This window comes from Buteo buteo, chromosome 8, assembly GCF_964188355.1.
Source record: "Buteo buteo chromosome 8, bButBut1.hap1.1, whole genome shotgun sequence".
NCBI lineage: Eukaryota > Metazoa > Chordata > Aves > Accipitriformes > Accipitridae > Buteo > Buteo buteo.
The window spans coordinates 2,101,373-2,164,015 of NC_134178.1; the positions used below are offsets into that span (position 1 = coordinate 2,101,373).

Consider the following 62,643-nt stretch of genomic DNA (forward strand, 5'->3'; position numbering starts at 1 on the left):
TTTAATTCCTGAGGTGAACTTTGGATTGTGGCAGTTGTAGGTGAAATATTTTCAGACCAATGAACACAGGGGGATGTAGATGAACTGGGAGCCTGTGGATAAAAATGCTATTACACTCTGCTTAAAAAAACCTTGAGACTTGAAACACTTGGTATTTCAGCCCACCATGGTCCTGCACAGAGAACAGAGGTGATGCAGGCTAAAACGCACCTCTAGTGCAGGTTATTGCATACCACGCAAGGCCCTCATCCCAACTATTTTCCAGTGCAAGATTGTTCCCGTCAGCCCCGTGTCTTTTATCTAATCTGTCCAATCTGCCTGCAGAGGGTAGGGCCTCTGCCCTTGCTTTTCAGCACAAAGCTTTCCATAAATCAGCAAACACCGGTGTCTCAACGTTTTTTTTTCCCGTTGCACCCACTTTTGCAGTCTCTACTGGTTTCAAAATATGCACGTAATCTTACACTGAATAAACTCTTTCCATACAGCCTGTGCTAATCTTAACAATATGATGTCATCCGAACTCCACAGCATTTGTGAAACATGTTTTAATATTCCAGATCTTTTGATCTTGTCTCATAAATCAATCCCTCCATCTCTTTAATTATTTTAATTGCTCTTTAAATTCCCTTCAGTGTAATTTTCTAACAGGAAGATTCCCAAAAATATCCTAGGCATGACCTAGTTAAGTAGTATGCACAGGGTAGTCATGCCAAAGAAGCGGAAGAGAAAGTCTATTAGTTCCTTCCTCAGCGATGGGATCCTTCACGTGCAGGCTTAAATTCCGTGGGCTTTGTTATTGTGCTGTTCTGTAAGACCACAGGTAATTTACTGCCCACTTTCACTCCTACATGTCGATATTGCAGATTTCTTCCTCTTGTTGAATGTTTTCCTACAGCTCTACCAAGGTTTCCAAGATGAACCTCTTCTTTCCCACCCATACTCCTTTTTTGAATTTGTTCATGCTGTTTTGCCAGCTTTCCCAGCTCCACCTAACCTAACGAACAGCTGTGAAAGCCATTTATGGCTAATAACTGTCCTTTAAGTTGAAGTTTAAGAAAGAAAGACTTCATACTGTTCTCTGAAATAATTCATTAGCCTTTTCAGCTCTTCAGTTGAAGTCCACTGCTAACCTGTAAAATTCCCATCCATATAAAAAAGGACATGGAAAGATGACTGTTCTGTTTCTTTTTTCTGTAGCAAATTTTATTAAAGAGATGATGCTCCACCTCTCTTCAAGTGCCAGTCCGGAATGGTCGGCTTTAGAGTAGCAAAATTAATGCCAGAAAAAGATTTGCGTGACAAATTGGGGGTCTTTTTTTTCCTGTAAACCCAGCAAAGCTGCTCATGTAGTATATAAGGGCATAACTTAGCTAGGCACCTGACACGTATGAACAAATACATTAGAAAGTACTTAGGTGACAACATCACTATTACCTTCTTCCAACTATTCCACAATGGAAAGATAATGTAATAGGTTGAACAGAACAAAAGGCATTGCTTAGTTCCTTGCTGCCACTGAAGACAGCAAAAAACAATCCAGTAAGCTCCTTTATGTAATGAAGTAACTGAAACAACTGCAGCCGCCGCAAGGAAAGGTGAGAGGCGTAAGAGATCATAAAGTACCGAGATTTTCCTGGCTGTCTTATGGCAGCTGCATGTCTGAAGAAAACAGCAGAGAGATCAGAGATGGCAGCAAGGAAGCATTGATTTTGGTTTAAAAAAAAAAAAAGGGCACGGCACTCAGAAAAAGCAGAATTCCTGGTGAGAGGGCAACAAAGATACCCAATCCACCCAAACAGGACTATGTAATCCCCTGTAACATCCAGGACTGGATCAAAGACGTTGAATGGGAATCTGCAAAGCCCTCTATTTTAGCTAGTTAATCATAAAAAAAAAAGAAGGCACCTCTGACGGATCGGCTGTGTCAAATGACCACCAGCTGACAAAAGCGCAGTTATTACAGACCTGCAGACGCCTGTGCCTCTTTCGATGCGTATCTCCAGTGAATGGTTTTGCTTTGCTCAGGATGCATGTGTGGAACTATGCTGTTCAAAACAAGGATACCCTCAGCTTGTGCTGAAAAAACGTTCTGGCAACTTACAGAAATAATCATGGCAGCCCGTTGGCTTACACAATAACGATTGCTTGTAAACCTCTTCTTTTAATTGTGGAATCGGATCAAATCGCTGATGCCGCGGTATTGTGCAAATTCGATCTCAATCCTGCAAAGAAATTAAAGGAGCCAGGAGCTGGCAAAACGTGTAGTAACCGACCAAGTTAAACGTCGGTCCTATCGTTAACTGCTTCTAGACGGTGTTTTTCTGGGTTTGTAGCTACACGTGCCTTATGTCAGTGGCGGCTTCAGCACGCTGTCTTACAGTCACCCTTTCCGTGAGGAAAAAATGCCTTTGAATACAAGGCTTTACCGATCCCCTGGTGACGGTCCCTCCGAAGGCCCGGGAGAGGACAGAGAGCCCCGGGCAGAGCAACCCGGCGGCCCCTCACCAGAGCCCCGCCGCCGAGTCCTCCATTGCTGCCGGAACCCGGCCGCGCCGCCTCAGGGCCGGCAGGCCGTTAGGGGGATTCCCCCGGGGGGGGGGTGTGGGTGTGTGTGTGCGCCTGAACAGAATCCTGAAGAAAATCCGGGCCGAGGAAGGCTGCTTTCGGAACCTAGTGACCCGCCCTCAACCATCTTGAGGCGGGCGGGCGCCCGCCTCCCCCCTCAGCCGCCTCAGCCACCGCCGCCATTGCCCCGCCTCCCCGGCGCGGGCCCCGCCCCGCGCCCCGCGCGCCCGCCCCCTCCCCCCTCCCCGCCGGCGCCGCTGCAGCCCCCGCCCGCATATAGGCTCGTCCGCCGCACTCCCCGCTCCGCCGCCGCCGCCTCCTCCAGGCATGGCACAGGGCTCTACCTCACTATGGCAGCAGCAGCAGCAGCAGCGCGGCACAGCACCCTGGACTTCCTCCTCGGCGCCACAGGTAACGGCGAGGCAGAGGAGAGGGAGGAAGAGAGAAGGGGAGGGGGGGTCTCTCCCGCCGCCCGCCCGCCCTCCCTCCCTCCCCGCCATGGCGGTGTGTGGCGCCCGCCTCGCCCCCCGCTGAGGAAGCGGCCCGCCAGGCCCCTCGCCGGAGCGCCCTTGGCCCGGGTTTCCCCTCTAGATCCCCCCCGCCGCAGCCCGGCCGTGTGTGTGCGTGTCCCCGTCTCCGAATTTCTCCGCCGCCGGCGTCCTCCCCCGGAGCCGCCATGCCGCCGCGGGCGGCCCGTTGAGGCCTCCCGCCCTCAGCCCGCCCTGCCTGCGCGGCCGACCCGCGTTGAGGGGCAGCCCGCCTCGGGGCGAGGCGGCCCTCCCGGGGCGTAGGGGGGGTTCGTGCCCCGGTTGGTGACGGCGGCGGGCTCCGTCCGCCGGGGCGGCCTTTCCCCTCCCGCCGGCGGTAAGGGGGAAGCGGGCGGGCGGGAGGTGCCGCGCCGCGGGCCCGGGGGGAAGGGAGGGAGGGAGGTGGGGAGGGCCTGGCTGGGACCGAGCGGCTTCCCCGCGAAGCCCGCCCCGGTTACGGCGCTTCGGAGGCCGGTGACCGCCGCCACCGCCGAGGAAGGTGCGGGGTGAGGGTGTGCGAGGGTCTCGTGTCACTCCGGCGTTTCTCCCGCCTCGTCGCAGCAGCGCGGAGGAAGTGATCGGCGATGGAGCTCGGCTGCGGGGGAGCCGCCGGCGATTTCGGAGCTTTGCTCCCTAGTTATCTGTAGGGGGCACGTTCGAGCCGGAGAGCGAGGGAAACCACCACGTTTCTCGGCAGCCAAGATGGGCGAAAAGGTTGAGCTGGGGCGGGCTGCCGTGGGCGCGCAGAGCCAAGCCGGTGGCTGCCGAGCAAGGCCGGCAGGCGGGGGCCGGCCTGCCTCCGGGGCTCCGACCTTCTGTGTCGTCCCCTTTTCTCTTTATTTCCCTTTTTGGAGGGAGGGGGGGAGGTGCGAAGGCGGTTTCCTCCGCATCTACAGGTAAAAATCTGATCAGTAGCTTGATTTGAGAGACTGGTTCCTGACCCCGGGGGCTTTGCTGCCTGCTCTGCCCTTCCTGGCACTGCTGCGTTTGCATTTCAGAAAGCCAGGAGCAGAGGGGGGGAAGGTGTTAGGGGAGTTGTTCCCAAACAGTGCGCCTTAGGATAGCCTACTGTGTTCCGTGGTGAAAGTCTTCCAGTTTCCATTTTACAGTGAGATTTTTATAGTGTAGCTTAGCCACTCTAATGGTGACCTGATGGCAAACGAGATAGTCCTGCCATTTTCCTTGTACGTTGTGCTTGACTGATCTAGCCTGAGCAGAATTGGGAAGCTAAGCCAGTCTAAAGGCAATTTTCTTGGATACCTTCCAGCCCCTGCAATGACCTCTTTGCTTATTTAGTTCCCTGAACTGTCATGGGTTCAAGGGTTACATCAGTAACTGGTCTTCTGCAGAAGACTCAGAATTGCCGGGGAAAAGAGCAGGACTAGGTGTATTGAAAATATGCTGCAGTTATAGTAGCTGCTCTATGATATAAAAACTGTGCTGTTAGAGTGTGGTGATGATCTTAAGTATTGTCTTGCTTTCAGGTAGGTTTTCTATTCTGTTTTCTTTTACTTCTGAAGACAATGTTTGGACCTGTCTCCAGTCAAGATGGATGTGCCTAAACGGGCACGGGTGGGGGGATGGACCAGCTGTAGAAGTGTTGCTGTGTAGATCAAAAGAGGGAAGAAGCCTTTTTCCCTTCTTATGTTCTATTTCAGCACAATAGACATCTTGAGTGAGATGTGAAGGATTTTCTTCCACCCGTGACAGCTCTGCAGTTGGCCTGTACTTTTGATGTGGACTTTTTCCTCTCATCTAGTGCTTGTGGCCCAAAGCATCAAGAGTTGTCTATAGAGGAAAAACTGATGAATGTACATTTGTGGTTTGTGTTAAAGGAGTTAAAGTTTAGTGCTGAATCATGGATCATCAACTAGTTGAAGCTTTTACTGTAAGTTACATGGACAATGAAACTTCTGAATGGTCTGAAATCTCATGAAATGGCATTTAGTAAAATGAGATGTGTGGTTTTGGACCTTCTGATCTTAAAAGGATAATGTGATCCCTATGTGTTGCATCTTTATGTTTGTGTTCTGGAAAATGCAGAAACTGTTAACTTCCTGGTAAATGCACACTCCTCATGCCTCAAAACATTAGCTGTGACCTCAGTTTTTGATAAATACCTATTTTTGATAGGTATTAATACAGCAGTTAAATTTGCCAGCGTGTAGGAAGGCAAGACTTTAGTCTATGAAAGCAACTTTTTTCAACAGTTTGTGTTTCACTGCAGTGCATCTTGCAATAACTGTACACGGTGTCTTTCTTTAAGGACCTGCTTATTCAGATGATTTCATCAACCATATATATGGTTCTCAGTGTTCACATTTAACATGGTAGCTATCCAGTGTTCTCCTAATCCTGAAGGGAAAAAAGGCCTTACTCTTACTGTCCAACATCAAGATTGAACATGACTGTAAAGGATGGGATAGTGTCTCTGAGATATTAATAATTCTCCAGGATCTGTTTGTTTCTCTGTGTGCTTGGTTGTGTGTGGCATGTCTTCATCCTCAGTCTTCTGAGGTCCTCAGGGAGTGAAGAAGAGGGAGCCTGTCTTTGGGTGTCAGCGAAAGGATCTGGAGGACACAGCTCTGTGTTATAAAGAGGGGATTTTGCTGTGTGTTAATACTGGTGCAGCTAGCAGCTGCTTGTGCTGCAGGATGGTGTAGATTCTGGTGGGTCATTCCTGCTGGCTGGTTGACTTGGCATGTGCCAAAACCCTTCAATAGCAACCCTGTTTTCTTTAGGCAGTCCAACTCCCTTGATATTAGACTGTGGTGCATGTCACGTACATTCTTCAGGATTCATATGTGTAATCAGCAAGGATGTTGAGAATGGTAACTGGAATAGTAGGCCTTTCTTACTGTTTGCCATCATCCCTTCTGTAAGGTTGATGGTTGTTGGAGGTATTGTGAGAGGCCAGCAATGTCAATGAAAACATGGCTGTAAGGGAGTTAGAGGAGGAACCAAGTCCTCTTGTGTAGGTTTGAGATGGGGCGGACACAACACCGTCTTGGGAGTGGGGCTGCACAAGATGAATGAAGCTATGTACCTCTACTAAAAGCTGTCAGTTTGAAGAAAACTTCTCAATAAATTTCTTCATGTACTACAAAATCTACAAAATAGTCAAAAGAAAAGACTATTTTGTCAGTCTTTATACCTCCTCTAATTATGCATCCCATCAGTTTTTAAAAATAATAGGCAATTAGATATTAGCAGGGCTGAAGCTTTGATAGCTGGATAACACAACCTGACCTTCTCTGATAGTCTCCTCAAGAGCTGATTAAAGTAGGAACTGTAGAGCTCAGTCCTTTGAGCAGAAGTATCTTGCTTATCTGTGAGATAAGCAGACAACATCAGCAGGCAAACAGCGTAGTGTTCCCTATCCTAAAATGCAAGAAGAGTGCTTTAACATCTATGAAAATGGACACAGATCACTCACCTTCCTTAATTGGGGCACAGCAGGCTTTAGTCATGCCTTTCACTTCTGGGCTAATGACATTTTTGTTAGTCAATCAGAAATGAGGGATTTGAGACTCCAAGTTAGTTAAAGGACTTTTAAGAAAGTGTGTAGAGGTTTGATGCCTTATACCTTTACAGAATCGATTTTAGGTTACTGTATGTTGTAAATATTCTCATACGTGGGAATGTTTCCATCCACGCGTGAATGTGTCATATAAGCTTAGTTTTCTTGGTTGTTGAGTATTGAAATGATTAATGTTCTTCAGGGTTCTTTAATGAGGGGCAGGGGGGATAATATGGAGACTCTCTTGAGATTTGTGGTTTTTATTTGCTTCAGAAAGTTGCTTTGAAAGGGTAAGAACTTGTTGGAAAATTAATTTTAACTGTCTTAAAGTTTACTGTTTGGGATTATTGCTGGGGGGGATTACACAGTTCGTAGTACAGCTGCACAAACAGTTGTGCCAACAGTGTTCAGGGCAAGGGTGCAGATGAGTGAGTTGCTGGAGGAGAGCAGCGATTACGTGAGCTGACACAGTTACTGAAATAAATTCTTATGAAACTCTTGTGTGAATTAGCACACAGTGGGAATGCCAGGGCTGTAGTGCAGGTAGGGCAATGCTTGGCTACTTAAGAAAAAGGATAAGTGGATGTGTGTGTGCACATGGCCTGTTTTTCTTCAAATTAATGTTTTCATGGAGATAGGAAGAAGAGGGAATGACCTTTTGTGGGCTGAGCCTCCTCTTTAGGCCCTCTGTCAGTGGCTTTGTTCCTGTCTGCAGGGTCCACAGCTCTGTTCTGACACTGGGTGGGGGGGGGGGGAAACTTGGTGAGAAAATCAAGCCTGTCATCAATAGGAATACATGTAAGTAAAAAATGGCTGATGGCTACAGTACTTATGCCTAAATGTTGCTGGATGTAGACAACATATTAAGAGAGATTCTTTACTAATAAATTGTGTGAAAGAAAAGTCTTAACTGGAGTCATATGTATTGGATTTGACTTGCAAAAAACTATTTTATACTTTGGTTAGTGTTTTACTGCGTAACCGCACTTACTGGATATACAAAATTTTTCTTTTGGAGTTTTTTTTTCAAGGGGAGGTACTAACTGCTTTATGCAAGTTAATTAAAATACATAAAATGTCTCAGCTGAAGCATCCACTATGATGTAAGAAAGTGCCATTAACTCTACTGGCAATCCTATATCTTCGACTTTCGGCCTATTTTTAAGCAGATGTGAATGCTGTCAGGTGAAGCTTTATTATGCAGTCAGGGATGTAAAGATTTAAATAACCCTCACATCCTTTTTTTGTTTACAGCTGTTTAATGATACTGCATGATATACTCCAGTGTTTGACATCCTTAAAAGTAATCACTAGCTGGTCATACGTGCTGTGTTCTAAAAGAATCTTGATTACAAAATGTTCTGAGTTACTCTACGAAATGTTCCTTCAGTACTAAAGTTTTTACTTAAGCTATCAAAGTGTTAAGTACTTGAATTGCTTTCAGTTAAGCTAATATTTTTGTTCTTGTCTTTGTTTTGATTGGAAGTCTTAATGCTCTTCATAGAGCAGGACCACAATTTTATGTGCTTGTTCTTGGCTGTGTTGATCTAAACTTTTGGAGGGGGGAAAGAATTGACAAGGCTTTGTTTAGTTCTGCATCCCTTTGGAGCCTTGTAGTTGAGTTTCCTTACTGTAAGGACTAATTACAGAAATGCCTTTCTGAGGGGACAGTCTTCCAGAAACAGGACTGTTGAAGAGAACTAAATGATGAGTAGGCATGCTGTATTGGCTCTTCATGTCTGTCTCTGAAACCTCTACCTGAATTTCTACCTAGGAAAACTCCACACACTGTAGTAAAGATACTTTGGAATTGGTGCTGGTTTGGTTTAATAAGCAGATAATTGGCAGTTCTAGCTGTTGAGTCATGGCTTATCCTGCACTAAGTGTGGAAATAACAGAGAAACCAGGAAGAGGTGACTGGCATTGAAAACTTGGTGTCTCTTCCAGAGTTTTTCCACGTGTAAGTCAATCTTGTGTATGAAGGAGAAAAGCTTAAACTAATGCTAAATACTTGGCAGTTTCTAAGATTATAAATGAAAAAGCCTTTGAGCGCTTGGCTGTATATAGAGTTATTTTTAAATTAATATTCTCTGTAACGGGCTTTTTTTTGTTGCCTAATGTACTGGAGATGCAAGGGCTTTGTCTTACAAGGCAGATTCTGCTTCTATGACTGGAGCTGGCTGCAGTTAGCAGTAAAAACATATTAAGTACATTTGAACATATTGTGGGGGGAACAGTATCTCTGAGCCTTGTAGCTCAGTTTGACTGGTTCTGTCAAGTATTGGGTTGTCTGAAGTGCTGAAACATCTGATTACAGTGATAAGGTGCTGAAGATAGGCTTATCTCTTTACCATATTGATTTATGGTATGTTATCAAAATTTGCTGACTCCTTGACTATGATCTGTATGTGAAGACCATGCAAATAAAGATTAAGCAAGAGGCAAGTAAATGCCTCTGGAGCTTGCAACTCTGTTATCAGCCCTGGCTAAAGGTGTGTTTGCAGCTATCTTGCAGCTGCAGTTCAGGCATGGGTCTGTTTTAGTTGTGCTCCCTTAGCAGCCTCTGTGAGTGGTGTGGGCTCAGCCTGTGCTCTTGGCTGGGCTGTTTTGAGCTGAGCCCTGCAGGTCTCAACAGTCTAGTTCTGACAGGCCTGGACCAAGAGTTGGCCTGCTGTGTGTCAGAGCGCAAATGGGGCTTGTCAGGAGGCGTTAATACAGGAATTAATAGCTTTCCATTTTTAGCAGTAAGGACTGCTGTGAACTCATTCCCTGCTTTTGTTGGTTTCCAGTTTTGAAGATTAAAATGCTTTATGAATGGAACTCTGAAAATACAATTATCTGATTCTCCAGCATGATGTCAAGTACTCAATGGCTGCTTGCTCAGACATGAAGGAACTGTTGCCTGCAAAGGTGAAGGTTAACAGCATGGGAGATGTTTTCCATGAGGGCCTGGTTTGAGGCTGTGGAACAAATTCCTGCAGGAAATAAAGGCTACTTTTGATCTACCAGTATTTCCCATTTCAGGTACACTTTCCTGACCATGCCTTTTTAATAGCAAAATCCTTGGAAGGAGAGAAAAGTGCATATGACAAGTACTAATCATTTTGCTTGACACATTTCTAGAAGATGGTCAGGTACCAGGTGATGAAAGTGGCTTGAGAGATGTAAGTGGACAGGAGAGCTGGCATTATTTGGGCAGGCTGAAGATCTGTTACCAAGTACACTTTCTCTTTTACTGCTTTTTTGGATGGAAGGGCTACAGATAGTTCAACAGGTGATAATGTTTAAAATGTGAACAGTCTTTATATGCCAGTTGATGGACTTAAGTTTATGCATTACTGGGAGAGACGAAGTCAGTGGAGCTGAGGCATTGAAACCACATTTGTTGATGTTAAGGCTCAAGCTACACATCATATGAAGTAAGCGTCCTGAGTGCATAAATACTCTGTGGAAAGGTGGTATGCCAAACTTGGAGAGTACCTTTGGCTTACCTCTCTGCCTACTGCTCAGCTCCAATTAATCTGTTGGGATAGTGTTACAAGAAGTTTAATGAAATGCTGTCTCTCTGTACCAAAATGAAACTTGACCAAGCAGCAAGTCTGGAAAGAGTGTTGTGAGACTTAAATGTTTAAAAGGTAAGAGATACTGTCTGTGGGTTGTCCAGAACAGTATGACAAATATTTCATGTCTGTCTCTAAGCAAATGTTGCTTCTGTATTAAAGAACAGTGACTTTGTATGAAGTTGAAAAACCTGCAAGAATCTTGCAGGATAAAGTAACAATTAGGGAAGGGAAAAAAGTTTAAAAGCATTGTCCTTAACTAAACTTTTGTGTGATTATTAAACAGCAATGTGACTTACAGAATGCCACCCACTGTTACTTGTGGAGGCCTATAAATAGTTTTTCTCCCAGAGTTACCAGAGAGTGGCAGGACTTCTGGTGAGCTGTTGTGCACCATTGCAGAAGATCTGCATTGAAAAAGCTGTTGTTAACCATAATAGGATATCACATCATAACTAGCTGCAATTAGATGCCAGGTATAGGAAAACTACTTTTAAAGCATGTATTTTATCAAAAATACAGAAAGAAATAACTTGTAAATGTCAAAGTGAATGGGAGAGACTTTTTGAATGTTCTTTAACTCTGCATGTGATTATGTGAAAGGTGTTGTAACCTGGCAGTTCTTTGCTTTTATCCTCTTTATGACTTTGTTTTTGAAGGGGCAGTACTTAAATAGTTTCTCCTTCAGAGTTGTCCTGGCTGTCAGAATTTGGCATGCTTGGTGTCTTAAGCTATTTTTTTTTCTTGTGGAATGTCCTTGCAGGACTTACCCTACTTAACTGAAAAACATTCCTCTAATAGCCAGCTGAAATTGGTCCCTCAAGTGATTCCAGCAGCAATGACAGGCTTCTAAAAGTTTTGCCAAAAGCTAAGAAGGAAAAACCCCTTCTGTAGGTCCCTGTGGTGGGTTCTTTTTAAACTTTGCTAGTGTGTTGTGATGCAGGAGTCATCAGGAGTGAGCCTTCCAATGTTGATGAATGCACAAGCAGGAACCTTGTATTTGTGCAGTAAACAAACAAGGAAAAGTGTGCTTGCAGTGCCTGATTTCACTAACTCCTTGGTCATGTCAGATGATAATCAAATACTTGTGCAATTAAAATCAAGGTAGTTCTGAAAGTCTTCAGTCTTTCCCTTCAAGTAGTTTCTGATCCAGATGTGCTGCAAGTATTTTAACCTTGACTTTGCTGGCTCTGCTGTAGTCAGCCACTGTTACAGTGAAAGGTTTATTTTCCTGTCTCTGGGTATTTTATTAATGATGCTCATAATAATTGAGCTCTCCTGTAGGCCAGTGCCGGTGTCTGATTGCTTATTTCTTTGCACTGGTACAGATTTTCAGAGAGACTTCTGTGGACAATGTATCCTGGCTCCTACAGGTATCCCTGCAGGACTGTGGCATAATGGCAGAGGCCATGTATACCTGCTGTCCTCCTGAAGTCTGGCTGGTGTTCCTTGTCTAATGAGTGGGTAGAGATTCTGGGTAGCAAAATTTTGGAGACTAGTAAATAAGCTTTTACTACATGTAGTAAAAGTTTAATAACAAAGCTGAGCTGCTTCACTTAAGTGGTCTGTTTTAAGCCTTCTTTGAGTCAGTCTGCATGACTTAATAAAATAATTTGTACACAAGTGTGTGGTGGTGTAACAGTCCCATAGACAGACTTTTGTCCTCAACTGGTCAGTAGGATTTATCCTTCTTGAGCGCTCTTTAAATACAAAATGGCTTCAGTAAGGCTCTGATTTCCCCCAGGAATAAAGAATATATTAATTGGGAAGTCAGTCTGTGGGCTGACAGGAAAAAAAATGTGGCCGCTGGTTATAAAATTTATTAATAAGCACTTTCATGTTCACAGCTAATCCTAATTTAGTCTTCAAGTGCAAATGAGCTCTAAATTGGTAGTAAATGCTTTCTTCTGGTTCTTTCAATATGTATGTTGCAGTGATGAGTCTTCATTTGTGCTTGAAGAGACTTGCTAGTCTACCTAGTTTCATATGTGCAATGTGCTTACTTTATTAAAGCAAGAAAATGATTTGTTTAGGTAACATTATATTGGCTTAGTGACTAGCTTTACATTAAAGCATGAGAACGTAGTTTTATTTTGATGTTTCACTTTGCAGTTTGGCTCACCTGAAAGGTTGCTATCCTGGTACGGGGAGGAGGGTAAGACAGAAAAGTGTTTTGTGCAACTGATAACGATCTGTGGTGTTTCTTGGTTTCTTCATTCTGCCCCTTTAGTCTGGTCTTTTCTCTGCTGTACCCTCTACCTAGGTTGCATGCCTCGCTGTATTCCAAAAGCACTGAACAGCATGGTTATTAACACCAAACCATAAAATAGATGTAAAATGATCAATGCTGCCAGGAAGGTGACATTCACTTAGAGAAGGAATGACAAAACAGTAGTTGTATACTTGAATCCTTTTTACAGTAATGGTGCTCAGCTTCTGCTGCAGGTTAGAAGTCTATCAGAGGTCATGTTAGAGTAAGAAAAGCTCCTTGATACAAGGATTCTTGTCTCTAAGAAAGCATTTGTACCAGAGATACTACATGATGATGAATTAAACTGCCCAACCTTGTTAGCATTCTTTACTTCTGCATTTAAATGATGTGTTTGACTGAAAAGTCATGGGAGACTGAGACAGAGTGGGAATGCTGTGATATAGTCTAGTAAACCTTATGTTCTGCTCTCGCTGATTTAATTAAACTCCATGTTGTGGCGTTTTGTGATTGAATGTACTGAAATAATCAATTCTAACTGCATTATCTGTCCTTGTAGCAGAAGTTCACTATTTGACCTTTTCAAAAATAAGTTTTTGTCTTAAAGACTAGATGGAAATGGAATATTGCCTTTCAAATGATGCCAAGAAAAGTGTTCTGCCACATCGCTTCTGCTTGAATGTGGAGCCAAACCTGCTGTTCTCAGGTGTTGAATTTCAAATGATGAGGTACCTTACAAAATTGACCTTACAGTTAAGATCATGGCTGTTGGATGTAACATGGTTTCAGATTAGTCTTCCTCTGTGTATGTGCTTACTGGTGGTACTTTGAAATGTGATGGTGCTATTATTCTACAATTTGATAATAGATGTCTTTAATATTGTAATGAAGTAACTGGAATTTTATGTCCCCTTGAAGCGCAAACAGTAAGGCTTAAACCTCACTGTTGGAATGTGTTTTTATTGAGGCTGAGGCTACAGAAAACTTCAGGAACTTCAGAATCACAAAACAACTGGGGTTTTCAATACACAAGATCACTTCTGTTTTTATGTGTACAGTACATTAATTTTTGGTTGTCCTAATACAAGAAATTGAATAGAAGAAGGGTGAAGGAGTAACTTCTTTAGTATATTTTTTTTCTGTTACGGAAGTGGATGGAGCTGATAGACCTATAGTTGCTGAAAAATTAAGTTTTTATGTAGAGTTTTTCCTTAAAGGTGATTAGGAAATCTTATACTGCTTCTGTGAAAGAACTGAAAAAGAAAAACCTCTTTATCAGAGCTCAAAGGAGGAAGTAGGAAAAGGTGATTTTGTTACTGAGACTGCATCTCTGGCATGTTTTTGTTTTTATATTCACATGCACTTTGCACTGCTTGCAGAAGCTGAAGCACAGCCATTCCCGTTCACTGTCCATACAGTTGCTTTTGGCTGAATCTTGCTTAGTGTTTTAAGTAACAATTTGCTGGTTGTGTACCCTGAACTTGCATTTTTATTGTGTAGGAAGGGCTAGGGAAAAATGGCTTTTCCTTTACGTTAATGTTGGAGATTTCAACAGAGACTTAAGGTATTCCTTATTCCATAAAGATGATACACGACTGTATGAGCATCTCGGAAAATGTGTTTGTGTGCTGGTGCCATCTGAAAGTCCCTATATACTTTTAGTCAATGTTATTAATAGAGTTTTAGTGTTTTTGAAACTACAAGAAAGTTCAGCTTTTTAAAGGTGGTGTTAGGAAAGTTGAAATAGTTTTTCTTTCCCCCCCTTGCATTCCTTTGTCTGAAGCTGTGCTTCCACAGACCTTGTTCTAGTGAGTGGCAGAGGGAAGAAAAGTCAACTTTGGGAGATTCTTGTGTATGGGGAAGGTAAGGGAAGAGGGTAAGTGTAGACTGCGGAAGGTGTGCAGTACTCTTTACCAAGGACCTTTTTCCTTGTAGATGTGTGGCCCTGCAATGATTATCTCAGTGCATCTGAGTAAAGAATCTGGGACTGAAAGAAAATCAGTATCACTCCTATCTTCAAAAGAGCAAGAAGAAAGATCCAGGGAACTAAGGCCTGTCAACTTTATCTTGATACCTGGGAAAGTGATGGAGTAAATCTTGGAAACTATTTCCAAACCTGCTGAGGACTAGAAAGTGTTTGGGTGTAGCTGACTTTGATTTACAAAGGGGAGATCATGTCTGACCCACCTTATAGCATTCTGTGGTCAAAAGACTGGCTTGATGGAGGAGGGAAGAGTAGTGGTTGCTATTTATCTAGACTTTAGCAGGGCTTCCCATGCCACTTCCAGTAACTTCTTCATGGACAAAGTGGTGGTGTACAGGGTAGAGAAATCCACAATGAGGTGGATTGAAAAATGAACTGCAGGGCCCAAAAGGTTGTGATCAGCAGCAAAAAGTCCACCGGGAGGCTGATGAGTGGTAGTGTACTCAAGGAGGTGTAGATAGTGGGGCCAATGCACTCTATCTTCATCAGTGACCTGGACATTAGGACAGTGCATCCTCAGCAAGCTTGCAGATGACAAAACTGGGAGGAGTGATTGATGTGCTGTAGGTTCTCCTGGCCTGCAGGAACCCAGTGAAGTTCAACCAAAGGGAATGCCAAGTCTTGTGCCTGGGAAGAATGACCTCATACACAAGTATTAAAGATACCCAGCTACCAACAGAATTCAACCCTACTTCCTTGGGTGTGTTTTGTGTGTATTCGTCTTGGCAATCTGAACTGGTGTAAAGGTAGTACAGGGGAAGAATGAAGGTTGAATTCTGTTGGTAGCTGGGTATCTTTAATACTTTGAGAGCTCATTCTGATTCATGATTGTTTTACCCTTAACTTCCAAAAGGATGCTTGGATGCACTGGGTGACTTTGTGGTGATTACATGGATGTGCCAGGAAGTTCACAACTTGCTGGTGTGGCGCAGTATAGCTTGATTTGCCTGTATTTGCTATGTAGCTGGAAGTCCTCAGTGCAGGAGTGTGGGGTATGTTCTGTGGGAACTGTTTAGGAAAAAGCAGCCTTCTACCCTTAATCTTGTGTAATACAGAATAATGAAATGGAGTAAATGCACAGGGGAGCTTGATGATCTGTTTTCTCATGGATGGGTGAATAGATGACTATTTCCACCTGCTGCCCCTTTTTTAAGCCTCATGCCATGCATGATTTGTTCACTCCTGTGTATAAGTCAACATGATGAGGTTGATTCTCACAGGTGCAAATTGAATGAAAAGAATAATTTTAGTGTAGATTTCTGCTTCCTGCTGTTTTCTGCTTCCACAGAGCTGGCAAGGAGGAAACAAAAGGATTCTTCCTGTGTGTGTGGGGGGGGGTTCTGACAGGAGACTTACAAATTTAATACCAAGGAGGTGCATGTTGCTAAAGCCAGTTGTTTTTCATTTGCATCTGTTAACAGGCAAAAGCTAGCTTCTTTTGTCCTGGGCAGTAACGAAAGCAGGGGCTGGGGGGGCTGTCCTTTCATTCTTTAGAGGTGTGGGTTTATTTTGTGGCCCTTGTTGAAGGAAAAGGGCCAGTTTAGGCAACTGTTTTCATTCTGAACTCTTAGTTAGGCCTGTGATATTTCTGTAGAAACTTCTCTGGATAGTCTGTTTCAAACACTAGTGTGCTCTGCACACTCATTTTCCTTGCAGGCAGATGGTTTTAACCAGGACAAAAGGAATATGGTTCTTAAGTTTTAAAGTTTTAAGAAAAAGATTGCTCTGCAGGAGTTGGTGACTAAATGATAACCAGTTATCTGAAAATGATGTACTGCTTTACCTCTTGCGTGGGGGACAGTGTGAGCTAGTAGGATGAGGCTGTTGGATTTCCATAAACTGGTGCCTTTTTTGTCTCTTCTTTTTTTTATTTCTCCATTTGTTTTAGTGCCTAAAGGAAATCTAGGACATATGAAATACAGGCACTGGAGCCTAAAGTTTCTCCTCAGCGCTGGATTTTAAAATTTATGAACATCTTGCTCACTAAGCATTTCTGCAGCATGCCCCTAATTCTGGACTTTTTTCATGAATAAGATTGAGGTACAACATTGGCATTGGAAAAACGCCTCAGATGAGTCTATGAATGAGAGGAGCCCCTCTACACCTATAAGCCTGGTTACTGTATTTCCAGTGAGTGGTGGTGGAGGGGGGCACGCGTGGTGAGTGGCCTGACTTGACTCTGGTGGGCTTGGGGCCAGAGCAGTCAGGTATGCTTCTGCAGCAGGTTGAAGGCCCAGCCTCCTGCTGTCCTCCTCTTGAACTGCCCCTGGGACCCCACCTGGCTGGAGATGAATCTCTCTTCTCGGGTGTGTTCCCTTCATCACTTGTATCTGACGCCCTCCTGCCTTGTCTCTGCACATTTCCTGTGAGGTTTCTGAAGAGCTGGAATTGATGGGTAGAGTACTCATGTGTGAGAATTTCAGACTTTCACAACACAAAGACTTATATATTGAAATGATTAATTTACACAGCTCTGAACTGAAACAATAAGCCAGTCATTCAGGTTGCTGTTTACTATTAGCATATTCTGTATATTGGCTACTAATATACACTCTTTAATGTGTTCTTAATGAAGCAGTTCACTTGATTGGTTTTTTTTTTTCCTTCACCATTGTCTATGGAAAGTGCAGCTACCGAGGGAAGAATACATCAGAGATGTGGAAGCATATATAAGTGCTTTGTGCCCTATTGTTTCAGTTGTGTTACATTCTCGCTTGCTAGGGGAGATGGTTCAACATCAGGGTAAGAAAAATCTGAAGGCAGAAATGGGGTGAATATTTTCAAGTGAGAGCTAATCTTTTCCCATAGTTTACTAAGATCTTATTAATCCTCTGGTATGAGGAGGTCTTGAACCACAATATTTTTAGAGATAGTCTGGCTCAATAGCAGATTACTGAGCTCAGTGTTGGAGTATCTGGGCAAAATTAGCCAGTGTTATGCATGAGGCCAGACTGGATGCTTATAGTAACTCTGGACTTTTGAGCTGTGCTCATGCTTACAGATCACTGTCAAATAATGGCTGCTTGGTCCTAAAACTGCAGAGGAAGGTCTGCAGCTGCTGCAAATCATGTCTTCAAGTGTGCTGGGAATCCAAAACTGTCTGGCTTAACTGGGCATTAACCCTCTTGAGAAATGAGTATCTCAAATCTTCTACATAGTGGTTTTGTTTCTGTTCTGTGGAGTTGAAACTCTGGGCCTTTTCATTCCTTCTGGCAAGTAATTATCAAATAGTTACAACAGTATTTCATGCTTGGTAACCGGAGTTTGTTTCCTTTGTTCCTGAATAGCGCAAAAAAAAAAAATTTGACTACTTGAATTAACATTTTGATGTAGATTCAAAGGTGTTCCTACTGTTGTAATCACCATTGTCCTTTTTCCTTATCAATGCTTGGTATAGCTTATCTGAGCTTGGAGTGGGGTGGTGGCAAGTGGATTTGAGTGAGAGATCCTGAGATTCCTGAAAATTCCTTATGCCTTCAAGCAACCACTGATGCCTCAAATATTTTAAAAAGGAGTCTCCCAACTTTGGAGAATTAATTAGCCCTCCAAGGCAAATCTTGTGTGGTATAACCAAAAGGAGACCTGATGAAAGAGCTTGCTGTTGTTTTAATTTCCTAAAGTTAATCACATAATAGGAAGAACTCAGTCAAGCTTGTGCCTGGCTGCTTAGCAAAGAGATCTGTTGCTGAATGCTGAGCAGCTTGTGAGGGATTAGTAGGTTCATGGAGCAGAACAATATCAGTGATGATTTGTCCTGCAGTCTCTGCCAAGACATACCTAGCAGGAATCCTTGAAGCTGTTGAAAGCAGATAGCTAAATGTGGTATGAGCATTTCAGTTATTCCAGAGTCTGTTCTCTGTCTTTCTACTTCAATATCTTGCAAGAGCTGCAGAAGTGAAGTGGTCTGGGGGTTAGTTGCATACTAGTTCTGTTTTGGTTTCATGCTAATTTGCTGGCCTGGAAGGGTATGGCATGCATTATTAAACTGAGTTGTTCTTTAATGTTGTTGTGGTGGTGACATAAGAAATAAATAAGGGAGGGAAATGAGCATGGGCTTTGTAAAAGATGAGGCAGAAGGTAAAGAAGTGGGGCAAGGAAGCAAATGCCAAGCAAGAAGTGGGGACCACATGTCTGAAGTGACAAATTGTTGTGAATGTACTGGCTTTAGAGCAGCTACCCCTGTCCTCCCCCAAAAGAGTCCTGATGCATGCTAGAAGCTGCAAGTTTAAAGTAAGCAGTGCAAAGTTCCCTTCCCAGTGCAAAGCTGCAGAGACTGGAACCATTTTAAGAATTGTGGCTCTAATTATGGCCCCATTTCTTTTATGCTTTTGAAGTTCCAAAAACGTGTTGGCTTGATTGTTGGCCCACTTACTACTGTAGCCACAGTTACTGGGTAGATAAAGTGTGTACTCTGAGCATTAATTATTGCCTGGGTCATGGTGGTACCTGATTGATGTTGGATAGGTAGTATAAGAACTTACTGCTACAAATGATGTGGATTTTGACAGGAGGGTAGGGAAGGTAAAAAGCTTCATAGTAATAGTGGACTGTGGGGGTGGGGTGTTTCATCAATAAGGGTAAAAATCATCAATGGTGTTACTGACTGAGAAAGGGCTAGCAGTCAAATCACTTGCTGTTGTCCAACAGTACTTATTTTTTTGTTGGTTCTATTTTCTGGTAATTTGCAACATAAGGAGTTAATGAGTGAGATGTAGAAGGTGAAAAATAAATATTTATCTCGCAACATGCATCAAAGATCAGATAATATGAGCAGTAAGAAGTGGGGCCTTTCCACTTCAATTAAATATCCTTGGCAAGACATTGGGGAATTGGCTTGCTCTTGACTTTATGTAGAGGAAAATTAAAGTAAATACTTTATCTGTTATTTCAGTGTGTCTGGTTAAAACATACAGGGTAATGGAGCCCAAGCTTTACAGATGGGCAAACATAGGTTTCAGGTAATCAGGTTTTCAGTTAGTCTGCTGTGGACTTACACAGAGATGATAGATGAGCTGAACTGAGATTTACTTGGTATAGATTTTTTTGTTCATTTGCTTGAAGCTTGTACAAATCACTAACATCCTGGAAACTATTGCTGATCGCATCCGCAGGCTACACTTACTGGTTTCCAAGGTGTATGCATTTGGGTGGAGGAAGTAAAACAAAATTACCTTGGGAATAAGTCTTCAGTAGGTAGGAGCAGGGGAAACAGTGTGTCAGTGTTGAAGCATTTGGTTATAAACTGTGCCTCCATAATGTGACTGTGCCAGGTGGTTTTTCTGATAGAGACATTCTCAATCCTGGTTATATTATTGACATGTTGCATGACTGTAGTGGCTTAGTTTTGTGCTTGTGAAACAAAAATTATGATACTTGCCTCACTGGGACAGCCTGTAGATTAGTATTTTGTTAGGTCTCCTCACTGATGCTGGTATGACTGTCTTTACAGTTTTGTTCCTGTTCTAGTAGGTGAAGCTTTACCAGCATCCTCCACTAACATAGCTTGTCAATTCCAAAATCAACTGACAAAACTTGCAACTTGTTTTTGAGACACTTGTTTGAATGGAGCATCTAAAATTGTTGTAATAAAGATTACTTTAAAAAAAACCAAACAAAAACCCACAAAACTGATGTGTACAGCAAACCTGAGGCTTCTGAAATCAGCACATTTGGACTGAATAAATAAATACCTTTATGGATAAATCATCAGCTTGCTTTTGAAGATAATTACCAGAGTAACTTCTAGAGTTATTTTCAAGTGAGTTTTTGTGTGCTCTGAGTGAGAGGTCTTTGCCATAGCATCATGAAGATTTCAGTTGGGGTCTGCTCTGTCCTGGGTGTTAGAAAAAGGATGTTTTTATAGGGCAGAGTGGATAGGGTAGTTTCCTCTGCATAGTTTTCAATGCCTTTGGGGGGGAAAAAATGTTGAGTTGGAACTATGAAGTTCCTTGTCAATGCTGTGGTTTCTTTCTGGGATTGTCGTTTTGTGTATTTTGAAGTGATCTAAAAAATAATTACATGAGTAAGGACTTGCCTGGATTGTGATACAGTAGGTGACCAATAGTAGCCATAATAAAAGTAATTTTTATTATATCCATTGTAGATCTACATTATTGTAGATAAACACTTTTGGTCAGGGTTAAAGACTGATTTAAAAGAAAATTGTTTGGATCCCCATGCACTGAGGAATATCTTTGGAATGGAAGGGGGAGGGGAGAAGGTACATGAAAGCTGTTGTTCAGATGGAACTCAAAGAAAAAAGTACTTCAGGCTGACAGCGAAAACTGTTCAACCTTTAAAAAAAGTGGCAAATCCTTACTGATTATTTTTTCTTTTTTAATCCCACAGCTGATTGTAATGCCATTCTTAAAGCTCTACAGCCCATTTTTCAGGAGCAGGGAATGACAGAAACAGTTCATAACTGGGAAGACCATGGTTATTTAGCAACCTACACAAAAAAAAATGGCAGGTGAGTGGATTTTCTTTTCCTTCCTATATGTTATGTCCCCTCTGTGCTCCTTACAAATATTTATTTCTCCCTTTATTGGATCTCCTTGTGGGGTGCAGGCAGGGCAACTTGTTCCTTTGCTGGCTTTGTGTATTAAGTGACTAAAAGCAGAATATTGTTGATAATCTTGTCTATGTCATCTTGCAGTTTGACTGTCAGAACAGTTGAATTGGTCAGTCTGGGCTGTATTGATGCAGTACCAATGTATGGTGTCTTGGTCTGGGGGGCCAGTCCTTCCTGATGCAGGACAGCTCAAGTCAGTTAAATGTATTTGTAATTCTTCCGACAATTGAATATGTCTAAATATATTTGAGTCTAACCTTAGCATGTGAATGATGAAAACTTTCTGTCTCTGTCTTGTTGTATGTGCTTTTAAACACTTTATTATACATTTCAAATTCTCAAGCAGCTACTGAAGTACCTAACAGTATGGCAAAGGTGGTTAGTGTCATTAGTGACGCTCACATAAGCAGAATCTAGTGGGATAAACTGGTAAGCAAAACCACATTTACTTTATTTCCTGAAGCTGCTTTACAGTGTCAGGGTTAGTTAATTACTGTAGACATCTCTGGCCTATTTATTAGTAACTACTATGATTTTATTGCACTTCATTTGTTTGCAGTTATTCAATTGTTTGTTCTTCACATTCATTGTGGCAGTTGCTGCTTTTGTTCTTTTTGAAATCTCTACTTACTTTGGTGTTCTTCAGGATTGGAGTTAAGCGAAATAAGCTTTAATTTGTTGGTTCTCTTCTCTTGGGATTCCTCTTAAGCAGCTCAGTTGGCCACACTCCTCATATATGAGAATTGCCTAAGGATTTTTAACTTGTATTGGTTCTCTCTCATTACAGAGAGAGAGAACTGATATGTTTAGTAGGAAGATCAGATCCTAGGTGAATGTGTTGCCTGCTGGAATTTGTGTCTCTGTTTACTATCTATGAACATATAAGTATGTACAGCTCCATAGCTATGTATTTTATATTAAAAAAAAGTAGTGTAGGCTAACTGTGCTGTTAAACTTGCGGCCTGACTTAAGGTAACAAGTAAGTTGGCATGAGTCTAGTCCTATGTTTATCTCTCCCAATCATGCTCTATGGAGTTCTTAGTATATTTCAGTCAGCTTTTCAAATGTGACAGTGGCTTTTTCTGATGAAAGTTAGTTGGTTTTTATACTCAGTGGGCCTAGAAAAACCTGTTTATTTGTCTCTTATTTTTGTACATTTGTTCTGGCTTTAGTTACTTGTGCTTCTGTGTTCTTCCTGAAAAATTTGATAAAGATTCCAGTTCTGGATAACCTCTTGTTTCTGAGGTCAGTGGAAAGATAGCCAACTTGGCAATTCACTACTCTGATGCTGTCTTTCCTCTGTATAGGGTTAAGCTTCTATTTAGTTGCCCTAAAAAGGCAATGTCAAGGATATACAAACTCTGAACAGTTAGAAGGCAAAAGATCCCCCGTTAGTAGTTTTTCACTATGTTGCTAAACAACTTAAGCTCTTGTACCAGAGAATAGTTCACAGTATTCTTACTGCTGTGGGAAGATGAAGTTGGGGAGGTGGCCTGCCCCAGTGGCCTTCCTGCAGGGAAAGAAGGGAAGGTCTGATACGTTGGGTCTTTGTTCTACATACTTCTTGCCGCTGCTTCTTGTGCTAAGTAGAAGAGCTGGGGATCAAGGGCAATCACTCTGGCAGCTCTACTGCTGCAGACTGCCTGCTTGCTTCCTGGATTTTGTCTTTAGGGCTACACCAACAGTTTGTCAGTTGGCAGGGTCCTGGGTTGGTTTGTTCCAGAGTCCTTTCCCAAAAGGCAGTGTTGGTGAGGCTGCACAGTTTGGGCTACTTCTGCTGTCATGCAGTTTTATCAAGTAGCCTTACTTCTCACATACAACCCTCGTGCCATGCTCTAGGGCATGCGATGCATACTTGATGTCAGCTTGATGTAAAATACTTCCCTGGTGACTGCAGCAGAGCCCTAGTGTCACTTCAGATGCTTTGATATGGCAGTTGGTGGGTTGAGGGAGAAACCTCACTGTCTTGGGGCCACAGGAATACCATGTGGGCCACGGAGAGCTGGGGCTAAGTGGTGTAAGCATGGATGTGGCCTGCCTGTTCTCAGGGGAGCTCAGCTCCTTGAACCCTCCAGGCTGGGTTCAACCAGTTTAGTCAAGTATTGCTTCTCATCTGTTTAATAGCACCATATGCTAGACATCTTAGACTAGTGCTGTTTATCTCTTCAACTCAGTGATAAATATGATGGAGAATACTGAGTCTCAGGAAAAAATGCTCTAAATATTGGGGTGTCCATGTAGGACATGAATGGGCTTTCTGCTACTGCAGCACTGTTTTGGGTTTTTTTTGCCTTTCCTGATTTGCACAGGCTGATTGACTTGCTCTGTCAGTCTCCATTTGGCATGTTTTTTAGCAGTCAGATGTAGAAGTCTCTCCTCCCTGTAAATATGCAGGTGCCACAACCTTGCCTTCACTGTCTGCATTGCTAATGCAACCATGAGTGGGCTTCCTGACAAATGTGGTTGAGCTTGGTTTTAATATCAAATTACTGTTGTCAGCTTAATGTTAAATTGTGTACAAGTGTTGTCAATTCAAAATTACATTTGCTAATGAAGACTCTTCACCCCTTATGAAGTTCTCCAAGTTCTGATATAATACAGGTCTGGAAATAGTTGAGCTTCAAGAAGCTATCCAGGAGAGCATCCTAAACATAATGAAGAATTGCAGAGTTGTGATGCAGCCTCAAAACTGAAGAATGAAGGACAAGAGTGCACAGAAGAGCTGAATATTAAGATGATATAATTTACTTGCAAGTGACTTTTTTTCTAGTGCAGTGTTAAATGTAAATTAATAAAGAATGGTTATTGCTTTTTCTTAGTATATTCATTGCTGGCTGAACTCCAATGCATATGGGATTAATTTTCCCTGGAAATTACTTACTTTGCTATTCAACTTACTGTCTGTAGTGAGGTGAGTTAAAGTATGCTTCAGTGCTTTGCCAGCCCTGTTAAACAGTGAATTGGGGAACAGTAGCATGTGCAGGAGAACTTTCTGTAAGTTTTGGGACCTCAGCAGTTCTGTTTCCTTGAGTTTTCAGATCACTTAAAGAAACTGCATATACTTTCTTAAGGCAGCCTTAAGCAGTGTGTTTTTGTTAATGTCAGTTGATGTAGGAAAAAGGGTGTGAACACTAAAAAAACCAATAGACTGGACAGTTAAAACCCTGCACAACAGGAACATGTAATGAGTGGTATGAATGAACTGGTGAACATACAGAGGATTTGATACAAACTAAATAGGCTTTATTTTAATACTAGCGATTTTGTCTGGATTTTATTTGGGACGTAAAATATAAGATTTTTATGCTAATTAAAAGAAGTGTCTGACAACTAGGAAGAAATTGGCCAGGGCATGCAGACTTTTCCTCTTTCTTCCCTATAAAACAGTGTACTTTTAGAAGTAGCTTGTAGTAAAAAGCAGGAAAAAAAAAATTGTGATGGAGGGTAGATATGTCATGAGCAGTTTCCTGTGAGGATGGCTGGGTGTTTACTGGGCACAGAAGATCCCCAGGATGAAAGATGTGTGAGTTGGTGCTGTATGTGAGCAGGGGCTTTGAGTATGCACATACGAACACATTATTAACTAGCCAAAGGTGACTGAGCCATTGCAAGACAAAGATGCGCAGCTGATGTAACAAGCTGGGTACTAATCTCAGGAAAAAAATGTTTGTGTTGAGATAGTAGTATGTTGCTAAACAGTGTACACTCCAAAGTCTGCAGAGATAACCCCCATAGGTTGCATGGTGCCCCGTGCTACAGATTTTTGTCAACAGCAGTGCCCGCAATTCAACACTTTGTCTCTGACAAAGATACCCTGTGAGCAGCCCCGCGGAGGGCTGTGGTTGTTAAACGAATTGGAGCTGATTTGGGGATTAAGCCATGCTTTCCTGTTGTCATTACCAAAGCAACAGATCCCTGTTCTCCTTTGTCTGAAGCTAAGCAAGCAAAAGTCACATGTGGCAACTCTACCTGGTCCATTTACTTTGTGATTTACACTGACAAAGGACCTAATTGAGGGAAGTTCAGCTGAAAACATTTACTAATGGGGTTGTCAACACAAGGCTCTGGAGTCACGCAGGAAATGGCTCACTTGAGCTGCTCAAGTCCCTGTCTGAGTGGTGGGGATGGATATACTTCTCTGCTTTGCCAGCCCCCTTGCCCAAACACTGGTTGGGGAATAGTAGCACATGCAGGAGAGGAGCTCTGTGTCTGGGGCTCGGGGCCCCAGCAGTCTTGTTTGCTGGAGCCATGTGTTTTCAGATCACTTTGTAACCAAAATCTGGAATAAAACTCCTTAACACCGATGTGAAGTTAAGAAGCAGGCACTTTGTTTATTGCAGTGCTGGGGACATGGGGGATTGTGCCTCCAAAGGCATGTCCAACTTAGTGTCAAAATCCATTGGTTTTTTTATAGACTTTTTCTGTCAAATCATTGTTAAAGAAGTTTATTACATAAAAATGCATACTATGCTTGCTCTCAAATTTAACCTTTGTAATGATTGGTCCTTTGATTATATAATCATTGGTCAATTCTGCTTGGCTCTACTGATTGGAATCCTCGATACTCAAATTGAGATGGGAAGGGTAAGGGGGTTTCCAAGCAGCAGACTGGTGTCCCATGACGGTTTCCTTAATTTCTTAAAACAAAACATAGGAAAACCAGTAACTTCCTGGTGAGGTTTCTATGGTTAGCTATTTCAAACTTAACAGTATTAAGGTTCCTGTGGTCATACATAACAGTTCCTAAAGTTTCTATGGCTTCATTTCAAACTTAACAATCCTATACATTATGCTTCACAATTCTACTTCTTAATCAAACCTAACTCTTCTATGTGATCAAATTTTGATTTCTCTATTAGAGTATTTGCAACAACTTCCAGAATGTTTTCAGGCTCACCTGAAGCAGCATGCTTTTACTGAAGTGTCATTTACTGTAGCTTAGACTGGACAGGTAAAGACTTGATATTCCTAACTTTGTCTAATCTCATTTAATGTATATGGTACTTCATACAAAGTCATAGGGTCTAGTATATCTTAAGAGGTTAAAAAAGTTATTAAATCTAGGGTAAGGAGAAAAATCATTAAAGCTAATCTTTGGAAACTGTTGAGTATCTTCTCAACTAATACTATATTTTAATAGCATCGCTGCTTGTGAGCAAGTACTCTTCTGTTACATACTCTGTACAGCTACCAGGGTTTTTTTTGTCCTTCATGCATCTATGCGCCTTCTTTTGTCATGTTTCACCTGAAAGTTCTTTAAAAAACCACAAAACCTGAAACTTAGAGTCACTGTTTCTACAGTAGAAGACTCTCTTAGAAAAGTTTTAACCTCCCCTATCCACACATCCTTTTTTAGCTTCTGTTCTGTGTCTGAATTCTCGTTTAGAGGAGTGTAATCCTACTGGCAGTTGACTTCACTGCAATAGTGCAAGATTTACCCAGCTGAAGTTGGTTTGTATGTCACTGAGATGATGGTGAATATATTTACACCATGAGGGGAGGGGTGAGAGTTTTTACTTTTCTGTGTTAGTCTTTTCCTAACTACTCTATATGCTAGTCAGCATATTTTAAAGGAGCAGGATGAACATTCCTCAGCGCTCTGTTTCAGGCTAAAATGTGGTTTATTCATGGAGTTACCTAGAGTGCAAACATGGGCTGAAGAATTGGAAGCTGTTGCTAGGAATCAGCAACAATTTAGAACTGTAGTAGCTTTCATTGTCTTGATTATTTTGTGAAAAGAGAACAGGAATAATAGTGCAGTGAAAAACTGTGGTTGCTTAATATCTTAAGGTCCCTTAAGTACTCTGTAATTAAGATGAAGAGCGTTTTAAACAAAGAGACAGTATGCTTTATTGAAACAATGTCGTGACAAATTTTTCTTATTTTGGGATTTCCTAGTATACGCAGGTTTTCATTTCTTCCCTCATTATGAGTAATTAGACAGGTGATGCTTTTATTGGCAGGCTATTTTTCAAATACTTGAACTATTCTGTCTATTCTATAGTGACTCATAGTTAGTCTGTCAGTAGGTAAAAGCTTTGCTATTCCAGTAGAGGTAACAGTTTGACAAATGATGGTTCTGCAGTGTTACTGTCTCTGTATTCTAATGCTATCGTATCACTTAAATTGTGTGGCTGTGCTTTTCAGAGCAACCCTCCTCTGCCTCTCCTTGCCTCCCACCCAAAGGACCCCAAAGCAATGGCAGTAACATCCCCTACTGAGGAAGTATCTCCTGCAGTCACAGGGGAAGTGAACACGTCAGCTGTCAAATCTTATGACAGCTATGCAATTCTTGTAGGAAAGGAATTTAAAAGAGAACTCAAGTCATGGGACAATCAATCTGTTGCTTATTTGTGTCAACAGCAACCCCTATAATACAGTAGTAAACTGATAGAAAGTTTTTCTAACAGTGCAAATATTTCTGGCCCTGTGCCTGATCTCAGGGACCCTAATAACAGTAATAACTGCAAATAGTCATTTCTGTCTGTAGTGCTGCAGCTCTGAGGGCCTGGAGTAGTCCATGGACTTCACCAGAAACGTCCCTTTTCACTGTGAATGCATCCAAAAGCTGCTGGAGTGAGCAGTGCTTCCATCTAGTGAGCTCTGCTCTTTTGTCTTTCTCTCCTTAAAAAAAAAATAAATAAAAAATCTCCTGGAGTCTTGTGATAAAGCTGTTTGTTCTTATGCTTATGCCTGACTATTTTTTTCTTCCCATGTTAGGCACACTACAAAATAAACCCCTGCTGATGTGAAAAATCATATAAACAGAATCCTAGTGGGGTTTTCTCCAGAGCTGTCCTTTGCAGTAGCCATTCCCTCTAGGAGAAGCATGCAACTGATTTGAATCCCTTTGGTTCAAGCGGTTGTAAGGTCACAGAGAGAAGTGGTTAAAAACTCTGAAACCCTATAGAGACTTGGGGCTGGGGAGTGTGTGTGTCCTGCCCTCTTTTTTTTTTTTTAATTGTTTACTTGTGTCTTAGTGGTACTGATGGGAACGCCAACTTGAGCTGTGTAATGCTGAAAATGCTCTTATTCTTCTAATTAGCTCATAAACCTGGTCTCAAGTGGTAGCGCTATCTGGTAGTTAAAAAGAAAAGTCAAAGAGTAAACAAAGATGCCTTTTTCTATTTTCTGTTCATCTTTTCATCAGGCTAGAATATGCAGGACTAATTTCCTGGGGGGGTCAGCATGCATATTTTCAGGCTATTCTGTGGCTTTGTTTAATGGCCATTGGGAGCACAGTCATTTTCTGGTCCCTGATGAAGAATGCTGGTTGGGAGGAGAGCTGGTGGGCAATTGCTGAGGTGTAGGGGTGACAGTCTGCAGGTACTTGGGAGGGGGAAACACGGTGGGCGTGGGTATTGTAGAGAAATGTCTTTGGTCCTGAAGGGAAGACCTGCATGTGAAGTCTTCAGGAAAGCCTGAGACTTCCCAGGCTCATGTTTTGAAGAGAAGTGAGTGACACTGGTTTCTCTGTCAATTGTAAACACATCACAGCTGTCCAAAGCCAGCAAGAGTGTTTTTGTTCTTGAATCACTTCAGTTTCATCATTTAATCACTTTAGTTACCAAAAATTATAATTGTCGGGTAACACAAAATAGTCAGGATTTTCTCTCTGACTGCAGCTAAGGGTATTTGCTGGCCAAAGTTCCCACCACCATGGGAGAGGTGGTATTTGTATCAAGGCTGACAATTTATGAAAGGAGTTCTGGAAGGGACAAAAAAGGTGGGAGTGGTGGGGAGATAGGTCACCTAAACTTTTTGTCTCAAGAGTTAGTTTTGTTTGCCTTTGAGGCTGAGTGGGGTGATAAGAGCAGACAAGCAAAGAAAGGGGCATTCAGAGAACTGTATACAGGTTTACCTGGGGTTTCTCTGTGGTGTACTAATGAACTCCACCCCTGAATACTGTTCGTTCTGTGCTTTGCTGTTCCTGTTCCCATCCCCTCCTCTGCCCTCTTCTTTCAGTTTATGCTTTCCCTCCCTTCCTTTACATAATCTTCTTGTAGCCTTTCTGTTTCTTTTTGTCTTCTCCCCTCCCCAGTATGGAAAGGATATCACCTCTGCTACTGTTTTTATTTTCTTGTGACCTTCCCCATAGTCTTTATCTGTTTTGTTTGTTGCAAGTTCTTGAAGGTCTTCTGTTTGTCCACCCAACACCTAGCATGGTGAAGCCTTGCTCGTTGGTCTTTAAATGCTCCTGTAATAAATACAACATACAGTAGGAGTTTTGTCTGTCTCTTGTCTGTATTCAGCAATAAGAGTTTGCTGCTGTAACTTTGCTAGTCAAAATCATGGTCCGGCACACTTACTGCTTCTCCCTTAAAAATTTTTATTCACCTTTTGAATGTGAACACTGTCTCTCTGAATAGGTGCTATAAAGTTAAAAAAAAAAACCAACAAAACAAAAAACCACCACAACCAAAAAAACCCCAAGAAGTGAGAAGGAAGATATAGGGGAAGAAAAGTGTGCAGTTGTTTTCTTGAGGCTTGATTTCAATTAAAAAACAAAACTGACACAATATACCTGTTCAAGCAGGCCTTATTTAAAGAACTGAGGCTAGGTAGTATATTTTCCCCTTGTACCATACTTGTTCTGGTTTAAATGCTCTTTCATTACCTTGCTCCCTGCTGATTTTATTAGTTATGTAGTGAATGGCATACTCTTGCAACTTTCTGTTTGCTGTTTAGTGACTTGCAGAGGAAGACTGGAGCTGCCACTGCCAACAGTTACAGATGGCTGGAAAAAGAAACATGCATTCTGAATTTAATATAACTAGTTTCAGACTTTCTTTCCTCGCTCGCTCTGATTTTTGATAATAAAATCATCATCACTGTCTCTATTTTTGTAGTTTTGCCAATTTGAGAATTCACCCTCATGGATTAGTGTTGGTGGATCTGCAGAATTACAATGATCATACAAAAGGAAGAGAGGAAGCCGATCAGGTATGAGTGCTTGTCTTACTAGACTTATCAAACTGCATCAGGAGCCCCTTTTCTTCAGGTCTATCAAAGTATATCTTGGTAAAAGATTTTTAAATATTAAAGTTATTTCAAACCTGAATGCTTACAGATGAGGAATAGTAATACAGATTGTGGTTGCATACACATGTGAGTGCGTGCGCATGCATGCACTCTTTTTTGCATGTCTTGGGCCTTGTGTTCTTTGCTTTGGAAGTTGTAAAGATGTAGCAGCCTTGGTAGGGCTCAGGTCTCTTCAGGTACCCAGGGCAGTGAGTGAGAAGTGATGCTCAACCTGCAACCTGGTGTATTAGTCTGTGACTTTTTTTCCTTCTCTAATCTGAGAGATGGGGAGCCTCTATACTCAAACTTCTTCCCCGGGAAGAAAAATAATTTCATCTTCCCTGATATGAAGGCTCTAGAAATTGAATATTGCAGGGGAATAGGCCACTGCTTTGGCAGGAATGAAACCTTACAGGGTTCTTGTCTTCTCTCCTTGGCTGTGCCTGGAAGGTCTAGCTGTGTTATCCTGGAGGACAGCTAAATGCAGTGGTGACAGCTGCTACAATATGTATGTTCTTGCTCGTAATGAGGCTTGAGGCAACCAGCTAGTTAGTTATTCATAGGCTTCTAATGTTACATTTCAAAGCCTTTCAGTGCAGGTGCTAGTCTTTATTGCCTTTCAAGTAGCCTAATTTAACAGATTTTACATTAAGTGATCACCTATAAATTCCACCTCTTGCTTTTTTTCCAGCTTCTAAACAAAGTAGAAGAAAGAATGAAAGAATTGTTTCATGGTAATATAAAAAGGGTGAAGCGGTAAGTTCGTACATCTACTTCTGTATGTGGCTTGTCTGTATATTTGCTAAAGATAATGAGGAAATTATGTTTTGCTGTACTGCAATGAATAGCCTGGAGTATGAATTTGTGTGGTTTTTCCCCCAATGTTTTAAAATGGTTTTATTGCAGAATTGAAGATACTGTGAGGTTTGTCCTTTTGTTAAGCTTCATCTTCAGTATTGTTACTCTGGGCAAGGATTACTTATTTAATTTGCTGCTATGGTTGTGTGAAATGGTGGGAGAAAATGCAAGTAGGAAGCAAGAGCAGACTGCTCTGAAAGGGCTGCGGAACCCAGGGTGGTGGTGGGTAGGGCAGCCCAGGGTGTGAACTGTACCCTCCGGACCACATCCCACAGCTTGCGGACAGGGTGAGCAGGGCTGGCGAAGGCAACCAGGGTCAGCCCCAGCCCTGTGACTGCCGGGCTGGGCTGTAGTACTGAGGCAGCTCTGAGACCAAGCTGAGTGTCAAGGATCGGTGAAAGAATTGGGCAGAGCTGCAGGGTAGCTTGGGCAGGGACGAGGGGTGAGGGCTGGAGCTGAAATGAAGTTCAAGCCCATGGAGGAGGCCCTGCCCCGACAAGGTTTCCTGCAGCTCTTTCCCTCACAGCTCTGCCCCTGCTGCATTTTACGGTGCTGGCCTTAGGCACATGTGGCAAAAACCCCTGGGGGAACCTGTGCGCTTAGGGCCCTGGCAAGAAGATAGAAATATTTTGTAGCAAACTTTTTTAACGTGACTGATGAGTGAAGGAGGGAGGCTTTGCAAACCTTCTGTCGCTTTGATTTACTTAAATACAAGGTCGTATTTTAAACTGTAGGGATGCTAATTGGCTTGTTGCCTGCTGCTGAAACAGCATTCATGCAGGAGTTCCCCAGGCATCTGGAAGGACACAGCTCATGTTAGTGTTTTCCTGGTGGCTCTGTGGCAGTGCCTGGCATCTCAAAGCCAGGGAGCACTTGCTGCAGGCATGCACTCGCTGGAGGGTGCAGCGAGTGCTTTAAAGAACATAGTCAGAAGAGGAAATGGTTTAAGAAAAGTAAAAAGCAGTGTAAAATCAACAAGATTCAGTAAGGCCAAGGAGCAAACTACAAAATGGGAAAACAGCTAAGCAGTACTGTAGCAGAAAGTAATCTGAAGGCTATACGAGACCACAAGTAAAGTGGTAGTGATTTGAAAAGTGATGTTATAGCTTGAATATTGTTTTTGCTTAACAGCTGTATGTAAGACAGAGCCAGTTGTCTTGCTTTACTTTGTCCTGGTAAAGCCTCATGTGGTACACAGTGTGCAAATGTAGATAATCTTGTGCCTATGTATATAGGGAGAAGCTCGCTCTTTGAAGATATTTTAATATTGAAATATTATATTGGGAGTTTGTGGAATCTCTGTGATAGGAACTTGTCAAAAATGGGTCAGGGAAAAGTCTGCCTGAAGTGATCTAGATTAATTTGGTTATGTTGGTATAGGAAGATGAGCTTCTTGGAACAGTGGATCTGGCATGAATCTTGTCACACACCCCTCAACTTTTTTTATTATTTTCTTTTTTTAATTTGCTTCGCATCCTTCTGATGTTAGCTTCACACATGCAGCTCCACTAGAATTAATGCTGCTGGAAAAGCTGTACTTGCCTTTTTGTTGTCTTGGTGTATTGAGCAGATGCTCTTGCTCTCACCCGTTGCTGCCATCTTGTGGCTCACTGAGGGTAGAAAATATTTCTGCAATGTTTATTGAGAATTGCTAGTGAATTTAGAAGCAGCTTCTCTGTGTCTAGTCTACTGCTACGCTCTCCTGGAAAAAAACCCCACCCTTAACTCTTCGAAGTGTGTGGGAAATCTGATGAACTCTGTGCCTGCACACTTTGCTTAAAATGGTATGCAATCATTTTGATCATTCACTGCCATTTCAAATATAGTTTGTCTTTACAGGTGAAATACAGATTTGAACCAAGATACTTTTCTATGGAATTAAAAAAAAAAAAAAACAACAAAAACCAAAACCAACAGAACCAAAACAATCTATGCAGATGCTTGAACCACTTTTAAAAAGTAATGCAAGCTGTCAGCTGATATCAAGGATTGTGCTTGTACACTGCAGGGTGACGTGGCTCAGTTTGAAACACTATAATAGTCCACTTTTTATGTTTGCATATGTGTTTAAAAATGTCTTGGTACAACTTTAGAAGGGTAAGATACACTAATCTCAAAAAAAATAGCATTCTTAGCTGAGCTGAAGGTGGGAAGAGGTTTTGTTATGTTTTTTTGTCTGCTTTCTGCTTTTGTATTTTATCCGTTTCTAGTCATGAGCCTGTTCTGCAGAGGCTGGTATGTTATGTAAATCCCTCTCTTAGGGTAGAGAGATTCACAAGCACATTGTAGAAGTTATACATAAAGAACCATCACTTATATTTCATCTGTGCCTCAGCAAGTTATGTGTATTTAACATATGGCTGATAAGTTTCTTACGTCTAAATGTTAAATCTTGCAAGTTTTTCTTAGATCCCTCTTGTAAATATTATTTATTATGGTGGATCCACTTTTAAAAAAAAAATAATTCTCAAATGTTTTGTAATCTTTTTTTCTTATTATTTCTTTCTAGATTGCCAGCCATTTTGAGAGGAGGTGTCATTGATAGATACTGGCCCACAGCTGATGGACGCCTGGTGGAGTATGACATAGATGAAGTTGTTTATGATGAAGACTCACCTTTTCAGAATATTAAAATTCTGCATTCAAAACAGTTTGGGAATATTCTTATTCTCAGTGGGGATGTCAGTAAGTATCTCGTTTGAAGATCTTTTGTGTGAAATTGTAGGAAGTATTGTTTTCTATCTTGCTATGGCACAGTTTTAATAGATTACTAAGGGTCATGGTTCTGATGCTGGAAGCTACATATATGCATGGACACATATCTGTTACTGTATATAAAGTATTTTAATCAGAAAGGCTGACCAGTGTAGAATCTAGAGTACAAAAAAAGATTTCTTCTTTTTCCCAAAGTCGTCATCTTTGCTGTGGAAAGGAGCATAGAAAGGAGAATAGAAGTCAAGAGTGTTGTCTAGCAGAGCTTACTCTACTCCTTTCTTTCACATGAGCTTTTACCTGTTTGTTGCAAGCCCAATGTCTTGAGGGCTTCTCTTTGATAGTAAAACAAGCTACGCTGTCAGTCTTCAAAATGCAGTAGAGGTCTAGAGACATATGAAGGAAGTAGGAGCTGGTGGGCGTGTGTGGGGATAATCCTGCTGTTCCCTTGATTCTCTAAGGGAGTTGCCTGCCTGGTGAGATACAGCACAGCTGTATCTTAAACCATTTAGCTGCTTTGTTGGTGAACATCTTTTGACTTTTGTCGTCTTCAAAATGCTCAGTTGAACTCTAAGTTCATCAGAAGAGTGACCCAACCTTTATGGGAGGGTCTTTATATGTGGTACTCTGTGCCTGCTGATCTTTGTATTTTTCAAAGTGAACTTGAGAGAAGATGGGCTACTGTTCTTTGAAGTGGGATGAGAATGCTGTTTGCTAGAAAATCTAGGCATCGGGGAGTATGCTTTGTAAAATCTCTCAGTACTTATGTTGAAAAGTACTGGCTGAGGTAAACAAGGGATGTTGCTGTCTAGGGATAGAATACCTAATTTCAGTCTAATGGCAGAGTAATTAAGAAATTTGACTATAGCTTTTTGAAATCACCAGAAATACCTCTAACCATTCAGTTAGCTTTCTGCAACTGTCAGGGGGACTTCTGTGCAGATGGCAGCTGAAAAGCGTTGCTATTTAATTCATTAGCAAGGTCTTCTCTAATTCAGTTAGAATTGTATTTGAAATCACTAAATTAGGGTATTCCATACTTCTAACCAGAAATCTTCATCAGTTTCATATGGAGGTGAGGTTTTGTTTGAACATTGTCACAATGTGCCTCATAGAAAGGGAAGTATGCCATTACTTATTTACCTTCCATGAGACTTTAAAATACTGCTTTGTGTCATTTTGTTATTGTGCACTTATAAGCGAAGTGCTGATTGCTAGGCAGAATGATAGGATATGCCATGATGTGCTGCTGCACAAAGCTGTGCCCTTGTAGCTCAGATCTGTTATTACAGCTTAGGAATGTTCTTTCCTGCTTTGAAGCTAATGGTGAGCAATTCAGCAGAAGGCATGCTTCAGGGTCCTTCAGCAGTCGGGTGTTAACAGTCATACTTATAGTTCTGTGCAGGGATCCACTGGGGTGCATCTAGGTTGCTCTTCTTAGTTGGGATCCAGAGTGTGTTAGCAAAAATCTCCTGACTTGTCTCTTGCAGCACTAGTTTGAGGTAAAAACCCACTGAAGTATTGAGAGTACACATCAAGTCCTAAGCACTGACAGTTTTGCTCTACAACTTCGCTTCTCTTGGCATGCAGTGCTTCCTAATGCTGAGGTAGCAATTGCTGGGTTTGCATCGAGAACTAGACAAATCCTGTGTGGGGTTCTGAGGAGGATCTCATTAGCTTTGGTAAATCACTAGCCTCCTGTTACCTGGACTGTCTCTGAGAGCTAGGTTGTTTCTGTAGATGCTCTTGCTTTGGTCTGTATTATATCACCTTTGGATTAATGCCAAATTAATACCAATTAATGAGAAGAATTAAAGATGTAATGTTTCTGTCCAACTCTTTCTCTTCCTTACATTCAGATCTGGCAGAGAGTGACCTGGCATATACTCAAGCCATAATGGGCAGTGGAAAGGAAGACTACACTGGGAAAGAAGTGCTAATCCTGGGAGGTGGTGATGGAGGTATACTATATGAGATAGTCAAACTGAAGCCAAAGATGGTTACTATGGTAGAGATATCCTTTGACAAATGACTGATCATTCATTTCAACATTTTTCAGCCTGTGTTTTCTGCTGATGTCTTAGCATTGAGCGTAATTAACCATCAGGTTCTGACTTGCATGAGGAGATAGGGTCTGAAATGAAATTTCTTTTAGTCCTCTTAAAGAGACCCAGTGACTGCATATTTGTGCATCACTATGTAGCACATACTTTTGAGTTCCCAGTCCATACTATAACTCTTGAGTAGCTGTTTACATAGAACTGGAAAGGAACACTTCTGTCATCAAACTGATATTTTCTCTGATAACAGAAGACAGGTCTGTCAAGTCTGTAGTTTGGGCTGAGTTCTGCTGTCTTGGGTTCTTTTGTTTTATTAAAGCAAGCTAAAAAAAAAATCCCTAGGAGCAAAAAAGTTTAATCAATAGGAATGTCAGGACTTAGTGAATTGCATTGGTGGCAGAATGATCAACTCTTGGCCTGTTTTAAAAATACTGATACAAATCAAGTTTTCAAGATTCTGTAGTTCAGATAGTTTGTAATGTAAACCACTGTTAGCCATATGAAATATTGATCATCCTAGGTTTTGGGATCCCCTTGTTAAAAACTAAAAACTGTTGTTTTAAAAATGTAGGTTGAAGTCTTAACCTAGTTTAGCTTTATGGGGTTTTAAAATACATCTTCCTATTGTTCACATTTCAAGCTTTCATAGTAATGGTAACTTAAGGTACCAGAAATACTGGTTTAAACCAAAAATAAACACTTCCTAAACCTCTAACTGAGTCTGAAGGCAAATGGCTATTGCAATACATATGCAGAGATACATGTCTTACTATTCTTTTGTGAATGTCACCTTTGTGAGAATTTCTTTCTGAAGAAATAGAAACTGTTACCTGTATTATTTCTGGAATGTAGAATGCCTTAACCAGCTTCAAACATTGACCAAATGGTGATCGACGGGTGTAAAAAATACATGCGTAAAACATGCGGAGATGTCTTAGACAATCTGAAAGGAGAGTGCTATCAGGTAACTTTTTGTTTTTCTTTGATTAGAAGTAATATTTCAAATACAAGTATACCCAGCCTGGTAGACTGCAATAGCAAAGGTTTGGGGAAAAGTCTTCTGATTTTTCTTAATTTTGGGAAGGATTTTTCCTTTTTTATGACACTTCTAATTTTTAATAGCTGGCAGTGGGATTTGTGTTGGAAGTATATATTAGTGTCAAAATATTTTAACTCTCCCTCTTCAAGCTCTTCTAAAAATAATTATATAGCTTTTAAGGAATGTGAAATAGGAGAATCTTTATTGCTGTAGCCTACAAATAAAGAGGAAATAGCAGTAAGGATGCAGTGTTAAACATCATTCCTTAAATTGATGAAAAGATAGAAGAAATGTGTATTTCAGTTGTCCTGAACTGTTGAGAATATCTGAATTTGTAATACACATTTTAAAATTCTTTTTAATTTGCAGGCAAAAACTCTTACACTGCTAGGATATTAAAAATTAAAAAAAAAATTAAAATTCATGCATCCCTGCAGTTAAGGTCTTTGTGCTGCATCTGACAGAGCTTGCAGACTAGCCCGGGTGTAATCTGACATCTTCACTGGAAACCTTTGCTTTTTTTTCATTACTGCTCCTTAAGGCTCTCACAGATACTATTTTACAGGTGTGAGCTAAAAAAGGCATGCAAAAAAATTAACAGAAGTCACATGCTATGTTGCATGAGTCAGTGGCCCTTCATACTTTACTTTACTCATACATTACTTTACTCATATGTTGGTGGGCTGCTAACTGTTGTTACCGCTTGGTAGGTAGAACAGTGGTTACACAGCAATCAGTGACAGCTAGGAAATTCAGTCCTGTAGTGCCTTCATTGTCATAATTCCCACAACTGTTCCTCCTTCTTACACAATGTAAAAAGTTGAAAAAGGAGCCTAAAATTAAGTGTACATTTAATTTTGTACTTTTTGCCTTCTCTTAATTGCTGTGAATCTGCTTTTGTTCCTTTTACCTGGTCAGTTTTAGTGTATTTAGAGGACTATTTCATTCTTACAGGTTCTGATTGAAGACTGTATTCCTGTACTGAAGAGGTATGCCAAAGAAGGAAGGATGTTCGATTACGTAATTAATGATCTGACGGCTGTTCCAATCTCCACATCTCCAGAAGAAGGTTAACCTTAAAATTTATTTTCCTAAACTTCTGAGGATTGATCCTAAACTTCTGCCCCTCTGCTGCATGGTAGTTGGCAGTTTGCAACAAAAATACTTTGATTCTTGCCTTTTTAATAGCAAATCTGAGAGGCAAAGAATGATAGTAACACATCTGTTCTTTTAGAATTTTTCTTATATGTTAGAAAAAATTAGCCAGTGCCTAGGGCTCTCTTTAAACTGTGCTCTTATTCCAGAATAATATCAACTCACGTAATTTATGAGAAAGTATTTGGGGAGTTCACATGCCAGTAAATTTTTCCCCACTCTATAATTTCTTGGAAAAGTCTGGAAAATTACTGTGAAGAAAACCAGATACTTCCACCATCATTGCCATTGTGTATGGGTTGTGTGGTTTTTAGCTTGTTGTTTTGTTGTTGTGGGTTGTTTTTTTTAAAGGTGTAGGATAGCTACTTTTTAAACAGTAGATATGTTGCAAGTCTTGAATATGTAACAGTGAACAAGCCAGTAATGTACTGTTCTGTTTTTAAATCATACTCTACATGCAGATTCCACATGGGAATTTCTGCGATTGATTCTTGACCTCTCAATGAAAGTCCTGAAACAAGATGGAAAATACTTCACACAGGTATGATATCTGGATGTAAAAAAGTATTGCTGTATATGTATTGCGATCTGCATTTTTCAGGTAAAAAAGGGGACTAAACTAAACCAACCAACTAAAAATCTACTAACAAGCTGGTTTTCTCCTTTTAATGACTCACTTAAGGATTTTTGCATGGAATTTGGGCTTCGCTGACTGACTTACGTTTTTTCATTATTTCAGCTGAATTTGTAGTGATTGTGTCTTTGGAATTAAAGCATAATTTCAAGAATCAGCTAGGTGTACTACAGAATATTTTAGCTGTAAGCAATTCTTGGAAAAGCAGAACAGATGTACTTTATAAGCACATACATGGTTTTTTAAGCTAGTGTCTCCAGTTGTAGAGTGTAAGACATAAAAATTTATCATCCATAAAGGTGTAAGAATTTTACATGGGTGCAATGGGATGAGAAAATTAGTCATTTGGGAGTAAATACTCTCTTTTGCTTGCTATCCACTCCTAGTGCAAGTCACTGTTTTGGCTTTTTCAAAACGGGTTTTGAACATTTGAATGTTTGTTACAATGCTTGGTATTTTGTGAAGTATTTTATACAGTCATAAATAAGATTTTTGTCCTTGTGTATGAAATTTTTACTGCAACTCTATTTAAAAATAAAAAATTTAAGATTTGTATACATGCTACAGTATAGCCACCTCGTGGATAATATAATTGTGTTATAGCTTTCATCCTGAATTCGGAAATGCCACAAAGCTGCATGCAATTGTACAAAAACATGACAAGACCCAGCAGATGGTTTAGTGAAGTATAAGTCTCTGAAGTTGTATTTCTTTTGTCATGCCCATACTTTAACTAGTCTTCTGATGTGTGGAGCATTTAAGTACAGTATTTTGGAATAACCTTGTTAAGCTCTGAAATAACCTAGCTAAAATTATGCGTTTCAACTCTGTTCCTATCAGCATGGGGTTTTGGACGTGTGTAAAGGAACTGGTTTACTGTAAAATTGGACAGGTTTATAAAGAAATGCAAAACTCACAGAATGAGGTTTTTGGCAACTTTAATGTGCTGCTTCATTTTAAAATGCTGTAGTTGTGTGGGCAAGATAAATTATCTTGTGGTTGAAATGTAAGATATGACTAATATGGCTGCATCACACTAAATCTCAATGGCTTTTCTATTTTGTTAATAGTGGAAATACTTATGACTGATATTGAAAGGACACTACATCTTTTGGACAGAGCAAGCATTTGTGTTGCAGTTGTCATTCTTGTCAGCTAGTCTCACTGTGTATGTTACTTTATTGGAATGTATGTAAATATGTCTGTTGACAAGTATCTGTCAGACTTTGCATAAAGTCTCTGGGAAGAAGCTTGTGCTGAAAGCTGGAGTGATGGCTGTGCTGTGGCCAGGGTACAGGGAGGTGGTTTTGTGTCAGCTGAAACCAATAGAGGTTGAGCCTGGTACAGCCCTGCTGCCTGCCCTGTCCTCATGGGAGGAGGAGAGAACTTGGCTCTCCAGCATCTCTGCTTGCACAGGAAGGAAGGACAGCAGCACTGAGCTGGCCCTGGTGGGTTTAAGCTGTTGTGAAACTGCAATATCAGTTTCACAGTTCACAAGCAACAAGGTGGGACATGGCAGGATGGGGCAGAAACAAAATTAAAATTGAAATGGCTTGAATTTGGACTTGTGGCTAACTGGTAGCCAGTGAAAGGGCTGGAGTAGAGGAGCAATGTACTCTGGCAACTTTGTCTTCCTGAGTGTGTTGGAAAAAAGGAAAATTAATATTGGGGCAAACAGTTATCAGAGCTTTTGGTATATCTACTGATACACTACCTGACCCATCTGATGGTCCTTGTTGCCTCTTCTCAGTTGTGCCTGATTTAAAGCAAACAAACAAACAAAAACCCTCAGAAAACTCAGCAGTCTGATCACAGGAAGAACAGACTTTTAGGGGTTCTTTAAATAAAGTCAGCTGCCTATAAGTTTCTTTAAATTAGGTTTTGAATTAAACTAGTTAAAGCTGGATATCTAAAGGATTGTGTTAGACTACAGACAGAAGTTCAAATGTGACCCCTACAAACTTTGGTAGCTGAGCTTAGTCACATGCTGGGAACTCATAAATGGTTTTGAATGCTCTGATGCGCTAGCTGTTAAATGCCAGGGTTTTTTAGCTCTCTGTATTAGTGTTGGAAACTTAATTACTTTTGTTCCAACTGTCTACTTCCAGGATGCTTACCTTAGCTAGCAGGCTGTGCTTTACCTGCTGAAGGAATCACATGCCTTTTAAGGCAGTTTTGTTTTTAAAATTCAGGATTTTGTGTGCCCTCCACTCCCCCCTGGCTTTCTTGAAGTTCTTTGGTTCTCAAAAACATAAAATATGTTAAATATCATCAAGAAAAGTGACTGAGGGATTGTCCACCTATTTGTTAGAGCCTGACCTTTGCTATGATGAGGAAATGTCTCATAGGAAAGATGGTGCAAAAAGGTCATTGTCCTGTTGGCTACTGGCCAGTAGCTATAGTCGCTTCTTCTGCCTTGGCATTGTGTTGTACTAATGTTTGAAACATCTGTCCTCTGTTGTTTGTAGCCTGTCCCGATAGTTCTGCTTGCAGGGGTTACCTTGTGCATTTTGTTAGAATGTTACTTATTTCAATGCTCAAGAAATGCTTTACCCAAAAGTGGAGTTCTGTTCACAGAATGCCAGTCTTTCAGATACTGTATTGCTGCCTGACTCTTTAAATGCCACTGCTGGGAAAAATAAATGGAAATGCTCATCACCTCTTCATTGAGCTCTGCACAAGTTTTGGAATATGTTCTTTTCAGCACATGAATTGTCAGCAGGCAGGGTCTAGAGCTGTCTAACTCTAGATAGATGTAATTTATCTGAGACTATCAAAAGAATTTTTTTTTGCATGCTACCCTAACACACCTGGCTATTTCCTCAGGATGCAGTGGTGATCCTCAAAGTAGTCTCCAAATGCTAATGCAGAATATTCTTTCACCACTTGGTGGAGACTGGTAACTAATATTGTCTAGCAGTTTATTAACATTTCTGGAGAGATTCTGCCTGTAAAAGGTTTTTCAGACTACTTATTTGTATTCCCAGGGAATGCAAGAAATGATGTGGCCAATTTTAGGATGAAGGAGGGACTTTTTGCTTATTTCAACTCTGGAAAGATAGAAAGGGCAGTTTATGGATCTCATTCTCTGCTGCTGTAAATCTGTGCTTGAGTGTATTGGGGGGGAAAAATGCCTCCATATTTGCTCTATGCCTCTACAAATAGTAATCGCAATCAGAATAAAAGCTTACTTGCATGAGTGGTAGCCTTGCTTTTCATGTCCTTGCTTTTTCAGCTGCATCATCCATATGGAGAATCTTGCAGGCTACGTAGGACCTGGACAGAGAGGTGAGCTTTAGGGCCCTTAGCCTACCAAACTTGCAGCCCTGTCTGTAAGCTTAAAACTTGAGGGTTGTTTGCGAAAACTTACTGTTGAATGTATCCCACTTTCTGATGCTTAGGGGTTATATGGCTTGCTATATTTCTGGTTTTCCTTCTCCTGAAGCTGGTGCTTTGAAGAGTTTAGTGATGCAATATGGGTCCAGGTCTGTGAGGTGCTCGGTGTTGCCTTCTCCAGGGGTAGCCAGTTACAGGGGCAGGCTCCCAGCCACGCAGGGGAGAGAAGTGGGAGTCAGTGAGGACGCGAGAACTTGGCAAACCCAAGGTCTGCTTTCATCTCTAAGGGACCTTCCCAGTGACTTGTTTCTGAACATGTTAAGTGTTTTTATGCTATTGGACCTTCTAAAAGCCAGTATGATTTTTAGATTGCCCAAGTGACTTTTTTGAACTTTATTGGAGTACGTGTACTTGTAGATACTACTGTGATATGTTTGTGGTTGGTTGTCTGAACCATCACCATCCTGTGCCTTCCAAGTAGCACGTGGGGATTGTCCCAATAGCTGTGAAACTGTGCTCTGTAAGATGCAGAGACTGATGGTAAGGTTGTCTCTGTCAGTGGATTATGTGTAGCTACGAAAATACCTTTTTTCTGTGCTAAGTTTTTGCTCTGCTGATCTAATCCTTTGAGGTTGAGCAGGCTATCATTTTCAGCCTGTTTATGAAGTGGAACCTTTAAAAATACCTCTGAACAGGAATTTACTCCTTCCTAGTCTGGGTCATCCAACCCAGGCAGGATAGAAACAGTCTCGGACCGCTCACAGGTTTGGGTTCCAGTAAACAGCAGTAACCGCTGGTGCAAGGGATCAGATGTCTCCCACACACACTTGTGGTCCTGCCCTCTAAATGTCCAGACCACCGCGATGTTGCTCCATAGTTACCCTCCTTTTTTTGGCTACTGTGTGGGTTTTCTAATTAGCACTTCCAAAGACAGAGCAGGGTTCTCCTTGACTGTGAATGTGAAAGGAGTCTGGATGCATGTCCCTGTGTGAGCCTTTGTGATTTCTTGGCAGTCTGTGAGTCTTTGAGGGCAGACATTTCATTTCCTTGTGTTACTGAATTCAGTTTTAAATTAATTGATTGTTTGGCCAGTGGAGATACCTTCAGTCAGGTTTGCCTCCATTATCTCCTCGAAAGCCATCCCTGTCACCCACAACTCAAACCTAGCTCTGATGCTAGGTGTTTCATGCTCTATGTATCTCGTTGTTTCTTAGTCGCTCTGAAGTGAGCTGAAGTGAGGGAGGACAAAAAAAAAAAACCCAACCTTGGCTATGTTCAACTCCAGCACTTGTTATTACAAAACAAATATAGAAAACCATGTTAAATTTAAAATAAAAATTAAACTTCTCTAGTATACTGTGTCAGACAAGGATGTCCAGTAGCAATGACATGTAGTGTAAGACATGTAAGAATGACATGTGTAAGAAATGGGCAAGTATGGAAAGAGACCCTTCCATCTGCTTTCAAGTCACTAGTTCACTTTCTAAGGTTGGAGGAAGCATAGTGGCCTAAATTCAGCCTATAACCAGTTGATGGACACATCCCCTTTACAGGTAGGTAAAGTTAACTGGAACTTACAGGGTTAACTTAAATTCTTTTTTTACTACATAATTTAAGGAATGGTTTTTTTAATTGTCTGCCCAGCACTATATTTGTTATTTAAATTTGTTGTGCATTGTGCTCTAGAAACCTGAAAACCAAAACCCATGGTACTACAGAGTGTATGCCTTACAAAAGCCCAGAAGAATTGGTGTTGGGAGACGGGCATGAGCTGTCAAAGTGTGCGCAAGCACTGAGCAGACTCAGAATGCAAAGGCTGTGAAACTTTTCAGGAGTTGTCAGTCTTAAACAAGGTCTTATAAATATAGATCTGTTAATTTCAAAGTTTAAAACTACCTCAATACTTTTGTGTCAGAGGGATGCTTGTTAAGGAGAGAAAAAAATTTTCAGCATTTCCCCCATTTCTTATCTGTCAAATTGTTTGACATGGAACAAAGATTAAGTAAGGGGGGACAGGCAGAGGAGTTTAGTAGGGTTTTTGTATGTGTTGAAAGTTGACTGAACAGTGGGGGATAAAAAAAGTCTGATTTTGCTTATTTCCCTTTTGAAAAATTATAATTGGTGAGTCATCAGCTTTAAACCTTATTAAACACTGTTCAGTATTGGTTATTGTTTGAGTATATAGTGGCTGTTCAGAACAAAAAATGCATTGCTCTACCACATAACTGTTTTCATTAGGCAGCGGGGAGTTAGATGAACACAGGTTATTAGACTGGTCACTGTATTGCATTCTGGGCTTGGTTCCCTGTGTCACATTTTAGCAATACAAGAACACTTAAGTGTGATTGACATTGTTATCAACACTGTTGTCTCTAGTTGATAAAGCTGGTCACTTACAGAAGGGTGTTAGTGATTTTTTTCAAGACCTTTTCTCTTTATTGAAGTAAGTTCATCTAAGTTTTGTAGATTAGATTTTTTTTCAATTCTTAGCTTTTTGTTGAGTAAAGCCAAATAATTACAAAACCCCTGTAACTGTGCAGAACAATAAAATCCTCTGGTGGTCTCCAGAAGCAGAGGTTAATAGAACAGCCAGGTGGGATGTGAGCCTTTAGGTAATGTCTTGATTTGGAGATCGGGGAGTTGTGAGTTTGAAAAGTAAAAATTGGTTATTGACATGACTTGTTGTTCCTGTAATTTGTTTTCCACACTGTCTGCAGTGATTTGTCTGTTGCTGGAGAAAGGATGAAATACTGAAGTGACAGGCTGGGAAACTGTGGATACTTTCATCTCATTGCGTATCCTATTAAACTTCCTCTGTAATAGTGGTGTGCTCCATGAATTACCTAGCAGTGTTTTCTATTTATGACTCAAATTACACACAGGTTGTTTTTTTAGTTTTCTTTTGGATTCAGTCTGATGTTGAAACAAAATTAAATGTTTGGTAAAGGGTGGCTGAACCAAATAACTGCTACAGTCCCCTAGATAATAACAGGTTACTAAACAAGTACTACAGTAGTCTGTTCGTTGTTGTGCTTTATGCAGTTGTGCTCAGTTAGTGTTTGTCACTTACCTTTTTACAAGCCTCTTTTGTTTTCCGATACCTCAAATCAAATATGATACATTCAATATAAAGCATGGCATCTTCCTTTACCAAATAAACAAGTGTAAGTTTGTTCATGGAATATGATCAAAATGATAATCAAACACATGTTTTAAGCAAGTTCTTTTGAAAGACCTTTCAAGTATATGATTTTTTCTAAAAGATGCTGTGTATAGGTTTTTTTAAGTTGAGGTTTTCTTTTCCACTTGTGAAAACTTGAGCACAATGGAAAAAATCATTGAGCATGCTTCAAAAAATTCAGAGAAAGAACAGTAGGATGAAGTATCTCTTCACTTCCTCTGGAAATAAAAACGTTTTAAATACATTGTGGAAAAAAATCCTACCAATAAAAGGTAGGAAAAAAAAAGTCTAAATCCCAAAGTCAGAATGTGCATTATAGACTTTGTTTCTAGTTATCATCTGATGTTGTTACATGGAAAAAGTAATGTAGATGGAGCTGTTTAGACATACTGATTTCAAATAAGATCTCTGCTTGTTTCAGCCTCTGCCTGTTGTACATTGGTTTTAAGAGCACAGGTATTATTTGTTGGTCAAACTCATCTTAGTTCCTTGCTTTGTGAAAATTAACTTTCAGTTGCATCTGTGTGCACTTAATTATTTTAATGCTTTTTTAAAAAATCTGGGAGCACTGGAAAGCAGAAGTTAAACAGTAAAACTCAGCTTTCTCAAAGACCGTTCTGTTGGAGTGCAAAGCTTCACAATACTAGCAGAGCAACGCACATGTGTGAAACATAGGTAGTGCAGACATTTTGGAAGTGCTGAATAAATCCTTTGTTCCTGGGCTCTGATAGAACTTGACCTTTGTTTCAAGTTAGAGGTCTTAAAATATTGAATAAGCTGTGACTGTAAAAGAGCTATAGTTTTTAATTAGATCTAGCTCTTTTTTCTTAGTTGAACCATCTGCATTCTTTCACAGTCAGATGTTACACACATTATCTAAGGGCAGGAAGGGGCAAGATAACTCATTCAGTAATTGGAAAAAAAAAAACAAAAAACCCGAAACAACAACAAAAAAAAGCCCAAATTGTGTGTGTGTGTGTGTGTGTGCACAAGCATTTCCAGAAGTCATTTAGAACAGAGGGAAGATACTGCCATTCCATAGGTGGAGTCTGTTGCTTTAGGCTTTCTTGTTCTTGTCTCTTTCTTGCAAATTTCAGGGCCTTTAAAGATGAAAAGCAGTACTCTACTCAGAAGTGCTTATGCTTGGAAGGCTTTTGGCCTGTCCAGTCGTGAACAGAAAGTCATGTAGAAACCAAGAAGCTGGCTGCATTAGTAAACAACTGATTCTTCTGTTGGCTTTTTTTATTTAACTAGACCTTTTTCTGTCTAATGCATATCTTCCTGTCATCGAGACTGATGTTCCTGTGACCAGAGATAAATAGCAAACTTTTGTGCCTCGGGTCTTTTGCCATCATTTTGTGGGACTTTGGCTTGTATGCTAGGTTATTAGGAACTGTGTATTCATTAACATGAGAGTTCCCTTTGTTGTTGTCTTTTGTCTTCTGTGGTGAACGTTCCTCCACTAGAAGTGGTAAAATGTGCGGGAAAGCTGATGATTTTTACGTTGAAAGTAACTGTGGAGAAATGCTAGTTAATGCTTCTGTTTCTACTGATTAGAAATCAGAAAAAGAAAGTAGGCTTTGTGCTAGGTCAACGTTAAAGGCATTTATACTATAAGCTAGTAAATCCAACCATTAGGGAAGGATGGGGGCACACATCTCTTGAAGATGTCTCGTCCTGCCCCACGTATGACCAGATCCACACATGCTGTGTGGTCAGGGTAGATTCATTGTCATGATGTAACTTGCTGTTTGTGTGTAGTGTGCAGTATGGTTGGGCATCATGACTGGGGCCTCTATAGGTGGAGCTGAAGATTCCTCATGAAAGCGGTAGAGGTAGAAGATCCCAAATGAACTCATCTGGCTGTCAGCATGCCAAGGACCGTTAACATCATCTCCGCCTTGACCAGAATCACAGAATGTCCTGTCTCTGTGCTGTGCCACAGCAACAGTACATTCATATTTGGTGGGTCTTTATTCAGTGTTTCGTACCTGGCAAACAAAAGCTGAGTAATTTGTAGACCATGCAGTGGTGATTATATTCAACTTCACTCCATTTTAAATTAGCATCCAAATAACTTATATTTGCCTCACTCTTAAAATCACTGTATTTAATGTTTAAGGTTGTAAAGTATCAGCTAGCCTACTCAGGTAAGCAAGAAAGGCAAGAAACTTGACAAGGTTTTTTTTTATTAAACTCGACAACTGGCTTTTATTGTTTTGGGTAGTTTGTGTTGTTCAGTCTGGTGTTCTGGGGGCTCAACTGTTATCACTAAATCTTCAAACCCATTACAAATATGGATAGTCACTTTTCTAGTTAGAGCTTTCTCTATATGGGCATCCCAGATATATGTTGCAGTAACTTCTGCTTGTTAATACTTAGCTGTGGACAAGGTTGTGCTTGTAATTAGGAGTTGTTGTGTTTTGTTTGGTTTTTTTTTTAATTCCTCACCATTTATAATCCTTGAGATGTGTTTGTATTCCAAGAATGATTTGTTTGGGTAATACTTGTTTGGGAAGGAATGCTGTGAATCCAATGTCTGATATTTCCTAGTTGCACTGTTAGAGAAAAATCATTTAAGCACTGATTTTTTTGTTCAGAAAAGGATACTACTAATATTCTTAGATAAGACACGGGTCCAAGAAAAAGTATCCTAGGAATCACTTTTTCAGAAGCATTATACACAAACTCAAGACAATGTAGCCTGCAGCCACAGAACTTCTGTATAATCTGATTTATTTTATCATATTGCTCTGTGGAAGAATCTGTTTAAAATGAATGTTATAGGGTTTTTTATAGTGCATTTAAATGTTGGAAGACCTAGGCAATGTTAAATAATTGAGAAAATCTGGATGTTGTAATACTGTTTACTAATATATTTAAGCAATCATAAAGAAAATGGTTATTGAGTAGATGTTATAGGTAAACAACACATGGTGGTCTGTTTTAACTGGAAGCCCTAATGTAATGGTTGCTTCTGCTAATGAGAAGATAGATAATCCCCCCATACTTACCCTTTCTTGAAAAGGTACAAATTGTTTGCTGTAGGCAGAATGAAGACAAGCTGTTCAGTATTTGCCTTGTAAATATTAAATATTAAGAAACCATGTATCTGGTTCTGAAGTGTGTGGGAGCCTTGTATTAATGTCAAAATGTGTATATTCATCTGCAGTTTTGCTTATTTGTTTGATTGTAACTGGGAGTTTTCTTTTTTCCTTCAGGGAAACTGTATCAATCTGACCGACGCCTTGACTCTGTATGAAGAACAGCTTAGCAGGCTTTATTGTCCTGTGGAGTTTTCAAAAGAAACTGTGTGCGTTCCCTCCTACATGGAATTGTATCCTTAAAGACTGAAAAAGTGGGGAGTGTGTATTAATAAATCAGGCAAGCCTAGATTGCTTGGAGGTAGTGAACTCAAGTGCAAGAAGGCAGTTCTAATTTAAACACTGTTAATGTTTTTACATAGTAAATGAACTACTGCAGTTTTATTTTGAGGATAATTGCAGGAATTATTTTTTAAAAGCACCATAAATTCACAGCTGGTGAAATGCTCAGCACCTTTCAAGATCAGGCTATGTTTTTGTTAAAGTTCTTGAGTGTTTCCAACTATTGTTTGTGATGTAGGATAAACTGTATGATGCGGGTAATGCTGCCTGGGAGTTCTGGAAAGGCTGTATCTTTTTTTTTTTCTTTCACAAAAAGTCGCAAACTGACTTCATACAAATTAGCATGATCTAGATCTTTAAATATTCTCTCATAGATCTATTCTTGAACATATAGCTCAGACTGGATTTTTAATGAAAAAAAGAAAAGTGATTCCTAACAATCATTACATGTTAGTGTTACTGAAAAAATATTCCAAGTGGAGGGGTGTACACATTTCTCAGCAACATCCCATTCCTAAAAATAATCCTTCAGAATATCTTCATTTTGAGGGTGGCAGGCAACTTATACAAGGAGCTTGAAGTTTCAGCTTCAAGCCATTAGCTCTAGAGGGGCATTTTGATCTGCTATAGGGTGGTTCTCCTGGCTGCGTGTGCCTTGAGTGTTTACCGCTTTTGTGTCATCTCCCAGGAAATGTTTCTGCAGGGTAATACTTGCTGTGGCTGTGTCCCTCTCGACAGGAGAAATCTTTCCAGGATCTGCTTATTCATAGTATGTTAAGCATGTGAAACTCTGCCACAGCCTCCCTTCTGTTCTGTGTGTTCATTTTGCCTCCCTTCTGTGTCTCTAATCTTGATATTGTTTAGTGCTGTAGTCTGCACTTCTGGACTCCATACTGACTGTAACAAGCTCCTCCTGTTTCTCATTATTGTCAGCTCTCCAGTGAAACTCAGATTTGATCTTAACATTTTCAAGACAAAAAAGAAAGAGTGAAAGAGGATATGAAGATATTTGCCCTTGTAGCTTACAATTGCAGAGAAACTGGTTAAGTTATTTTTGACTTTACAACTGCCAGGCCTTAATGCAACATGTATGTGATTTGAAGTATGCATCCTCAGAAAGTCTTCTAAATACCTACTGCATTGTTTATTTGGAAGTGTCCAAAATTTTTCTAAATGAATTGAGTAGCAAATGGTACTTTATTCCTTTAAAAAATACATTTAAATGTTTCTGGTAAGCTAACATATGTGAAATATATTTAGCAATAAATTTATTAAAACTGGCCATTAAATACAGGTAACGATGCTTGAAAGAGAACAATTCTTAGAGAAATGGAGCAGGCTTTATTAGTTTGCTTTTTCTGAATGAATTAACAATGATATAGTGGTACAGATACAGAAATGTTAGCGGAGAAGTCATCTTGATGACTCTAACTTTTAATTTGGCCTTGGACTTCTGATAGCCCTCTACTTGCATTTGAGGTACAGGTTATTGCCTTTCTTGAAACTTAAAGATTTCCAAGTAGGAGTATGTATCTGAATGGAAGGCTATACCTAAATGCTGTTTCACAGATGACTGAGTGAGGCGATTAGTTTATAGTAGAATTGTGACAAGTAATCAAAAATTAGGGTTTTATTTCTTTCTGAAGAATGTGACACACTTTGATACTCATTTAAGTGCTTAAAATCTCTTGAACCATTGAACAAATCTTCACTTAAGCAAATGTTCCGTTTTTGTAGTCTGACCAAAAGTTACCCATGTGGGTACCTGAATGCAGCCAAAGTACTAAGCTGGCTTATCACTTTTTATTGTTACTTGTTTTGCCTACTTCAAGAATTGTTACTGTGTGTAATTGTTACTTGAAGTTGTGGTGTTCACCAGTGTTGCTGTGGGGATCATCTGAAATTCAAGTAGCTGTTGACATAAAAGCCAGCTCTCTGCCTTAAGGAAAGCATACGTATCTCTGAGGTCTCCACCAGGACCTTATGGTGAACACGGAGGCTCCCATCTGGAGCATGTGTGACCTTACTGTATAAACAGAAGAGCATATATCTTTATGTGGTTTTTCTAAGTTATAAATCCCAGAAGTCTATGCCTTGCTCTGCAGCTGTTGCTGTAGCTCTACAGGTGATGTTCATGTCTCGTCCTCCCATCTCCTTCTCTGGAAGCAGGTGGAATTACATAGCTCTGACCTCTCTCATGTGCCCTGCATGGCAAGAGGGCTCTTGAGGATCAGTTGTCTGTCCTGCCTCGGAGGAGTACCTCGGAGAGCTGTGGTTTGAGCATAGCTTCTGTGTGACTCTGCTGAAGCTGGGTCCATCTCCCCTGGAGGAACAGCAAAAAGAGCACTGATAGAGCTGCCAGTTGTTCTGTGTTTTGTTTCTAGTTCAGTCTGGGTGACATAAAGGTCTGCTTTCTGAAAAGTGGTTGGATACCTAAGGCAAATGCTGCAGAAGCTATTAGAGAAAAGCCCAGGCAAAATTTAGATGCATCTGTTAAGTGAGTGTTCAACAGAACCCCTGTTGAGGCCGCTAAGAGGCAGTAGGCATTTAAATCTTTGCCTAGTAAGATACCTGCACACCTAGTGTTCAGCTACTGAATGTCTCAGTATTAATTCTGTGTCCGATTGTGTCTGTGTTAGGGATTCACAAATTAGGTAGCTGGATGTCTCTTTCCTATTCAAGCTTGCTACTTTACAATTGAGAAGATGAGCAAGAGGGGTCCCAACCTGGTGAACTCATGATTGAAGTGTTGGTCACTCTTCCCAAAGTACTTCTGTAGTTTGTTCAGTGGTTGCAGTGCAAATAAATGCACCACCTGAAAGTCTGCAGCAGGAATTAGAAAACATGGGTTTCCAAAGGATTTCAGTTTTAGTGGAAATGGGATTCTCTTTTAAACTGCTGAGTCAAAAAGGATTCAGGGAGATTTCACTTTTGAGTTTTTTACCTACCCCATCTTTATGAGCCATCAGAAGTTTTCAGAATTGAAATATAAGTGAAAAGAACTACTTCCATTTTAATGAGGTACTACAAACTTTGCAGTCTGGTTTTTTCCTTAACTGCTTATTTTCTCCAGATGGGTATTCTACACTATTTGGAAGAAACAAACTGACATCTGAACATCAAGATTATATGAGATTATCCTACATGTACATGCTGCATGGAGCATATAGGCCTGCCACATGCTGCATATTGGCATCTTGAACCTTTAAATTATATGCTGTAGATGATCCTGAAGCTTAGTCATGCTATTGATTGTGAATTCTTTAAATGTTTTTTATTATTATTTTAATTTAAAAGCAAATGGAAAATGTATATTTTGATGAGCTAGGGTGTTATTTTTGAAAGTCAACTTAAAATGAATAAGCAGCAAAACTGTATAGCTGCTGAATGCACTGAACCTTTAGAATGTGATCCTTTTTATTTTTTTGTAGATCTTCACAAACTGATTGATTAAAAAAGACATCTTTAGCATTTCATCCCTAAAGGGTGGTCCATGGAGTTTGTTTGGGTTCTTTTTGTTTTTGGTTTTCCACCAGTTTTTACCTATGGTGCTTTTTAAGGATGGAGGGTTCTTGTTTGATTTTTTTTTTTAGATGAACACCACAGTGCTTCCATATAGAAAAAAGCATAAGTTAAGACGGAAAAAAAAAAAATCTTCTGAAAGGATACCCCAAATCCTTCATTGCAAAGGGAAGAAAACTAGTCTTAAATTTTATTTACTGTAGTTTCATTCATCATTGCTGTAATCTTCTCTGCAGGAGAAGAATCTTTGACCTTTCACCTAATGGGGTTCTTTAGCTGCTGCCCCATTGATTATTTGGATTTTGATACAGATTTAGCAGTAGGTTATAGAGGCACTTTGAACTCTATCAGCATGAAAATTAAAGCTGGTTTTCCATCCCACCACAGTGTAAGAAACTGAGTGTAATGAGGTTCTTGTGGGCATACACTCCTCAACCTTATGGGAAGCACTAGGTTCTTAAAGAAGGAAAGGTCACTTTAGAGGGCAAAGAAATGTGGCTGTATCTAGATTCATGTGCACCACTATGGAATGTTTTGAGACAAGTAGGTATATTTCAGTAGGGTAAGTCCTGGTTGCATTGCTGTGGATAGACCATGTTGTGTGGGGCTCTTGCTGAATTAGATTCACTTGAAGTGTAAAAATCAGTGGAAGCTAGGTTGCATTGTAGCTTTGTTCTGAAAGATAAAGCATTTTTCTTTACCTGTTTCTCATGTTGTCGGAAAAGTTATATTTTTGTAAGAATGTGCTATGTATTGACTAAAACTTTGCTTTCAGTGTTTAAAAGATCCCACTTGAAAGGAGGTAGGAAGGATTATAACCATTCTGTGCATTTCTGTACATTTCCAAGATAGAATAAAAAGTGCACTATTTCCCTAAACGCTCTAATCCTGAACCATAATGATGTTTTTTTCCTTCAATACCTAGTATCAACACTTTCTTAGTTTTATTGGGGGGAGTTGATCCCCCCTGCCAAGATACTGTTAATGAAAACAAAACAAAACGGCACTCTTAAGATCTGTATTCTTAAATCGTACATAAAGAAGAATTTTGCTGTGTCCCACATACATAAACTGTTCATGAAATCTGAGTAGCCTGTGTAGAATTCCAGAGTGATACTGGAGAACTTGCAAAAAATTTGCTCTTGATTTGGTGTATAATTATTTTTGTATTGTACAGTTGTGCTGTTAAAATGCTTTCAGTTTGGAGAGCCAATAGAAGTATTCTTCAGTCTTACTTTAAATTATTGCAGTTAATGTTAATTCTTTAATATACATGGGGCACAGTTCTTCCATGGCCTGCAGCTTGTGCATCCCTAAATACTCCCAAAGAGCAGAGGCTCCCTCTAAACAGGAGGAGAAAAAAGTGTCTTGCATTTCCCTGAGTGTTTTAGCTCTGTTATATACAACCCAGAAAAGACCTTGATATTATTGCCTAGAACCTGGTAGTGGCCCTTCATTTATGATACAGGACTGCAATCAGTATATTGTATAGCTGCAAATGAATGCAGATGTCCTATAAACAGTTATGTGTATTCTTAACTTTGCAAGCATGAATATTCCCATTGATTCTTAGTGTGTTTACTCATGTAGGTGAAATTAAGCACACAGGCATTCACTGGGATGGGGCTTACAGCATATATGTTCCCGAATGAGCTTGATAGATGTAGAAATCAGTCACAACAAGTGGGGGTGGTTGTTTTTTTAGCAAAGAAACTTTTGAACTGGAAGATGACTTAATATGCTTGCTGGCTAGCTGTACCATGGCTGGCACTTTTCTTTAGCATCGCTGCACAAGGCTGCCTGAGTACGGAGATGTTGGTGTGCAGGGATTCTCTGTAATCAGTTCCTGGAATAACCAGGGGACCTGAATTACATACCGATAGGTGAGAGGCAGCGGTGCTTGCAAATCTTTCCTTTTTCGACTGATAAAGTATAAAGAGAGTTGGAGGAATTATTTTTTTTCTTTAAACTTTTTTTAATGTAGTTTTTTTAAAGTGATAGATGCAGTATAAAACAATTCAGCAAACACTGAACATTATATTTTTTTAAGTTGCTGAATTGATTCTGAGCAAATATATACACACTGTCAGTCTTTATTTATTTGTTGCTGTAGTGTAGATTTTTTTTTTAAAAGGAAAACAAGTTTGTTTCTGTTAGAATTTTCAAATGCAACAGCTATAGCTGATCAGTTTTCTGTGTTTAAAGCCAGTTGGGAAATAACCTATGATTGCTGCACCAAGTATGCAAGCAGTTCCCAAGATATGGTTAACATTAGGGTTTTCTTAATTATTCTTTGCACTAAATGCTGCTTCCACCTAGAAATGTGATCTAAAAACTTGATGATAGTAGTTTGTGCAAAGAGAAGACTGCTGGCGTTGTATCTACTGCATCAGTGCAGTGCACGTGTTAAAATAAAGGTACACTATTATTACTTGTGTCTCTGAATTGTTAAATACATTGTGGATTCAGTGTTAAAATGACAGAATTGATGGGTATGATGCTTACCATTGTACCTCTTTTTTTCTTTTCCTTGTCATCTAACAAACATAATGGTACTCAATGGTCCTTTTAGTGAGAATATTTTCTATCTCAGATTAATAAATTCAGTTAATTTCCATATAACACATGCTCAGATAAGATACTCTGTAGTATGGAACAGCACACTGATGTTTGTGATGGGGAGGGTCACTTGAAGCTTCAGTGATCTTTGCCTCAAAAGAGTTAATTTTCTGTAGAGTACGATGTGAATTCTTTGGAAGTCTGTAAGTGTAAGTTTTAGTTTTTCTGCTGAAGTGGCAAGTTGGCTTTGGTTGGCAGTGTGACTCATTGCGTGGCATAGAGAAAACAGGCTTAGGAGAAATAAGTGAGACAGTAAGAATGATGCAAGCTTTGGCACAGAAGTTTAAGAAGGAGGGAGAAGGGCATGAACAGGACAGGTACATTGAAGAAGTTACTCTGGGGTGTGATTCGGAAAGATTAATAACATCAGACAATAAAAGAAGGATGTGACTTCTGAAAAGAGATTGTAGAGAGATTTACATAAATTCCAGCTAACTGGAAAGAAGTATTTACATCTGTCCTAATTAGTACAGTGGTAGCAATGGGCTTGGGAGTTGGGAAGGAAGGGGAAGGCTTAACTTTTGGAGGCGGGGGGGGGAGAAGTCTCACAGACTTTGAAGACAGGATAAAGAGTAATTTTAGAGTTGCCTACATGCATGACAGGGAAGATAAGTATCTCTTGCTGCTTTATTTTCTCTGTTCAGAGTTTGAGGTGTTGACAGCTTGCTGGAGGGACCAAGGCAAGGGGACAAGTGAGAAGCAGAGTATTCAATTTCATATGTTAATTTGGGAATAGGAGCCTGTGGATGATGTTGCCTGAGGGTAGTAAGAGGAAGTTGACAAAGCTTGCCCACAGAGAAAAGAGGAGTAGTTGGAATCATTAAAGGAGATGCTGAAGGAAAAAGTGAGATAAGTAGCAAAGGAGTACAGGAGTAATCCATAATAGCATTGAGTAACATAGAAGTGCCTTTTTAAAATGTGGGCTGTTTTAGGAAGCAAGGGGTTAAACAGGTGGAGTGGGAATGGTGGAAGGATGTGAAGTTTATACAGTGTTCATGTATTTTAGTGAACTTGAGCTTCAGAGGTAGAAATGGAGAAAGTAGAAAGGAAGGAGAGAAGAGGGTGAAATGCTTGTCGTAACTGGAAGCATGATGAGCTAGGTGGCATGCTGTTTTCATTACGTGCATTTTTTTGTTGTCCCAGACACTATGGGGTGTGAGCTAGGAACTGCTGGAGGTACCTCAAAAGCAGAAGGCTGACCCAAGCTAGCCCAAAACCTTACAGTGCATGGGAGATGGGGCTAGCAGGTCCTGGATGCCGCAGACTTAGAGATACCAAACCGCTTGCTCATCCTGTCACATACACTGACTTTTGCATCAAACTCTCCAGGCTGTCACTTGCATGTCTAATAGCGCAAACCATCACCAGATGGTAGTGTGACATCCCAGCGCCTCCCCCTTGATGATCTGAGAAAAATTAGCTTGCCTTAACGTAGAGGTGCCCTACAGCTGGTGTAGAGCCCAGACTGTATGTGAGATGTGGAGAGCTTCCTTCTGAGTACAATCTAAAGCCATCAGGGTGTAGAATGGGAAGTTGCTGTGCCTGTCTGTTCTAACTCAGGTGCATGGCTTCGGCCCTTTTGCTGTGTCGTGTGGCAGGCTTGCTGTGGGAGCTCTTTGTAGCTGGGCAGTAAGGCCAGAGCGGACTGGGAGCACTGGATATACTGGGCTGACGTGGATGTGAGGTGCGGCGCTCACCCAGAAGCCCTCCTTCTAGGAGTGCCAGGTGAATTGCACAGACATGGGAGACAAAGCTGCAGGACAGGGAGGACAAAAACAAGATCGGCGGCTGTGGGTAGACCACAGTCCCAAGGGAGTTCTGCAGCCCACAGCCTGTCTGTGGCTTCCCTGCTGGTAGGGGATGGGTGAGACAGGGGACACTGCTCACCTGGATTCTTCTGGAGGACCATGTGCAAGCTGCAGGAACGCCTTCCTGGAACACCTTCAGCCTAAAAAAGAAGTAAAAATAAATGGTGATACTTTAAATGCGAGTGACTGGGAAGACAATAAACAAGGTAGGAGAGGAATTTAGTGCTCTTCCAGCGAAGCAGAGAAAGAGACGGCCTCATTAAAACTGAAAAGTCCCAGCCTTTTTGAAGTTGCTGTCTGCTTAGCCTGGATGCATGAAAACATTGACAACTTTTGGAAGTTTTATGCCTAGTAATGAGATTGGTGGTTCTCTTGGGCTAAATCTGAAGAGTTGAATGGCTGCCAAAGCCTTTCTTATGTAGCGTGTATCTTTAGTCTGTGGGTCATGCTAGAACTATTTTAAGAGCTTGCTCTAAGACGGACCTAACTACTAGGTTTGCTGAGACTGGAAGGTATAGTCCCCCTTGTCCCTGTCTCTCTCAGCTTCTATTTCTAGATGTGCTGCAAATGCACATGAACATGGAGAGATGTATGAAAATGTAATTAGCCATAACTTCTCAAAGATCAAAAATATTTCAGACTTTCTTGATCGAATGGAGTGTTTTCAAAAATCTATTCAACCCAGTTCCCTCAACACTACAGCTTGTGTGAAGGGGTTGCTGTGAAGGCATTTCTTCTGGTAGCTGTGCCGTGTAAATGGTCCCAGCCATCTCCTCTACACTCCCACTTCTTCTTTCTCACCCTGCATTAGCTCCTCTGCCATGAGAGTTGCAGCTAGCTCTCCTGCGGCCGTGGGGCAAACCGATGAGGTTAAAAACGAGCAAGGAGAGACATTAAAGAGATGGGGAACTGCTCTCACTTTAGCTGCGCTGCTGCAATGAATGGATAAAAAAAGCAAACTATGTTTAAAAGGGACCTGTCTGGTTCATCGTGTTGCCAGATGTGCTGGCAGACCCGAGTGGTGTGTGGGCACGGGAACGGGCGATGGGGGGAGCAGGTCAGAGGAAGGTGCGGGATAAGGGAAACGTTCCGAGTAAAGGCTGTAGCATCGTAGTTTATCCCTGCTTTAGAAATACAGGGGAGGAACTGTTAAGGTAGTTACCCTTTGGGGTTTTTTTTTCCTTGTTGTTTTTCTGTAATCCCATCTACTGAATCATTTATGGGTCCCTTCCAACTTGAGATGTTCTGCGACATTATGATTTCAGTCATCCAGAAGTTTCAAATAGTTTGAATTTTGGGGAGCAGCTAAAAGGTGATCCGGAAGAAACGACATGCCACTTTGGTCTAATGGAAATGAAGAGCTTTATCTGTGTTGATAGCCTGCATGTAGCCTTTAGGGGCTGGGGGGTGTTTTCAATTACATGTTGCCATTCATACCTTCAAAACTTTTAAATAAAATTTATGTTAGTAATTTAACTCTCCCAGTTCATTTCAGGTAAACGGACTGATTTTGTTCTGTTTTCAGAAATTGTTAAAAATGATGAGAATGCTACTCAAGTTTTAGATACGTTCTCTCACGAGGGGGTTGTTTTCAATAGTACATGGGCAGCAGCCATTTCATGCGATGGGAACTTCCCGGCTGTTGATCTTCTTTGCTATGTTCTTTAAAAAGAAATGCAAGACCTATTACTTCATTTTATTTTCACTACAAGCAAAATCAGCACCATGGTTTTAAATCCAGGTGCAGAAGGAATACTGTTGCGTCTTATTACAAAGGTGAGTGCCTGCTCAGTGACTACAGCTGGAAGGAAGCCGCGTGGGCCACGGTGAAGCACTCCGAGGTGATTTCCTTCATCTAGTAGAAGTGCTGCTCTGTACCGAACAAATGACACTCAAATACATCTGAACTTCAGACACACTAAAATACATTTTTAAGTCATGCCTATCAAAATACATTTTAATAGCTTTAAATGTTTCATAGTGCTTCCAGATTGACACAACAGTGGATGCGTTTCATTCAGTTTTTTACGCAACTTAAAATAGTGCTTTATAGTTGCTTTTATCCCCAGATATAGTGAAGAAAAAGAGATGGTTAAAATCAAAACAGTAAGCCATAAACGATTTTATGAAGTTGAAAACATGATTCCTCTTAAGAGCATGTTTTCCCAACACGAAGGCTGCAATGCCCTAAGAAAATGCAGTCACAGCATGACAGCAGGAAAGCTCGGACAGGACTGCGAGTTTATCCGATTGACCCAGAATGAAACGAGCTGTGTTTGCATCGTTCCTGATAACCTGTGCTGGCGCTCTGAAAGGTGTGAGTAGTGATTGCAAAGGGAATGAATTAACTCTAGCAAAGGTCAGCAGCTTGGTAGAAAGCTGGAATGTGGCACTGCATTTTCTCGGGCTACTTTTCCGGAGTAAGATTTGGTACCAGATAAAGTTAGGAAGTGCCCGTGTAAGAAAGACCTGCGAGGAGATGGAGGTCTTTCACTTAAAATAGTTGATGGTCTGGGCTACGTGACTGCGTCCTGGCTGGCTACAGCACAGCCTGGGATCTCGATCGCCCTGTTGTCCCGACGCGCTGCGATTCTCATCGAGGTCTTGTATCAGTGTTCTGTCCCTGGCTCCCCAAATGTGGGTGCGGGTTGTGCCCAGGCGCAGAGCCAAGTCACGTTTGGGAGGCCAGTGGGAAATTCTCATGTGTGGCTTAGTCCAGATGTAGTCTGGGCGCGAGTGCTTTCTCTCTGGGTGGGGGAGATGGAACATGGCCCTACAGGCTCGTATCTTCTCTCATTAATCGCTGCTTCGAAGGCCGTGATACTCCTAGTTCACTTTTGGAAACTTATTGCCTGGCTGCAGAGTTTTGCCTATGTAAAGCAGATGCTATGAGTACATTCTGGCCAATCTTATTTCTGTTCATAGTCCAAATTGCAAGATGCTTGTCATGACTATCACTTTTTATTACAAGCACAATTTTCATGAACATTTGAGTAGTATTGTAAAATTGGGTGATGAATCTCCCATTTCAGCCAACCAGGTCAGCCAAGGAAGAGGCTGGTCATGTTAGCAGTAATTTCAAAGAACTATGAGCAGAAATAGCATCAAATGGTTCAAGATCTGTGAATTCCCCAGCATCTTTTAGTGGACTAAGATTCTGTCATTTGCTGGAGAAGTGCATGTTGCAGAAGCTAAGGAAGGTTTTTCAGAAAAGTGTGATCCTTTCTGCAAGCTTTAGAAAAGGTCAACATGGTTTCCCTTCCTTGTAAACATGCTTGATTGTGACTATTTTTGTCTTCCTTACTAGCTTTGTGAACAGTATTGTAAGTTCTTTATGCAGTTGTTAATATCTAAGAGTAGCTAGCTAGAGCCATACTGAGGCCCTTTTATCAGAGAGTCCCTAGTCCAGCTACTTGTTCTCGGGTTTTAGTGAAAACTTACCAGCAGCAATATCACATAATGAACCACCTTTTGATACCTAACAACTCATTGGGGTGCATTTGACACAAAGCTCAGTACCAAAATCGTCATTCTGATGCTCGTTTTGCTTTTCACTTCTTTCCTTGGGGGTAGATAAAGAGAGCGACGGTGTATTGCCACTGACTTTTTCATCCTGCAGCCTCTCAGCAGCTGCAGACTCACACCTTTCTTTGTCAGAGCTTCCCTTCAAATTTTCATTATTCCATTTATTCTTCTTTTGGCCTGTAACGGCTAAGAAGGCAAAGCTGTGGCTGTCTCCAGCACTGTACCATCCCTGAGTCTATGGAGCCCCTTACAAGCTGCAACCACCTTTTCTGATGCTATTTTAACTTTACTCCTAAGTTTCTATTCCTTTTTTGCCTTTTACAGGGGTATGAGTGTTTTTCTTAAATTATTCCGCTCAGAGCAGAAACGATGTTTGACACTTCTGCTTAAGCCCCTTTCAGATGTGTGCTCTCCTCATGCAAATTTTTTGCGATACTAGAAATTGAAACCAAGTAATCCATAACTCCTACTTTCCTATGCCAGTGTATGCAGATAAGTCACAAAAGAAGAAAATCGCTACATGTTTTTCTTTGGTCCTAGATAAATCCTCTACCCACGCATTGCAATAAGCTTGAAGCTGGTATATTCTTCATTTCAAATTTAGTGAAAATCTGAAGTGCTGACGTTGAGAAATACATGTAAGTACAGCAAATAGTCCATGTGAGCGTCCACAGGTTTTGCTCAAAGTTATGTTTTGTTTTGAATCAGGTTTGGTTATAAATCCATAAAAATGTAAGGCAGTGACAAATCTGTGTATGTTTTAATAGCCTTATGCCAATAGGAAAAAAATCAACAAAGTTTTATTTTAAATAGAGATGTTGGGAACTTCAGGGAAGGGCTGTCAGAGACATAGCAATTTAGTTTGTAAAGATAATTATATTTAGTGCCTAACTGGCTCTTGAGGATTTCTGTGACTTCAGGAAAGCAAATGTTTCGTCTTGATGATGCTGTCCATGGGCCCTCATGCTGTGGTTTCAACCTGATCCGACTCTGACCTCCCCTTTCCTGAGAACTTGACCAAATGCATTTAAACCCTCTTGAGGGGCTGCTGTATGTCATTTTTAGACATGGGCATAATCACTGGAGTAACACCAAGACCGGGACAAGAACAGATGATAGCTAGAAATACCTCCACTGAATGAGAGAGACAAAATTGTGTGTTGTCCTGGGGCATTTTATTTAGGACATCATATTTAACGTGGGATTTTTCTGGCTTTTAGCTGTGTGCAAAGTTAATTGTAATCTCACTTTGAGATGAGGGAGAAGAAAAAGAATCCGCTCGAGTAGAATGCATTAAAATAAAACTAACCTCAGGAAGATCCTGACCTGGTTGTAGCAATACCCTGGAAGAACAGGGTTGGAGGGTTTTTTTGTTTGGGGTGGGGTGGGTTTTTTTGGTTTGGTTGGTTTGGGTTTGGTTTGGTTTTTGGTTGTTTTTTTTTTTTTTTTTTTTTTGGCCAGCCTGTTTTCCTCTGGAAACAGAGGTTGTGCAGTTGTCCTTTCCCTTGCTCTGTCCCCCCTCCCTCCTGCCCAGCCTTGCTCAGTAATGTTGGACCCTGTCAGCCAACTTCAACCAAATTTGACAGAGGGGATTTGGGCTCAAAGATACTAAGTCCTGACAATTTTTTGCCTGGGTGAAAAGGTCTCTTGTTTCTGTGGCAAATGTTTCAGTGTGACTGTAGCCCTTGGTAGGCACAGGAGAACTTGTCGCGCAGAGGGATGTGACCGAATGGCCCTTGAGCAAGAAGAGCTTTCTCCAGAGCTGGTACCTTACGGGACTGCTGAGCTCTCCTGCCGTGGGTTAGTAATGTGCTTGGAGGAGTTTTTGCTCCGCTTTTTCAGGTGTGAGAGCAGGCAGGAGCTGTTGCTGCGGCAGAGGCTGTCGTGCTGCTCTGAGAGACGGGAGGGCGCAGCGCAGACATCCCCTTGGTCCATGCTGCAAGCAGCCACGTGCGGGTCTGCCGGCTCTCTTCCGCTTTTGATTTCAAATGTTGGCAAATATATCTCTCCTTACACACCTGAAAATTCACCCAGGAGACACAAACTCATCAGAAACTAAGCTCCCTTGCTTCCACTGTTCATATAAATAGTCTCTGACAGCTGTGAGTGAACATCTGGACAGAGTAAAATAAGCAGGTGAAGCTCTGGTGGTCCTGATGCAATATTTTAAAGAAACAACAGTTGTGTCCTGTCTACACCCTTGCACCTACTGCTGTGGCCACTGGAAATGTCACATTTCCCAGCATTGGTTTTTTCAGTGCCTTTTCAGCTCATGTTCACAGTTAGATCACATGAAAAAGGCAAAAAATGTGCTCTGAGTTACTCCAGAGCACTTCATATATTTCTTAATCCCCAACTAACATGCTTTTCTACAGTCCATGTCAACATGTACACTGGACACATACTCCAGGTTTAATCTGTACAGCAGGATGACAGATGAGGAGTATGCACATGTGATGGCTGTATGTAAACACACTCTTGTTATAGTGCGAATGTGGCCTTTAGAAGCAGTGTTTTGTTTAGCTATAACTTAATCTGCTTCTTGAAGAAAAATTGCCACAAGACCTCAAGCAGTTCTTCTTTCTGCTCGAGAACATATGCATTTTTTCATTAAAGTGCTGTTTCAAAAGCGGCTCTAAAAAAGCTTATGAACTTGAGTGGTTTAACTTTAATGATCCCAGATGTTGGCTTTCATAGTGAGTTGCTGTTTGGGTTAGATACAAGCACTTTTTGGTCAGAGAATGCAATGTTTCCTGCAGCAGGGACAAGTTTTTCTTGGAGTAATGAGAATAGCTTAGCCTACTTGGAATTAAAAAAGAAAAAAAAAATTGATTTGGAGAATTAAGTGTTG

General features: G+C 40.9%; 1 protein-coding gene across 2 annotated transcripts; it reads left to right on the forward strand.

Annotated features, from left to right (window-relative positions):
- Positions 1-2,820: 2,820 nt before the first annotated feature.
- Positions 2,821-54,271, forward strand: SMS (spermine synthase). 2 transcript variants are annotated; one of them, XR_012651228.1, is made up of 12 exons: positions 2,821-2,976; positions 20,714-20,834; positions 29,786-29,879; positions 30,649-30,713; positions 33,325-33,500; positions 35,387-35,541; positions 36,462-36,551; positions 37,581-37,695; positions 38,243-38,322; positions 41,651-41,703; positions 48,154-48,269; positions 51,392-54,271. XR_012651228.1 is itself a non-coding variant. In XM_075033452.1 (11 exons), the coding sequence occupies exons 1-11, from the start codon at positions 2,916-2,918 to the stop codon at positions 51,432-51,434; spliced, it is 1,116 nt and encodes a 371-aa protein (XP_074889553.1). In that variant the 5' UTR covers positions 2,821-2,915; the 3' UTR covers positions 51,435-53,134. The 2 variants fall into 2 exon arrangements, 1 of the variants encoding a protein (XP_074889553.1); XM_075033452.1 differs by lacking the exon at positions 41,651-41,703 and having other exon boundaries at positions 51,392-53,134.
- The last annotated feature ends 8,372 nt before the right edge of the window (positions 54,272-62,643 follow it).

Excerpts from the sequence above, each read along its gene's own strand:
- SMS (XM_075033452.1), top strand. The coding sequence starts at position 2,916 with ATGGCAGCAGCAGCAGCAGCAGCGCGGCACAGCACCCTGGACTTCCTC. Across the intron at positions 20,835-29,785 it reads TACACAAAAAAAAATGGCAG|TTTTGCCAATTTGAGAATTC; the intron begins GTGAGTGGATTT and ends CTATTTTTGTAG. Across the intron at positions 30,714-33,324 it reads AATATAAAAAGGGTGAAGCG|ATTGCCAGCCATTTTGAGAG; the intron begins GTAAGTTCGTAC and ends ATTTCTTTCTAG.